We start from the raw sequence: 72,089 nt of genomic DNA on the forward strand, positions 1-72,089 counted from the left end.
ACTTCCAAACTTCTATTTGACGGTAAAAATTTACCCAAACTAATTGAATACTAACATATACTAATAATGAATTAATCGACAAACACAAGCAGCAAACCTAGGGTTAGCTTCTCGGAGAAAAACAACAAAAACTTATTTGTGTATCATAGCAACCAAATAGATAATGAAGAAAACATAAAATATTAAAAACAATTAGGCAGACAGAGTAAAAATACCAGTGCTGGTCCGAGAGTCGGCTCCGAGAACAACTCCTCCGTTGTAAGTGACGCCGATGATGGTTGTGCCCATGGAATGAGGGGCATTTAGATCGAGTTTGTTAAGATCCATATCTCAGATATTAGCGAAATCCCTAAGCGATGAAACGATGAGCTCGCACCGATGCAGAGGAATCAAAGAGCTGGGAGACGGGAGAAAATAGTGGTTTTGGCTTCAGTGTTATATAAAACTAACTTCTTCCCCAAGTTAATTTCTTCTCTTTTTCCTCTCTCCTTATCTTTTTCTTTTAAAAAATTAATAATGACAAGTGTTACGTCTGGCAAAAAGTCTTTTATTGCATAACTTCACGTCCGGCGCAATCGTTGGATCATATAACGGTATTTATAATAATAAAACAGCTTAGATATTTTTCCATATCGTATATACTAGCATTAATATTGATCTCAATTTCATCAAAGGATTGTCTCTATCATCACGTCCATCAAGTACATTTATAATCAATCCTCTTCTTCATGAAGCAGCTGCAATGAAGCAATGATAATTCTTAAAAATTAACAATTACATATTAATGCATTTTTATTAGAGTTATTTATGTGATTTATGTAATTTACATGTATATTTCATTTCCTTACATTATTATTCTTTTCTGAATTTTAAGGGCGAAGAATAACGATTTGATAATTAAAAGTATTATTGCAAGATCCTTGACATACCCATCTGCACCACTGTCATCTGTTGGTATTCGGGAAATTGTAAAGAATTGTGATATTGCAGAGTTGATTAAGGGTTTACAACCCATGACGGTAAATATTATTTTATTAGTAAATATTATTTTATTAGTAATAAATTAAAATATTTACACAAACTTTTATTCTAAAAATTGATTATAATTTAATGCAGAAAGCAAAATTTTGGATAAAGGCGAAGATAAATGTTATTGACTTCACCAAAGTATTTTATTACATGTCATGCATTGGCTATAATAAAAGAACTGGATATAAATACAATGAAAGCTTCGTTTGTATGTATTGCAAAAACCAAGGGGTCTGCAAATCACGGTATGTATCTTACAATTTTAATTTAAAATTGATGTCTAATTTAATTCATAATTTAACACTATTTAAATTGAAATTAATATATTCAACGCATTTAAAAGTGCTAGGGCATATGTTGAATTGGACGATAACACTGGAAAGCTAGCTGCTACTATGTTTGGTGAAGTAGCAGAACGGACACTTGGTTGTTCAGCAGTTGAATTGATGGAACATGCTGGAGAGGTATCTCTTTAATTTTTCTTCAAAAGTTAAGTTTTGTTATAATGAATTAATTACAAAAAAATTGGGTTTTTTTTTTTTTTTATCAATTATGTAAACCTATTCAAAATTTATTTTGTAGGAAAATCGACTGTATGTTAAATGCATTGCGGAGAAATTATCAAAAAAAATTTGGAAGATTCAAGTCTATGCAGATCTAGAGAAACTGAAGGAGAAAAAATATAGACAGTTTAATGTCCTCTCTATTGAAACAGTGCAAGATGAGGAAAATGCTGGATCGTCATCCTAAAATCAAAATTATCTCAAACAACTTTCATAAAACATGAGCGATGTTTATTTATAGGACAATGTTATAAATTCTATTAATGGTCTTATTAATTATTTGATAATGTTATAAATTCTATCAATGGTCTTATTTTATAATATATCACAATGTATAATTATTTATCAATTACATAAACATTATATTGATAGTTATTTAATTAACCAACTCTTTATTAATAAAAAATTATTTCTTAACCAAAAAAATTAAATATAAACTAAGCAAACGTGCATTGCACATTGCTTTTACCTAGTAAAGATATAAAGGTGTATGGTGTCATAAACTTCATATTATTGTGGTGAGAAAATCGTATAAACATGAACATAGTGGAAATTCATACTTACATAAAGTATAGCACTGCTGCCCTGCCCCCACATTTTCTACGTACTGATCTTTCTTTTCCTTCTGAAGCGTTTTTTTTTTTTTTTTTTTTTTTTTTTTTTTAATTTTCGGGTATGGAAGATTGAGGTACCAAATTGAGATTTCTGTGATGACAAAAAGAAATCCTCTGACACTGGGTGTATATATATATATATATTTTTTTTTTTTCTTTTGACATATTAAGGTCTAATTTGGACAACGAGTTGAGATGTGATGAGTTAAAATAAAAGTTAAAAAAATATTATTAAAATATTAATTTTTAATAATATTATTATTTTATAATTTAAAAAATTTGAATTATTTATTATATTTTGTATAGAAATTTAGAAAAATTATAATGATGAGATGAAATAAAATGAGTTAAGATAATTTCTCAACACAAACGGGTAGACTCGTTTGAATTCAGAAATAAGATAAGATGGTTTTAGATTAAATTAAAAATTGAATAAAATATTTTTAGAATATTATTTTTTAATATTATTATTATTTTAAAATTTGAAATAATTAAATTGAGATTTGAAAAAGTTGAATTCTTTATTATATTTTATGTAAAAATTTAAAAAAATTACAATAAAATGAGATAAAATGAGATGAAATATTTTTTGAATCCAAATATTGCAAAATCTTTAAGAGTACACTTTTTTTAAAAATAACTATAGACATATAATATTATATCGTATCATATTGATATTAACTAACCATTAGTAGCAAAAAGAAAAAAAAACTGACCATTAGTATTTATATAAATAATCTATTCAAATAATCCACTGTAATGATAAGAGAATAAGAAAATAATATGTGCATATATAATGTTATATATAGTTGTAAAATATGTAAATTTTTTATATATATTTTTTAAAAGCTGAGATTTGTGATTAAAAATTATTTTTTATATATAAATATCAGATTTAACTTTTTTGGTTTTTTTCAAAATACATACGCTCAACGTCTGAAAACTATAAATATTATTACTAAAAATTCACTCTAAAAATTGTTAAAAAAAACGATGACAAAAGCTGACGTGTCGTGCAGATACCTCGGAAGCCATTTCCCATTTGGTTCCAACACCATCCTTATGATCAACACGCTTCGAGTCGGCTTCTTCCCCATCAGTTTTCAAATCGAAAAAATCTATTTGCTATATTTTTACCCAAGCCTAGCCCTACTCCGCCCCAATATCCAACCCCGATTTTCTCCAATCCTACCCACTTCCACCGAATCCTCAATCGGGTCCTCACCCTTTCCCATTTCCCCAAACCAGAATCGTCCATTTCGGCCATGTGAGCTGAGCGATATAATGATCGGATTTTTGGACTCTGGCTCCTATTGTATGGGTCTGAGCAATGCCGGAGCTTCGCAGAGGAGTCCGCCGAGGCCGTGCTAAGGTCGCGCACAAGCAACCCGAGCCCCCGGTTGGAAACTACGTGAAGACCCGTGCCGCGGTTGCCAGAGCGAAGAAGTTGAAGCTTGAGGAGGAGGAGGAGGAGGAGGAACAGAAACAGCAGGTGATCGTGATTTCCGAGAGGGATAGTGGTTCGGAGGGGAAGAAGGGAAAGAAGGTTGTTGGGAAGGAACAGAAGGGTGCGATGGCCGATGATAGTGGCGGCTTGAGTGCCAATAAGGCCGCTGGTCAAGAGGAAGAGGGTAACACCGCACCTTTTCCCGAGAAGGTATGCGGTCGTTGGATTGTTAACTTTTCTCGTTTTGGCTTGCTGCATACTTCCAAATTAAAAATAAGGCTTCTTAGGCGATTCGATGTTGTTTTACCACCATTTTTTTGGTGTCGTAGTTGTATGTAAATGGGTTTTTAATAGCTTAATTAGTGTTGTTTTGGTTTTTCTAAATTTAGTTGGGGGCATAATTGTGAAAAAAGTTGCTGTGGCCGTTTACTTCGAGGTGTTCTGGTATTCCTGGATGTGTTGTTATAATTTCAGATATATGCAGTGGCGAAACCCGCAAATTTTTTTTTTTTTTTAATCTTTGGGAGGGCCAACTTTTCTATGTTGTGACATATTGATGTAAAATAAAAAAGAGATTAAAAATTCAGAAAACATAACTATATATAAAACTAAATCTCGATAATTTGCTACATACTCATAAAAATATAATTCTAAAAACACAACTTAACATACGTTTCAGATTTATGATGATAATATATTAATATTTCATAGAATAATATTCATCAATTATTATTTTTGTAATGCAATATGTAGAATTCATTTTTTTCATAAAATCTATCAAGTGATCTTTTAGAACGCAATCTTACATTCTAGTGCGTAATCTAGTTTGTTAAGTTTTATATAAAATCTAGATATTTTCGTGTCACATTAAATATATAATAATATAATTGAGACCTTAAATAAATTTTTCTTGCTCAATGAAGTCTAGAGGATAAAACCTCTCAACTACTTTTCATATAGATCATTAACCTTAAATGATTTTTCTTGTATTTTAACTTTAGATTCCATATTAAGAAGCCTAATATTGTATAACAAAAAATTTTGGGATCCATATTAATAAGTTTATTATTTTCCTTAAACTTAGTTTAAATTAATCTTAGTGAGGCTAAATCCTTGAAAATAGATAACATATAAAAATTATACAAAATTTTGGTACTATAGGAAAAAATTGGAGAGAGGCATTTCTAGGTATATTGAAATTTTAGAAAATTTTAGAGAGCATATGGGGATTATAACGTTTTTTTTTTTTTTGTTCGGGGGGGGGGTGCATTTTCTATATTTGTAGAATTATAAATTAAATGTAGGGGGGATTTTGAAATTTCAAAAAATTTTGGTTGGGCCATTGCCCCCATAACTGCCATTGGATATATGGTTCTATTGCGAACAATTTATTGTGCAGTGCTGTCTTTCCAAATACTGGTTGTATGGTGGTTTTCACTATTGTTGAAGTAGGTAAGACAGTTAATCATATCTTGCTACACTGTGAGACAACTAGAGCCCTGTGGAGTGAAGTGTTCAGCAGAATAAGGTTAAACTGGGTGATGCCTTCTATAGTGGTTGAGTTATTGGCTAGTTGGGGGATGCCGAGTGGAGTTCCACAGATCAAAGCTGTGTGGAAGATCGTTCCTATTTGCATTATGTGGTGTTTATGGCGAGAGCATAATGAGCGGACTTTCGAAGATAAGGAGCGGGTACTAGAGGAGCTTCGCTCTTTATTTTTCACCACCTTATTTCTTTGGGCCATCGCTGTAGATTTTAATGGCCTAAATGTACATGATTTTCTTTTGTCCTCTATAGCGACCTAAATGGGTCTTGTCTCTTGTATACCTTTTTGTGTACTTGGGCTATGCCTATTCTTATTAATACTACTGTTTACCTATCAAAAAAAAAAAATGGTGGTTTTCACTATTGTTATTTGAAGAATTTAATTTATTTTGTGATCATTATGATGAAGAATTTTGTTTCCTTTCAAGGGTTCAAGTTAAAGGGGCTGTTGGGCTATGATTCACTATTTATATATATATATATGCTTGTATCTCTAATTGACTTGGTTGTATTCTGCCATCAGATATATGGTTGATTTAATTTTTTTTTCATTGTGATTATATTGAGCTTGAGTTCTCTAATGATGTATATTGTTTTAGTTTTTGTTTGGTTCATTGATGTGGGCTTTTATGATTTTTCGGTAGGTCACAGTAGGAGGGTCACCCATATATAAGATAGAGAGGAAACTAGGCAAAGGTGGGTTTGGTCAGGTATTTGTTGGTCGTCGGGTTTCAGGTGGAACTGAACGTGCCACAGGTTCTGCGGCTTTGGAGGTTAGCTCACTTCAGATTCTCTCCTTTAAACTTATATGTCAGTTGAATATAATTTCTGATTGCTTTTGTTATATCAGGTAGCTCTGAAATTCGAGCATAGAAACAGTAAAGGCTGCAACTATGGTCCACCATATGAGTGGCAAGTGTACAAGTAGGTCCTTTTATAAGGGTTCTTCTGGGTTAACTTTTTATAAGGATTGTGGATGATTCTACCATACATATATGTGTGTGTGTCTGTTTATATGCATTTATTTATGATTTTTTCTTTCATTTTGTTTGAACAGCACTCTTGGTGGTAGTCATGGAGTGCCAAAAGTACACTATAAAGGGAGGCAAGGAGACTATTATGTTATGGTATGATCCACACAAACTGCATCTTTATCATCTCTCCATTATAACTTCTTGGTTTAACTTTTATGCTTGCTTTTTTTTCTTTTTTTAAGTGTTTTTGATAAGTGTTTATTCTTGTTTATATGCAGGTTATGGACATGCTAGGTCCCAGCTTGTGGGATGTTTGGAATACTTCAGGGCAGGCGTGAGTATCCCATGCTTGTATCTTTCTTTACCTCCTAGAGTGTCATAATTTTTATTGTTCTACTGTCCTGTGTTGTCTTGAAATCTTAAACTTGAGTTTGTTATAGATGGCTGTTGTGGGCTTGGTTGGAGGCAAAGCTTAGTTAAGTTATTTAAAGGAAAGACTTTTAGACCTCAGTAGACTAAGTATCACGCCTTCAAAGTCACAGGTTTATAATATTTGAAAGTAGACGTAACTTTGGGTCTGACTTCAAAAGAAAATAAGGGGAAAAAAGGATGTAAATTATGCAGGAAAAAGTCTTTAAAAGTAGGAATCGTTGGTATCCGCAACTCTGATCTACCAAAATGCCTGATTTTTTTTTTGATCGGTAATAAGAAATTTTATTCCAAGTAAATAGGCATAGCCCAAGTACATAGGAAGTATACAAGAGAATACACCTAAATACAAACTAAAGCAAAACAAAATTAAAGAACAGCATTACAAATATTCATATCCCTCACTAGATTGTTCACCCAAAAATTTAAGGTGCTAAAAAAAAATCCCTAAATTCCCCCATAGTGCGTTCACAATCTTGGAAGCACCTCCCGTTTCTCTCAAGCCATAAACACCAAAACGAACATGAAGGAATCATCCTCCACTCAGCTTTATTGCCTCCACAACCTGCAGCACCTTCCCAACTAGCCAAGAAATCCACCACATGAAGAGGCATCACCCAAGCAATGCCTACCCTTGCGAATAACTCATTCCACAAAACAGTCACCATTTCGCAATGAAGAAACAGGTGGTTAACAGATTCACCATCTTTTTTACACATGAAGCACCAATCCATCACATATAAACCCCTTTTCCTCAAATTATCATTAGTTAAAACTTTCTCCAGCGACACCAGCCAGCAGAAAAATGCAACTTTACTGGGCACTCTAGCTTTCCAAATGCATTTTCAGGGGTATGTTTTATTACCATGACTATTTAAAACCTTATAATAGGAATTCACAGAGAATCTGGACTTATTATCATTAACCTACAGCATCCTATCCTCCCTGATCAGATCAATCTTTGAATTATAAAGTTTTACATAAAAATCAGCAGCTTCACTCACTTCCCAGTCCTGTAAATATCTAGAAAATTCCACATTCCAATTCAGCATATGGTTAGAAAACAAGTATGAATCAGCCACAGCAGCCCCTTTATTTTTAGCAATCCTGAAAAGGCTAGGGAATGCTAATTTAAGGGGTGAATTACCACACCAAACATCATGCCAAAAGAAAATATTAGTCCCGGTCCCCACTTTGAAATTAATATTTTTGACAAAATCCCCCCCATCCCATCCGAATGGACTTCCATAATCCCACCCCAAAAACCGCTTTTATTTCATTAGTACACCAATTTTCCCACATCCTTCCATATTTAGCATCTACAATCTGTCTCCACAATGCATCTCTCACTGTTGTACCTCCAAAGCCACTTCCCAAGGAGGACTTTATTAAAAAGCTTTAAATTCCGCACACCCAAACCTCCAGTAGACACTGGAGTACAAACCTTATTCCAACTCACCAAGTGAAATTTACGTTCCTCCCCAATACCATCCCATAAGAAATTTCTAAAAATCCTCTCAATTTTTTTGACCACCCCTGCTGGAATAGGGAAAGAGAGAGTTAATAAGTGGGTAAATTAGACAAGGTGCTTTTAATCAAAGTAACTCTACCCCCTTTGGACAAATATAGTTTTTTTCCAGCCAGCTAGCCTCCTCTCGATCTTCTCAATCACCCCATCCCAAATAGACACAGATTTATGAGGAGCCCCCAAAGGGAACCCAAGATATTTCATGGGTAAAGAAGAAACTTTACAGCCCAGAATGTTGGCCAGATCATAAATATTGCTGACTGAACCCACAGGAACAATTTCAGACTTAGATAAATTAATTCTAAGCCCGGAGACAGCTTCAAAACATAACAATAAAGCTCTTAAAGCACGAAGATGATCCTTGTTAGCATCACTGAAAATTAAAGTATCATCCGCAAAGAGAAGGTGAGAAACTGTGATGCTGCCCCTAGAAACATCTCCCACCTTAAAGCCCGACACAAAACCTCCTTCAACTGCCACTTCAATCATATGACTCAAGGCGTCCATGACGACAAAAAGGAAAGGAGATAATGGGTCTCCTTGCCTTAATCCACGAGAGCTGCTGAAAAAGGCAGCCGAAGAACCATTCACCAAAATAGAGAACTTGGCCGTCAAAATACAATGTCTTGTCCACGAGCACCATTTCTCCCCAAATCCAAATCTCCCAAGCAAGTAAAGGAGAAAATCCCAATTGACATGACCAAAAGCCTTTTCCATGTCCAATTTGACTAAAATTTCAGATTGTCCCATCCTTTTTCCACTTTCCAAACACTCATGAGCAACAAATATTGAGTCAAGGATTTGTCTTCCCTTCACGAATGCATGTTGGGGCTTTGTTGTAATCTTATCCATAACCACACAAAGGAGGTTAGCTAATACCTTAGAGATGATCTTATAAACCCCATTTACCAAGCTAATAGGGCGGAAATCCCTCATTTCTACAGCACCTGCCTTTTTAGGGATGAGAGCTATAAAAGTTTGTGTTAAAACTTTTTCAAATTTCCTCAAGGAATGGAATTCATCAAAAACTTTCATAACGTCATCCTTCACAATATCCCGGCAAGCTTGGAAAAATGCCATGAAAAAACCATTGGGACCTGGAGCCTTATCCTTAGACATGCCCCTAACTACATCAAGAACTTCATCTTCCTCAAAGGGCCTCTCTAACCAAACTGCTGTAAAATGATCAATGGGGTAAAAAACCAGCCCATCTAACTTGGGCCTCCATGAATGTTCTTCACGAAAAATATTCTCATAGAAATTCACAATATTATCTTCAATCTCCCCCTTATCACAAATCACATTTTCACCAACATGAAGGACTTCGATGGTGTTATTTCTACGTTGTGAATTAGCCATTTTATGGAAGAATTTTGGTACATTTATCTCCTTAAGCCATAAAATTCTGGATTTTTGTCTCCATGAAATTCTTCCATAAGCATAAAATTTTCAATATCAGCTAACACCCTTCTCTTCACTAGAAATTGTACCCCTCAACTCCTTATCCTCCAAACTGTTCAGCTGTTCCATAAGGAGTAATCTATTGTTTTTAACATTGCCAAAAGTCTCCATATTCCATTTCTTCAAATCTTTTTTGAGCTCCTTAAATTTTCCTGCCAAAATAAAGCGGGGAGTGCCATTAAAGTGATAAGAGGCCCACCACCTCATCGAGAAACGGTTATACCTGTCCAAGGGTGGTAAATGGACTCTCATTAAGAGTACACTATCTAACCTCCCCACGTATTTTCTTTCCTTATTTCCGATATCCGCAAGTGTGGCTTCTCGCATTGAGAAAACTTTTTGCAATTTTCTTTGGGGAGGAATGGGGGATGAAGCTAAAATCCATCTTGTGGGTTGGGATAAAGTTTGTTCTCCAATTCAATGGGGAGGTTTGGGAGTGCGTAATGTAAGGGTCTTCAACAAAGCATTATTGGGGAAATGGTTATTGAGGTATCATAGTGAAGGAGAGGGCTTGTGGAGAGAAGTGATAAGAGTCTAAGTATGGGAGTCTTCGGGGGGGTTGGTGCTCTAACGAAGTCAAGGGTGCACATGGAGTGGGTTTGTGGAAAAACATAAGAGCTGGTTGGGACAGATTTTCTCATTTTTTCAGAGTTACAATTGGCAGCGGCAACAATGTTTTATTTTGGCATGATGTTTGGTGCGGGGACATGGCTCTTAAGCAGGCGTTTCCTATGCTTTACCAAATCGCATGTGATAAAGAGGTTGTTGTGGCTGATTTATTGATACGCTCTAATGGTGCTGTTCATTGGAATGTGAGATTTTCAAGAGCGGCTCAAGATTGGGAGCTGGACATGTTGTCTGGTTTTTTTGACTCTCTATATGCTATATCTTTTGGAAATGAGATGAGGGATAGGCTGTTGTGGAAACCAAGTGGAAATAAAAAATTCTCGGTGCGGTCATTTTATTCGGCTCTTTTGGGCCTATACCATGGTCATAGCTATCCTTGGAAAGCTATTTCCAAAATTGCATTCTTTGTCTGGACAACATCTATTGGGTGGATTCTTACCTTGGATAATTTGAGAAAAAGTGGGTTCATTATTTCAGATTGGTGCTATATGTGTAAGTGTGATGGGGAATCAGTTGATCATCTCTTATTACATTGTGAAGTGGCCCGGTGCTTATGGTATGAAGTTTTTAATAGGATAGGGGTGGCATGGGTCATGCCTAGAAGTGTTCGGGATCTTATGTGCTGTTGGAAAGGTATCTGGGGAAATGCTCAAATCGTTGCTGTGTGGAAAATGATACCTCACTACATTATGTGGTGTGTGTGGTTGGAGAGAAACAAGAGGTGCTTTGAAGATATGGAGCACTCTATGGCTGAACTGAAACGTTTTTTCTACTGTACACTGATTTCCTGGGCTTTGGCCATTATTTGTAATACAGATGATCTCCATACTTTGCTTGTAACTCTCACTAGTACTTAGTTGTAACCTGGCATGATCTTTGTATATCTCTAGTGTACTCAGGCTATGCCTTTTTATGAATAAAATTTACTTTTACCTATCAAAAAAAAAAAAAAAAAAAAAAAGAGGCCCACTACCTTCTCACTCTTTCAACGAAGCCTTCCTCGTTCAACCACATATTTTCAAATTTAAAGTATCTTTTTCCACTAACAATGCCCCTACAGTCCAACAGAATAGGATAGTGGTCGGAAACTACACGCTGTAACCTTTTCTGTTTTAACTCCGGAAAAAGAGCTTCCCAAGATGCAGAAACCAGAAATCTGTCAATACGGGGACCAAGCTCTCCCATTTGTCCAAGTGTAATCTCCTCCCGCTGTAGGCAAATCAATCAACTGCAGCTCAGAAGTAGCTTTAGAAAAAACCGAGTCTCCTACTCGCTCACAAGGAAACGAGTATTGTTAAAATCCCCTCCAAAACACCATGGAAGATCCCACCAACTGCAAAGTCCCGCGATTTCTTCCCACAATAAACTCTTACTAGAATCTGAATCAGGTCCCTAAACACCAGCAAAAGCCCATTCAACACCATCAACAACATTCTTGAAATGACAAGCCACCAAGTATTCTCCCACATAGTGCTCTACTACCTCCACAACCCTCCTATCCCACATAACAATAACGCCTCCTAACGCTCCATTAGAGACTAACTCTACCCAGCCCACATGATTACAACTCCATAAATTATGAACCACCGAATGGCTAACAACCTTCAATTTAGTTTCTTGGAAACAGTAAATATCAGCCTTCTACTGTCTTAACATATTTTTCACACGAAGATGCTTTCTATAGTCATTCAGCCCTCGAACATTTCATGAAATAATTTTAGGTCTCATGGGATACCATTGACATCTCTTTGCCTTTTTCCTTTAAAAAGCACTCCCACCCTTGGATTTATAATTACTTGAACATTCCAATCTTTTAAGCTCCCTCTCCTTCTTAGCAGCAGATTTAGCCATAGCTGGATGCCCAGCCTCAATAGCAATAAGTAGAGCCCTAAATTGCGGTTTTAAGTAGAGCCTCAATACCAAAACTCCTGATTTTATATCTTAAAACTATTAAAGAGCATCTGTGCAATCAGCATGATTCAAATTATATTGCAAAACCCTGTGATTTAAATTCTACTGCCTATATACTCTGTTGGTGAAGAATGCTGCAACCAGCCACAAGGTGCTTCACGAAAATATATGACTTTGAACTTTTTTGATCAGTAAACAAAGAGTTTTATTGATGATATAGGTAGGCATAGCCCTAGTGCACAGGACATATACAAGAGTGGCATCCAAGCATGAGTGTCCAGTGATACAACTAGGAACTAAAGATCACTTCCACGACCTTTGTAGGCTAACATTGTAATGAAGCAGCAAAGATCGATTTATACTCTCCTTTTGACTGTATTTTCTTCCTGGTTTCTGAAAGAAACAAAAATGTGGTTAATAGTGGTGATATTTTCAGTTTAAGATGATAGTTTGGAGTTTGTAAAGGCTTGTTTTATGGATTCTCTTTGAAAATTAAGAAATCTTGTATTCAGGTGGTTGTCATCTTAAATAATCGCAGCCAGACAATCAATATAAAAATGTCCTATGCCATTTTGGTTATGAAATATTTAGGTGGATGTAGCATCCTACTTTTGTTAATGTAATCTTTTTTGAGAAGTAATATAAATTTGATAAACAAATGCAAAAGACTCAATCCAAGTACACAGACATATACAAGAATGTAGGTAGTTGATCTTCAACTGTTAATCTTGAACTGTTATAAAATTGTAATTTTTTTCAATATATCTTAAAAAAGTGAAATGATGATCCACCCTTCATTCCTGTCCTACACCCACCCATATAAAAAGGAAGGGGTGGAAGTAATGGAAATCTTGTCCAAGCTTTTTTAGGGGGTACCTGTGATAGGCAAATATCTCAACATATTTTAGCTTGCTACAAATGAAGATAATTTGGTCAATTCGTTATGGGGAATATTTTATGTTTGGTTTTTCACCTTATTTACATTTGTTTTTCACCTTATTTTCATTTCACCTGATTTGTATTAGCCTTCTTTTTTCTGCTTTCTAGAGTGTAGTAGGTATTTCCTTTGTATATGTCCTGTGTAATTGGGCTTTTGCCTATTCTTGGTAATAAAATTTCTTATTAATTATCAAAAAAAAAAAAAAAAAATTACATTTGTTTGTGTTCACCTGCACACTGAGTTTGTGTTTTCTGGGTGTCTTATTTTAGTTTCTTTTGTTTTTCTGGCCACAACTACTACAGTAAACTACTTCAATTTTGATTGTCATTAAATGCATCTTTTGAACATGAATTTTGTTTAGAGTCTAACATTGTTTTTCTTTATTTTAGAAGTATATGTTATTGGTCTAACAATGTTTCTTCTTCCTCTCTTCATTCCTTGTCTCCCAAAATGTATGTCTTGTTTCTCAATCTTTTCACATAATGATATATACACACAGGATGTCCTCAGAAATGGTTGCTTGTATAGCAGTTGAGTCCTTATCAATTCTAGAGAAGATGCATGCAAGAGGGTATGTGATTGTAATAGTTTTCTCGACTTTGTAAGGTTCGGTAGCCGCTTTTGTTTTTTTTTTAAAAAAAAAAAAATTGTGTTGGCAATGCTACATCAAATAGCTTTATTTCATGGTCCTTTTATTGGGAAATATTAATCTCCATAATTAGTAATCAGTATCTGTTTGATACTAGTTATGTCCATGGTGATGTCAAGCCAGAAAACTTTTTACTTGGGCAGCCGTCTTCACCACAAGAGAAGAAGTTGTTTCTTGTTGACCTTGGATTAGGCGAGTAAATTTCATGTAATTTTTACACACTCAAATTAATTTATTCTACACTCATTTTCTTACGTTGTCATTATCAATACATGATTACAGCAACAAAGTGGAGAGATAGCTCTAATGGACAACATGTTGAATATGATCAACGTCCTGATATGTTTAGGTGAATGAATCTTTTAGTCATCAGGCCACTGGTTTGCAATACATCTATTTTACAGCTGGTCTTGATACCTTCTCTTCTCTGTGCAAGAGGAACCGTTCGATATGCTAGTGTTCACGCTCACCTGGGAAGAACTGCTAGTAGAAGAGATGATCTTGAGTCTCTTGCATATACACTCATCTTTCTCCATCGAGGCAGGTTGCCTTGGCAAGGCTATCAGGTACTAACACATATACCATGGGTTTAGAGTATTTGTTATTGTCTTTGGAGTTGCTTTTGTGACTGTTTTGAATGCTTTATTTCTGTCCATTTTTCCCTGATAGGGAGATAACAAATCATTTCTAGTTTGCAAAAAAAAGATGGCAACGTCTCCTGAAATGCTATGCTGCTTCTGCCCGCCACCTCTTAAGCAATTTCTTGAGATTGTGGTGAACATGAAATTTGATGAGGAGCCTAACTATGCCAAGCTAATATCTTTGTTCGAGGGCTTAATAGGCCCTAATCCGGCTTTAAGGCCAATAAGCACTGATGGTGCTCAAAAGGTAATTTTGGTAATATATGAACTTAGGGCTAAATTCTGATTATGTAGTTATTTTCGGAGGTGTTTTATGCAACTGCTGTTGACACGTTTGTCAGGTTGGTCAAAAACGGGGTAGGTTGAATATTGAGGATGATGATGATGGGCAGCCCAAGAAGAAGGTTCGTTTAGGAGTTCCTGCTACACAGTGGATTTCAGTTTACAATGCTAGGCTACCAATGAAACAGAGGTAGGTCTGCATTTTGCTTTTGGTCTCTCTCTCTCTCTCTCTCTCTCTCTCTCTCACACACACACACACACACACACACACAACTAAACGCCACCCCTCTGGCAGGAGTAATGCTACAGTCACTTTCGTGTACTCTCTGTGCACTCCACTGATGTGATTGGCTGCATCAATTTTTTTTTAATACACAACCAATCACATCAATGGAGTACACAAAAGCGACTGCACATAGATTTTTTGATTGAATAATTATAAAAAAAATTATTAATTGAATAATCAGGTGAAAAGAGAGCATGGTTTTGGCTGGGTATTGGAATCACATCACTAGCCTAAGCTCGGTTGGTTCTCTTTTCGGAAGTTTTGCTATCTTACCAATAAGTCATTCGATATGAGCTACTAAATGTGACATCATCATACCTGTCATAACCAAAAAATTCTCTCTAAAATTTTCTCTCCAAAATTTTCTCTCCGTACGCATTGAGAGAAAATTCTTTTCTTGCGTAAATCACCATTATAGTAACTTCCATGGGGAGTTAAGGTGATGGTTTAAGATACTGGTATTCAATGGGATTTTTGAGAGAACTTGGGATCGAATCAAAATTGTTTATTCTTGCTAAGGTAGGCAGGCAACTACGTATTATTGAGCGAAAATGGAAGAATGAACAAGAGCTATGGGTAGAAGAAAACACTATATAGTGGCTGCGTAAGACACTGGAAGTATGCCTAAGTGGTGAGCAAAAGGAAGTCTACAGCACCATCAGGGAGGGGCATTGACGTTTTCTTGCTCAGAGATGTGTCAATGGTAGGGGAAGATTCATTGTGGTGTCAGTGTACCGGGAGGATGGAAAGAAAAGCTCCATTATCATTCCGGAAGGGGAAGGGGGAAGTGGATGGAGGAGAATGAGAGATGTGTTGGAGGAGTCCCATGGCACAGGGAGATCGTGTAAAGTGGAGGTCTAATAATCAAAAGAAATTTACCGTAAAGGCATATTACAAGATTTTAATCACACAAAATTTCGCACAGGATGATCCTCCGTTCCCTTGGAAGAATATTTGGCAGTCTCGCGTGCCCTCCAAAGTAGCCTTCTTTGTTTGGAACGCGGCTCTTGGGAAGATCTTGACCACTGATAATTTGAAGAAGAGGGGGTGTGTAATAATGGATTGGTGTTATATGTGCAAAAAGAATGGAGAGTCGGTGGACCACCTTCTATTACATTGTGAGGTCACAAGGGAGATATGGGACGAGATTTTCCAAAGGGTCGAGGTTGCATGGGTTATGCCTTTGAGGGTGGTGGATCTGTTGGGGTGCTGGAGAAAGTTACAAGGCAGCCAACAAGTAGCAGCGGTTTGGAAGATGATCCCATTATGTATCATGTGGTGTGTTTGGTCGGAAAGAAACGCGCGTTGCTTTGAAAATAAGGAACGCAACATGGAGGAGCTAAAGAACTTATGCTTTCAAACTTTAATGCTTTGGTTCTCGGCTATTGTACTAAATGGGGACAATGTTCATGAGTTTTTATCTTTAATTCCTAGAGCTTAGAATGTATCTAGGTATCTTATGTATACTTCCTGTGTACATGGGTCACGCCTAATAATTTTTAAGCAATAAAATTTATCTTTTACTTATCAAAAAAAAAAAAAAAAGGAGTCTGTTATGGAAGGGCAAGGAAGGGCTGCCGGCATGCATGGAGGTGCTCAGCCATGGAAGAAGGTGGCAGCGTTGAGGTCGTACAAAGAGGCGCTGGTCCAAGACGCAATGGGGGGTGGTGTGGAAAGCTTTGACAGAAGATGGCCTCGAGCCACTCATGGTGTACATTTTTCAAAAGCTAACAGTGTGGGTGACATAGACATGGGGAGGAAAATAGAAGAGTTGCAGAGACAGGTATGGCTATTGCAGTGGGAGATGACTGAAATGAGAAAGGTTGTCGGGCGAAATAAGGTAGGGGATAAAAGTGAGAGGGGCTGGACCAAGAACAGAGGTCCATGGGTAAAGGAAAGGGGAAGGAAAAAATGGATAATGGGTTTCAATGGAGACAAGTACCTGGGCCGAATATTGGGCCCTAGCCCAAGGCCCAAACATACTCTCAGGCCCCTTCCGAAAGGGGCTTAGGCCTTCAACGACCAGGCCCCAACCCAAGGCCCACAAGCCTGATTCAGGCTCAACCAACCGGGAGAAGGGATGGGCCACACCCTCAAGGCCCATCCGAAAGAAGCCTGGGCCCCCAGGCCACGGCCCTTGTGCCGGTACCCAGCCCCTGTGCCGGTACCCAGCCCTGAAAGGCTTATGGCTCGAGAGAGAACTGAACCTCGTGCTCCATCATCAGAGTAGGTGCGACGGTTGCCTACGCAGGGTATCTCGTCGGAGGTAAGTCAGAAACCGCCGATGAAGATGGTGGAGCTCTCCGACGATGGAACGCCTGAGTGGGGTGGCCGGAAATCCTTGATAGAAGTCCTAACTCGGGTGATTCTCTTTTACCGGAAATGGGACAGACCTCGTCGACGGGAGGATTGATGACCTTTCTGACAGTGGAGGTGCCGGATAACCACTCCAATACGTGTTTAGAGACTGTTGGGCTGTCGGCAAAAGAGGATGGGTATTCGTTGGGCTCTAACAGTGAGGAGTTGGGGTTCACTGATGATGAAATGCTCTTAAGGCATTCTCAGGGTTGTTTAGATATCATTGGGGGTGGAAGAAGTCTCGTTGGTTGAAGACACTTTTCATAGAGAGGGAGTTCAAGAGACGGATGCAGACCTGAACAGCTTGGTTCCTATACAGATAGCTGAGGAAACGGGGACAGTGCAAGCTGAAGAGAGTGAGCCAGTCCCTTTAAATTTCTTGAGTCCAGAGCAGCCCAGGATTTCAGATTGGGTCTTTAATACGGTAAAGGATATTGAGCATTTGGTGGGATTGAGGTGTGAAGGCTATGAATAGCAGTTTATGGCTCTACTTACAGTAATTGAAATAGGCCATCATCAACATAGGAAAGCAGAGTCAAAAAAGTAGAGAGAGCTGAGGAGGTTAAATTGGTCCATGAATTCGGAAGGAAGTGCAAGTAAGGAAATGACCAAAGGGAAGGGTTTGGCATATTCCAAATGAAACCAAAGGGAAGGCGGACATAGTGTGTTTACAGGAGACAAAGCTGAAACTTATTTGTAGAAAAATGGTGCGAAGTATATGGAGCTACATATATGTAGATTGGGTATACTTGGCAGCCAAAGGGGCATCAGGTGGTATTCTAGTGATGTGGGATAGAAGAGTGGTGGAGAAAATAGAGGAGTTTGTAGGAGTATACTTGGTGGCTTGCTCTTTTACAAGCGTGGCAGATGATTTTATGTGGGTTTTTGCAGGCGTATATGGTCCTAACCTAGACCATGAGAGAAGATTGTTATGAGAAGAATTGGCTGGAGTACATAGCTGGTGGGACCTTCCATGGTGTATAGGTGGAGACTTCAATGTAACTAGATTCCCAACTGAGTGCTTTGGGAATAGAAGAATGAGGCCAGCTATGACAGAATTTTCAGAGTGCATCTTTGATTTGAATCTAGTGGATTTACCACTAGTGGGGGGTGCATGTACCTGGTCTAATAATCATACATGGTCTAGACTAGGCATATTTCTAATCTCACCAGAGTGGGAATGTCATTTCCCAGATGTGTGGCAAAAGAGATTGCCTCGTTTGAGTTCGGATCATTGGCCTATTTTGTTGGATTGTGGAGGGGTCTAAAGGAGGCGTAGGTCCTTCAAATTCGAAAATATGTGGTTGAAGGCGGATGGCTTTGAGGAAAAGGTCAGGCAATGGTGGACTTCATATCAGATACAAGGAACCCCTAGTTTCATTTTTGCGAGTAAATTGAAAGTTCTAAAAAAAGATCTAAAGCTGTGGAACAGACAACCTTTTGGAGATATAGGGGAGCGTAAAAAAAGCAAGGAGTTGGAGATCCAAGGTTTGGAAAGAATACAAGAAAACCGGCCCTTAACACAAGAAGAAATAGCTGTAAAAAAGGGGTTGGAAGCAGATCTGGAAAGAATAGTAGTTTTTGAAGAGACATCATGGCGTCAGAAGTCAAGAGTGTTATGGTTGAAGGAAGGAGACCGAAGCACCAAGTTCTTCTACAGAATAGCTAATTCACATAGAAGATACAAGAACAACATTGAGATGCTGAAAAGAGGAGTGGAGTGTCGGGATGAGTCAGTGATAAACCAGCATGTAGTTGACTTTTTTGAGCAATTACTTTCTGAACAGGTGGGTTGGCGGCCTAAACTGGAAGGGCTTGGTTTTGATTCCATTGAACATAATGATGTAGACTGACTGGAGAGGCCTTTTGAGGAGTTGGAGGTTTTTGAAGTTGTGAGGAAAATGGTTAAAGAAAAGGCGCCGGGCCTTGACGGTTTCTCGATGGGTTTCTTTCAAACTTGTTGGGCTGTATTAAAAGATGACCTCATGAAGGTGTTCCAGGAGTTCTACTTAGCGGGAAAGTTTGAAAAAAGCCTTAATGCTACTTTTCTCGCACTAATTCCAAAGAAGGTGGGGGCCAAGGAGATTAAGGAGTTTCGGCCTATTAGCTTAGTAAATGGGGTTTACAAGATAGTTTCCAAGGTGCTAGCGAATCGTCTGAGTGAGGTAGTGGGGAAGCTTATTTCGAAACCTCATAATGCTTTTGTTAAGGATAGACAAATTTTAGATGCGGTTCTTATTGCGAATGAATGCCTAGATAGTCGGTTGAAAATTGGCGAGGCAGGGATTATATGCAAGCTAGATATGGAGAAGGTGTATGATCATGTCAACTAGGAGTTCCTTCTTGATCTTTTGGGGAAATGCGGGTTCGGAGAGAGATGGTGTTCATGGATTAGGTGGTGTATATCAATGGTGAAATTCTCCGTCTTGATAAACGGAAGCCCAACTGGTTTCTTTCGTAGCACACGAGGCTTAAGACAAGGAGATCCATTATCCCCTTTACTCTTTGTTATTGTGATGGAGGCACTGAGCAGAATGTCATCAGCCTTGGTTACGAATGGGTTTCTCACTGGTTTTAAGATTGGCTCTCCGAATAGGGGACTTGTTAATGTATCTCACTTGTTGTTCGCAGATACTCTTTTCTTCTGCGAAGCAGATCCTAACCAGATTTGAATTTTGAAGGCCCTTCTCCTTTGTTTTGAAGTAACTTCTGGACTGAAGGTTAATTTGGAAAAATCCGAGATGGTGCCTATTAGACGTGTTCGGCATATTAGACAGTTGGCTAGTATATTGGGATGCACGATTGCATCTTTACACATGACTTATCTGGGACTTCCACTGGGGGTGGCCTCGAGAGCGGCTTCATTATGGGACTCAGTCATTGAGAAAGTGGAAGATAAAAGCGGTGTGGAAGATGATCCCTATATGCATCATGTGGTGTTTATGGCGAGGGCGCAATGACAGGACGTTCGAGGACAAAGAGAGATCGATGAGGAATTGAAATTTTTTTTTCTTTAGAACTCTTTGTACTTGGACCATAGCGGTTGATTTCAATGGTTTGGGGTTACATGAATTCCTTATATCCATTGATCATACTTAGATGTGGTCACTAAACATTGTATCAGGCTTTTGCCTTCTTTTGATAATATAATTTATTTTACTTATTAAAAAAAAAAATGTGACATCATATATTAGCATTAGTGAGTAAGGGTCAATCGGCTAGTGCTTTTGCCAAGTGGGCCAATTCATGTAGATGAAACAATTCTCTAGAATCCTTGAATGTGAATGGCATAATGATCACATAGTTCAATATTTCAAGAATTACTTATTGAACAATTCAATGTTTTTAATTCTTTTGGGTTGATTTACTGATCAAAAAAATAATTTTTGGGTTGAGTTGGGTGATGCCTAGAAGGTGGTAGATATTTTGGCATATTGGAAGGGGTGGTTTGAGAACAAACACACTGAGATATTGTGGAAAGAAATGAACAAGTTTTGAGGATACCCAACGCAACATCGAAGACCTCCAGGCTGTCCTTTTTAATGCAATCTACTATTGGATGGCAGCCAAACTTTGTCTTTGTAGCTTTACTTTCTATGTTCTTCTCTCTCTCACTGTATGTATTTGTTGGATGCCTCCATGTATGTCGATTATGCCGTCCGTTCTTTTCTTGATCATTAATAAAATAATCTTACAAAAAATAGTATTAGTGTGGCTGAAAAAAGGACTCAAGTCTAACAATTACAATAATTGAGGGACTTGGTTTCAACTTTTAGGGACACAAGTGGTGTTTGTGTGGAATTTTCTATTTATCAAGTCAACATCATTAATAAAACCTTGTTTAATAAAAAAACACTATTTATTAAGTACTATGGGTTTTTTGAAATTAGTCTTTGTAAATCTTAGAACTTTACTTATAAAAGGATAAAATCGAAGAACTTCTTGTTTATGTTACCCAAAATCTTAGCCCTGTGCAATCTGCATGAATATTTTATATCTTTAATGTGTGCCTTGGTACTTGTGCCTCCTAACTTGGTTCGGAGATGAACTATTGAGCAGCTGATGAAAGAAAGTGTTGGATTTTCAGCTTTCAAGGTTTGGCAGGTTTATTTGAAAGGAAAGAGAGAACCTTTGGATCTGAAAGATCGTTGGCTTATATCTCCTTTTATTAACGTCACTTTATTTGTTCATAAAAGATCGTTGCTTGATGCCAGATTTAATGTAAAATGGCAGTGGGCCTCCTCTCGACAATAATTTCTAGTTACATCTCCCTATACTTCCATCCGAGAGTTATCAGTATTTATCAAATCTGTTCCTATCTAACGGAACGCTATTGGATCATTATTCAGAGCGGGCTCAATGGACAACGGGGATGGAATAGCGGTTGGGTGCGGGTCTGTATTCTTCTGCAATTGATGCTCTAAAATGTTTCATGTGGTGTATCAACTCAATCGCATAGAATGGGCCCACAAGAGCTTGAATTAGGCTAGCCTCTTCATATCCACCTATTGAAAAGATGAAGAAGAAGAAGAAGCTTGATTTAGATTTTTTTAGAGCCAAAAAATCCTATGTTATAGAATGAAGTTTGAGCAGCAACACTACCGATCAAAAAAAGTTTGAGCGGCAACACTACCGATCAAAATTTTTTCTCAGAAGATGGTTTGGTTCCTTATTACTTCTAGATTTTGCCTCCTGACTCTCTTTCATTCAATAAATTAAACAAAGCTTAGAGAAGGTTAGCTGGTAGCTGTCCAATTGAAGCAGTGTGGAAAATGGTTCCTACTTGCCCCATATCGTGAATTTGGAGGGAAAGAAAGCAAAAGAAGTTTTGATGGATTGTGGATGGATAATGGAGGAGCTAAAGACTTTATCTCTCAAAAGTATACTCCTTTTGGACAATTTCTGTAGACTTCAATAGGCTTAATTTACATGATTTTTTTGTATATTTTTTTCTTTATAGATAGGTGAATGACTTGTATGTCACGTGTACTTACTACTTAGTTTGTGCCTTCGCTCTTTTATGATAGTTCTCTTATTACTTGTCAAAAAAGAAAAAGTTAAGATAAGCCTGAATGGAATGAGTCTTAAATCTTTTATGCTACTATTCGTAGCACTTAGTTTGTAACTAAGCTCTTTTTGTATACTCCATGTGTACTCGGTTTTGCCTATTTACGTGGATCAATAAAATCTCTTTTACCTATCAAAAAAATGATAAGCCTGATTTTTAATGTTTAAGAGTAGTGTTATAGACAGCCTAAAAAAGGGGATAGTAGTGTACAAGAGGGTTACCCATACTAAGCTTAAGCCTGATAGGGTCCTTAAATTGATTAAGTGAGCACCATACTCTTTCAAATCACGAGGTTATTAATAAAGAAATTCTATTATCAAACAAGGCCAAGGTTATTAATAAAATCACCAGGTACCATCCTCTTTCAAAAAAAAAAAAGACGAAGTCATGGTTCAAAACTGACTGAAATTATGGTACTGAGAATGTAATTGGAACCATATCGAGGAGATGGACTTATAGGGTGCAAGACCTTTGCTGTTGGATTACCTTTGGGGTCACCTGGTCTTTTGGTTTCTGTGATCCCTGGTTTGGTTGAAAGGCTTAATCACGTCATTATTATTTCCTTGCTGGAAAAGGCTTTGGTGTTAGAAAAAATTAACATACCAGTTTTATGTATTTGCTTTGTTGTAAAGAACAGTCATAGGGGATCACAGATTTAGTTGGTTTACGACCTCCTTACTTATCACTTATCTAAAAAAAATGACCACCTCACTTATTTAATGTTTAGGTACCATTATAATGTAGCTGATGCAAGGCTGGCGCAACATGTGGAGAGAGGGATTGCAGATGGCCTGCTTATAAGTTGTGTGGCATCTTGTTCCAATCTCTGGGCACTTATTATGGATGCTGGAACTGGTTTTACAAGCCAAGTTTACGAGCTGTCACCTTTTTTCTTGCACAAGGTGAATTTCCGTGCCATACACACACATATTATAGTCTGTATTCATCTCCGGTGATATTATCATGAAATAACAATTAAATTTGATGTTTCAAATCCACAGGAATGGATCATGGAACAATGGGAAAAGAACTACTACATCAGTTCTATTGCTGGTGCCAACAATGGGAGCTCCCTTGTGGTTATGTCTAAAGGTTTGTTTACTTTATTAGATATATATATATATTTTGATAAGTAAGAAGAATTTGTTAATCCACATAATTAGGCATAGCCCAGTTACACAGGAAGTATACAAGAGGTGAACCTAATTACAACCTAAGTTCTGTGAAAATCGGCATAAAAGTCATTAAAACTAGTCCCATTCAATACAATGGCCGAAACCCAAAGTAACAATGGATGAAAGAAAAAGTCCCTAAACCCTCCCATTGAACATTCCCTATTATCAAAGCAGTGACCATTCCTCCTTTCGTTCCAAGTACACCACATTAAACATGGAGGCACCATCTTCCAAACAGCCGCGATTTGATGATTGCGCTGAATTCCTCTCCAACATGACAGTAAGTCAACCACCCTCCTAGGCATGACCCAAGCAATACCAAGCCTTGAAAAGATCTCATCCCATAAAGCCTTAGATATATATATTTTTGATTCATAAATAAGATTTTATTGATAGTAGGAATAGGCAAAAGCCCAAGTACATGGGTCATAAACAAGAGTAATGTCTAGGAGTGATGTTTTAGTGATACAAGAAATTTATAAATGGTCATGCCATTAAAATTTATTACAATCGACCATTGGACCCATGTGTTAAAAAAAGTTTCTGACATCCAATGATTGCTCACGATCTTCCAAGCTACACGTTCCTCTCTCTCCAAAGACCCCACCATAGGCATATCGGTACCATCTTCCAAATTATGGCAATCGGAGAAGTGCCTTGGAGACCTCTCCATGAAGCTAAAAGGTTGATCACCCTTCTTGGCATCATCCAAGCTACACCCAGATCAGCATAAAAGTCATTCCACAAAGTCGTGGCAATCTCACAATGTTTTTGTAGATGATCGACGAATTCTCCGCTCTTTTAACACAAGCAACACCAATCCAAGACTATAATTCACATTGTCTTGGGAAAAGTGGTGCATCTTATGTCATTTCTAATGAGAACTTTATGAGAGGCATACTGTTTGGTGGCTTTTTTTTGGTAAAAAGATTGTTTTCTTGTGCGTTAAAAAGTGTTGGGACATCTGGGGTATGCTGGTTTTACTTGATGGTATTCATCTTCAGCTACTAAGTTATGAATTTATGACCTTAACGTTTGCAGGCACCCAATACACTCAGCAGTCTTACAAAGTGAGCGATTCTTTCCCCTTCAAGTGGATAAACAAGAAGTGGAGGGAAGGGTTCCATGTGACCTCAATGGCAACTGCTGGGAGCCGCTGGGGTGTTGTCATGTCTCGTAATGCTGGCTTCAGTGATCAGGTTGAATTTTGCTTGTTCTATGTACAACATATTCTGTTCTCACTTCAATTTTTCTGTGTTCCTACAAAAATGTGGTGAAAGTGAAAGACAAGCTGCCCTTTTGTTTTCTTAGTGTTTTTTTGGTTTTTCTTTTTTTTTTTTTATTTTTTTTTATTTTGGGGGGGGGGGGGGGGGGTCGGGGGGAATATTTATATATTATTTAATTAGGAGACGTAACTTAATAATGGCTTTTAAATGTTAATTTGACTTGTTGGAATCCATGTTGGAATTTTTATGACGTAACTTTTCACTCTGCTTGACTTTGTGTAAATTTTGTTACCAAATAAATTTGAAACAACTTATGATGATTGACTTGACTGCTTATGTTGGATTCAGCAATGTGACCTAGGGTTGAAACTAGTTGGTCGACAAATCAATCAAAGCTTCAACATTGTTTCTTCATTTGAAGACAAATTGGCATGGTTGCTATTCTTCCCCCCTCTTCCCCTTCCTCTCCCGGGTTCTCTGACCTATGCTGTCACTGCTTTGTATAAGGTTGTGGAGCTTGATTTTCTTTATCCAAGTGAGGGCATCCATAGGCGTTGGGACAGTGGTTACCGAATTACATCGACTGCTGCCACATGGGATCAAGCTGCCCTGATTTTGAGTGTGCCTAGGCGCAAACCTGGTGACGAAACGCAAGAGACATTGCGGACATCCCAATTTCCGAGCACCCATGTTAAGGTAAATGTGTTGGGGAGTATGTTCTTCTGGGATGAGATTATTTCTATGAGGTGCAGATATGGGTTCATTGTACCTTTTTTGAGATGTGATACACTAAACTTTTCGTCTATGCTTCTGGTTTATGTGCAGGAAAAGTGGCAAAAGAATCTCTATCTTGCTTGTTTGTGTTATGGGCGGACGGTATCTTGATTCCTTTGTAATTGCAAGGAGTTTCTAGGTCAAAAGAAAGTGAGATTTTGGTGTTCTTCTTTTCCTATCATTTATGTAGGATTTCATGTCAACTGTAAAAAACGATCGAGGAGCTTAGCTACGGCAGCAGCTGAGGCATGTGCTCCTATGTATGATAAATTGGTATTAAAGCTGCACGTTTGCCTTTCATTTTACCTCGTTCGAGTTTGTAAGAAAAAAATATTTAGTGGCGCACCATTTTTGCTTTTCTTGGTTCTTTTTGAAAGTAGGAAGACTTGACTTTAGAGCAATGTCAAGTTACTCGTGGTGTTGACATAATATCATTATGTCCTTGATCAAATAATGAAACTATGGTTATGCTAACACAATTCTATCTTGACAAAATGCTCATATCAAGTGTATGTATGTCTATTCGTGGATGTACCTACGGTACTATTAATGATGTTCTCTAGGGATGCTAGTAGTTATAACCTTTATTCCCCTATTACACACGATGGTGATGATTTTCTTCATCTTGCATGTCATCGATTGCATATTACATTAACTGACAGGGTTAGCAGTCAAGAACCTTCTTTTCATATAACCAAGATCGGTAGTGGTAAAGGCTCAATTTGGAGTAAGGATACAATAATGCTAAGCCCAAATCAATTCAAAGTTTGGCATGCATTCATTTACTAGGGTGCAAGTGCATGTGAGTTAAAGTAGGTCCAATTGTGAAGCTTGTGTGAGTGGCAAAAGTGAAGTTTGCTTAGTGTTTTAAATACATCTTATAGTCAAGTGGGAGTGATTTCAAGTATTGGTTCAAACCTCTTAACAGTTTTTAATGATGTCATCGACAATTTTTAATAATAATTTTGGTTCAAACCTCTTAACAATTTGATATCAAGGGCTTCCCCAATCCAACACATTGAGTCTAGATATGTTTGAAACTCATTCAGATATAAGACTTTTTAGAAAAATGTGCAGAATTGGAATTTGATTAATAGGAGAATTAAACAGTTAATATACATGAGAAATTCTCAATCTCTCAAAGAAAACAATCTATTATATAATAATATTTTTTGGCTCCGCTAATTAACTGATTACTCTAGTGCTTAAATGTGATAAATTGCAACAAACCAATTGAAAATTCGACTCCTAACTTCTAAACAAAATGGTTAACATTTTCTATTCCCAAAGAAACAATGCCAAAGCCAACACTCTAAAGGATTCATGTTGAATCGAATTTTCATTTTTCGTTATGCAGCACTTTCATGTTAAGTATTTTCCCACGTTTTGGCAACTGAAGGTTCCCTGATGATCACTTCCAAGCACATAATATTTAATCATATTTTTCATATAAAAAACAAATAGATGCATAAATGACTAAAGTGCATGATTTATAGAGATCTCAGTCTGATATGAAAGACAGTGATAGCATTAACGTACCATAAACATGACAATGAAGGAAAGCTCGGGTGGTTGACTGCATTCCCTTAATCAATATGAGATTTCATGATCACCTCGACATCGTCAATGGAATTAAGAGGTTTCAGGTACAAAATGGTGATAATATTCTATTCCCAAAATAAACAATGCCAAGCCATTACTCAAAAGGACTAAGCTTTAAAGGGGTACTCCGGATGAATCTAATCTTCATTTCTCGTCATACCGCATTTCCATGCTGAATAAAATTGACGATAGAAATCTAAATCTGATCCCAAACCAAGACCAGTATCGTCCGGACATACTAAATGTAACCCCCATTCTTTCACTTCTACAGGAGTTTGAGAAGAAATCTCTTTAATTGAAATCTTAATGAAGCTCTGATTATCCGAACTATTCGATTTCAGAGGAGTACGTGCATATGCCCAGCATACACTTGGCTCAACGAGAGAGAGACTGAATCCGGAATCAAAATGTTCTAAAGAACCATCATCTCTCTCACAACAAAAGCTACAAGTCACATGTGAAGTTTCCTTGAATAGCCGAGGAATTGAAGTAGCTTCAGGGGAATGGAATTGATGACAATCAAAAACTATAAAGATGGCACAATCTATCACCGACGTCGTATTACCATCCAACTCTATCTGTAAAGAGGAGCCAATACTTTTATTGTGGACCCACTCCGGGATTCTAGATCCCAACGACCACCCTTCTATAAACGGCTGTAAAACAATCCCCAAAAAGAGATGTTAATTGCTGCACAAATTAAGCTTGTTTTGTTTTCTATATTTACGTGTGTTCTTTTCTAAATTAAAGAAGAGAGAGAGATAGGGAGACTCACCGCAATGCCGAAATAAATTTGCATTTCTTCCATGTCATATTCCACAGGTGATCCAATATCATGATTGGTGGGATATGAGCTTTGTTTCGGCAAAAAACAGTCATTAATGAACATGGCTAAATGATCTCTTGATTTACGTGGCATCCTCTTTCGTCTTTGGATCTTTAAGGAACGGATGTTCTTGGGGATTAGATTGACAGGTGGCATTTGTGTTATAGCAGTTCCGTATGCCTCAAATTCCTTTAAGCATTCCAACCTACTCAGGTCTGGAAATTTTTCTAGTCTTGACCAACCAACCAAATGGAGACTTTCAAGAGATGCCAAACTACAAATAACACTCGGAAAAATTGAAATGTTATTGCAACCTCCTAAATATAATTCGCGAAGGCCTGAGAAACTCATAAACGATGATGGTAAGCAGAACTTGTCTAGAATTAGTAGTCTTGTAAGACATTTGTTTAAACCCAAAATTTTTAGTCGTTCGGGCACTTTGATGGATGGGCAGAACTTACACAAGCTTCTACAACCTAAAAAATTTATTTTCATGAGATTTGGGACTCCACTCAAATTTGGTATTTCAATCAAGTTCTCACAATAACTCAGATCTAATACCTTCAAATTGGGTAAAACCTGTTATAAACAAACAAGTTGTTATAAATTAGATAAAAGTATAAATATATTAAGTTATTTGGAAAATATATGAATGGAGATTATTAAGAAGATCAATACGTATTTATACGAGTGAAAAGCTTACCATCGATCCCTTCCATAGTTGTTTGATTCGGGTGCCAGACATATTTAATTCTTCTAGTCGTTTGAGCTTTTTGATGGATGGGTGGACCTTACACAAGCTTCTACAATCTGAAAAGTTTATTATCTCAAGATTTGGGGCTCCACTCAAATATGGTATTTCAATCAAGTTCTTACAGCCACTCAGATTTAAGTACTTCAAATTGTCTAAACCCTGTTATAAACAAACAAATAGTTATAAATTAGATAAAAATATGAATATATTAACTTATTTAGAAAAGATATGAAGGGAATTATTAAGAAAAATACGTATTTATAAGAGTGAGATACTTACCACCAACCCCTTCCATAGTTGTTTGATTCGGGTGCCAGACATTCTTAATTCTTGTTGTCGTTGGAGCACTTTGATGGATGGGTAGAACTTACACAAGCTTCTACAACCTGAAAAATCTATTTTCTCGAGATTTGGGGCTCCACTCAAATTTGGTATTTTAATCAAGTTCTTAGAAAACCTCAGATCTAATTCCTTCAAATTGGGTAAAACCTGTTATAAACAAACAAGTTGTTATAAATTAGATAAAAATATGAATATATTAACTTATTTGGAAAAGATATGAAGGGGATTATTAAGAAGAATGCGTATTTCTACAAATGAGAAACTTACCACCAACCCCTTCCATAGTTGTTTGATTCGGGTGCCAGACATTCTTAATTTTTGTAGTTGTTTGAGCACTTTGATGGATGGGTGGACCTTACACAAGCTTCTACAATATGAAAAGTCTATTTCCTCAATATTTGGGGCTCCACTCAAATTTGGTATTTCAATCAAGTTCTTAGAAAACCTCAAATCTAATTTCTTCAAATTGTCTAAACCCTGTTATAAACAAACAAGTAGTTATAAATTAGATAAAAATATGAATATATTAACTTATTTGAAAAAGATATGAAGGGGATTATTAAGAAGAATGCGTATTTCTACAAATGAGAAACTTACCACCAACCCCTTCCATAGTTGTTTGATTCGGGTGTGAGACATTATTAATTCTTGTAGTTGTTTGAGCACTTTGATGGATGGGTGGACCTTACACAAGTTTCTACAATATGAAAAGTCTATTATCTCGAGATTTGGAGCTTCACTCAAATCTGATATTTCAATCAAGTTCTCACAAGAATTCAGATCTAATTCCTTCAAATTGTCTAAACCCTGTTATAAACAAACAAGTAGTTATAAATTAGATAAAAATATGAATATATTAACTTATTTGAAAAAGATATGAAGGGGATTATTAAGAAGAATGCGTATTTCTACAAATGAGAAACCTTCCATAGTTGTTTACACAAGCTTCTACAATCTGAAAACTCTATTTTCTCGAGATTTGGAGCTCCACTCAAATATGGTATTTCAATCAAGTTCTCACAAAAATTCAGATTTAATTCCTTCAAATTGGGTAAAACCTGTTATAAACAAACAAGTTATAAATTAGATAAAAATATGAATATATTAACTTATTTGGAAAAGATATGACGGGGATTATTAAGAAGAATGCGTATTTCTACAAATGAGAAACTTACCACCAACCCCTTCCATAGTTGTTTACACAAGCTTATACAACCTGAAAAATTTATTTTCTCGAGATTTGGAGCTCCACTCAAATCTGGTATTTCAATCAAGTTCTCACAAGAATTCAGATCTAATTCCTTCAAATTGGGTAAAACCTGTTATAAACAAACAAGTTGTTATAAATTAGATAAAAATATGAATATATTAACTTATTTGGAAAAGATATGACGGAAATTATTAAGAAGAATGCGTATTTCTACAAATGAGAAACTTACCACCAACCCCTTCCATAGTTGTTTGATTTGGGTGTAAGACATTCTTAATTCTTGTAGTTGTTTGAGCACTTTGATGGATGGGTGGACCTTACACAAGCTTCTACAATATAAAAATTCTATTATCTCGAGATTTGGAGCTCCACTCAAATCTGGTATTTCAATCAAGTTCTCACAAAAATCCACATATAATTGTTTCAAATTGGGTAAAACCTGTTATAAACAAACAAGTTGTTATAAATTAGATAAAAATATGAATATATTAACTTATTTGGAAAAGATATGACGGAAATTATTAAGAAGAATGCGTATTTCTACAAATGAGAAACTTACCACCAACCCCTTCCATAGTTGTTTGATTCGGGTGCAAGACATTTTTAATTTTTGTAGTTGTTTGAGCACTTTGATAGATGGGTGGACCTTACACAAGCTTCTACAATATGAAAAGTCTATTTCCTCAATATTTGGGGCTCCACTCAAATCTGGTATTTCAATCAAGTTCTCACAAAAATTCAGATATAATTGCTTCAAATTGGGTAAAACCTGTTATAAACAAACAAGTTGTTATAAATTAGATAAAAATATGAATATATTAACTTATTTGGAAAATATATGAAGGGGATTATTAAGAAGAATGCGTATTTCTACAAATGAGAAACTTACCACCAACCCCTTCCATAGTTGTTTGATTCGGGTGTGAGACATTCTTAATTCTTGTAGTTGTTTGAGCACTTTGATGGATGGGTGGACCTTACACAAGCTTCTACAACCTGAAAAATTTATTTTCTCGAGATTTGGGGCTTCACTCAAATCTGGTATTTCAATCAAGTTCTCACAAGAATTCAGATCTAATTCCTTCAAATTGGGTAAAACCTGTTATAAACAAACAAGTTGTTATAAATTAGATAAAAATATGAATATATTAACTTATTTGGAAAAGATATGAAGGGGATTATTAAGAAGAATGCGTATTTCTACAAATGAGAAACTTACCACCAACCCCTTCCATAGTTGTTTACACAAGCTTCTACAATATGAAAAATTTATTTTCTCGAGATTTGGAGCTCCACTCAAATCTGGTATTTCAATCAAGTTCTCACAAGAATTCAGATCTAATTCCTTCAAATTGGGTAAAACCTGTTATAAACAAACAAGTTGTTATAAATTAGATAAAAATATGAATATATTAACTTATTTGGAAAAGATATGACGGAAATTATTAAGAAGAATGCGTATTTCTACAAATGAGAAACTTACAACCAACCCCTTCCATAGTTGTTTGATTCGGGTGTGAGACATTCTTGATTCTTGTAGTTGTTTGAGCACTTTGATGGATGGGTGGACCTTACACAAGCTTCTACAATATACAAATTTTATTATCTCGAGATTTGGAGCTCCACTCAAATCTGGTATTTCAATCAAGTTCACACAAGAACTCAGATCTAATTCCTTCAAATTGGGTAAAACCTGTTATAAATAAACAAGTTATAAATTAGATAAAAATATGAATATATTAACTTATTTGGAAAAGATATGAAGGGGATTATTAAGAAGAATGCGTATTTCTACAAATGAAAAACTTACCACCAACCATTTTCATAGTTGTTTGATTCGGGTGCCAGACATTCTTAATTCTTGTAGTTGTTTGAGCACTTTGATAGATGGGTGGATCTCAGACAATTTTTTACATTCTGAAAAGTCTATTTTCTCAAGTTTTGGGACTTTTGTCAAATTTGACATTTCAATCAAGTTCTCACAATTTCTAAGATTTAATTCTTTCTAATTGGGTAAAACTTATTATAAACAAAACAAATAGTTATAAATTAGATTAAAATAAGAATATATTAACTTATTTAGAAAAAGACAGAAAGAGAGATTATTAAGATGAATGCGTATTTATATGAGCAAAAAACTTACCAACGACCCCGTCCATAGTTGTTCGATGCAGCTATCAGACATATTTAATACAATAAGATTTTTTGGTTGGAAACTCCGCGGCCAGGATTTCAAAGGATATCCATACCATTTTAGGAACTGCAACTTATCGCTTGGCATGTATTCTAAAGGATTTCCAGACCCTTTTATATATCCAAAAGCACAGATATAAAGTAATCTCAAATTTATCATCTTTGAGAATGCTTCGGCATTAGTTATATCGGTACGATTTGTTCCAAGAATACTATCACAACTGAGGGCCATGCCTTCAATTGCATCAGTTCCCTAGTAACCAAGAAGAATGGATTAGCAAGAATTAGGATGAAAATATACCTTTTTATATTAATCTCTACACTAATCAACTTACAGTATCATTATTCAGTACGTGAACGACATCTTCACGATGAAACAGCCTACTACGTCGTCCAGGTTCTTGACGACATTCGCGGCGAACTATTTGCCGACCCATTTCTTTTAGCAAATCATGCATGGTCAACCTTTCTTTAAAGTATACGTCATCTTTGCTTACGAGTGACTTATCGATGAGAACCTGAATGACGTCGGCCGAATATATTTTCTTAAAATCTATCCATCGATCAGAAAAACATGCCAGATCCAAAAACAATATTTTCTGCGGTTCCTCCAGCCCATCAAAACTTATTTTAAGAATATCAAAAATTTCAGGTTTAGGATTCGCTTTCAAGTTATCCCTAGCACCTTTCCAGAAATCTATTGTTCTCCCAAATAAGAAGCAACCCAAAACTTTAAGAGCTAAAGGAAGGCCTCCAGCATAATTCACAAAATCCATAGATAGATCCTTGTAATCCTCTGGAGGATGGGTTTCGTCGAAGGCTGACAAACTAAAGAGCTCCAAAGCATCGGTGGTATGAAGCGGCTCAACCTTATATCTATTCACTTTATTTCTTTCCAACAGATGACTATCTCTGCATGTCATAATTACCCTACTCCCTGGACCAAACCAATTATGATCCCCTGCTAATGCCGTCAGTTGCTTTTCACAATCCACATCATCAAGAATGATAAGAACCTTTTTATTCCGCAACCTGGTGCTCATCAACATGAGTCCATCGCGATGATCCCATACATGTATTTCTTGTTGCATGATCTTAGAAAGAAGTTTTTTTTGTAAAGAAGCTAGATCAGGAGCAGTAGTAGATCTTTCTCTAGTACAAGAAATAAAGCCGCTTCCTTTGAATTGACAATAAAATCTATAATAAATTATTTCCGCCAGCGTTGTTTTACCAACGCCACCCATCCCATGAATTCCTAAGAAGCGAACGTCATTCGATTCCATATGCAATAAGGTCAAAATTTCCCCTACACGGGAGTCTATTCCAACAATTTTCTGGTTTTCATGAATTAGAATATTTGGCATTGTATAATTGTAGAGTATCATTTCACTGATTTGTTGTATAATTGTTGACTCGTACCTGTAATTTGATAAAACAATTAATATAGACGAAAGCTGAATAGGCACGAACGGACAAACAAAAAAAAACTCTTTTAACTTATAATTAGAATATTTAGCATCGTTTTGTAGAAAAATTATAAATGTCATGAGTAGCTAGATAGATAGTCGTTAATAACAACACTAACACTAACAATAACCGCAAAAGTACTAGCTAGTCGTTACCTGTCCCCATTTATGTGCTCTCCCTTAATATAACCGACTTTTGTGAAAGCATTTCTCCAAGTATTACTCTCTTCGATGTCTACCATGGGATCTTTTTCATGTGCGGCGAAAGCTTCTGCAAAAGTCCCTCTTTGTTTTCTTACATGGGAAGGATCCACATGGTAGAAAATAGGAATAATTGTGAGATTCTTCTTTTCCTCCCATTCAACGATCTCGGCAAGTTCCCTGAGGCACCATTTCGAAAAAGCATAATTTTTTGAAAAAATGACAATGGCGTATCGGGATTCTTGAATTGCTTGCATAAGCTCTTGAGAAATGTATGTTCCTCGCTCGAGTGATTCGTCATCCCTAAAGACGAGAATACCTTTCCCTTTTAAATAGGAATATAGATGATCCGTAAAACTTCTGCGAGTGTCTTCGCCACAGAAACTAAGGAAAACATCATGTTTCCATCGAGCCGTCGAGGAAGAAGGTAAGGAAGAGGTTTCATTTTCTTCCGAACAAGATGAATTGTCTCTTTTTCTTTTCTTAGTATTCTCGGAATTAGTAGATGAAGAGGGTCTTTGAGTGGCCATGAATGCAGTGCGAGAGATTTAGAAGCTTAATTGTGGAAGGTGGGAATATTGGTAATTTGCGGGCTTAGACAATGAGAAGAACAATGAAGATATCCTGAGTTGATCTGTATCATCATGTATATATAGAAGCTAGGTCGACCTGAGCAGGAAAGTTCCAGGAAGATGCAGCGGTTGTGAAATGCATTATTGATTACAAGCGCGTATGTACGTAATTTCGGGCTTCCACCTACTTTTGAACTTTTTGACTAAAACACGAATAATCATGGAGAGGAAGATTAAAATCAAATGTAATTTCTTTGAATGATACGAGAAGGTTCGATAACTCTTCCTGCATTTGATTAAAATGCGTACTTTGGGCCTATGAATACATACGAAGGTTTTTCGCAACTTCCCGCAATTCATTGAAAGCCCATATTGACTGACTCGGCTACATTTTTCAAAGGAAGAAGAAATTTAGCTACTTAATTTTTTTGATTGACTAACCAACTTTCTTACCAACTTGTCGACCTTCCTATGTGACTATGTCTTTTTACGGAGAGAAAACTTCCTGCCGACACTTTCTAAATCTATTTTATTTTCTTTCTCAAAAAAAAAAAAAAACTTGCGTTTTAAATAATGCAGTTGTTTTTAAAGTCTCTTGCCTATTTAAAATATGGACAATGCTAGGAAACTATTAAATGTACTCACAAATTTACATATTAGTACAAATGAGTTTTTTTTATTTACTTTTAATCATTTTTTAAGCATCCTTAATCATTAAAAAAAATAAAAAAAATAAAAAATCACTAATAGTCATTTGCTTAAATATTAAGAAAAATAAAAAATAAAATAAAATAAAAATAAATGAGTGTGCACATTTAGTATACATATTTAGTAATCATACTATTATTTTCTTAAAAATATTATCACATATCTTTGGAGTACATGAAAAACTCTACATAACAATTTTATAAATTAAATAAATATGAAATCTATATAAAAAAAAAATTAATTCTTTAAAAGTAGATCTTTTTTTTTTTTAAAATTATTCGACGTTTACATACTCTACAATTTTATGCATGCTCTGAGATTATGTAACAATATTCTATTAATTAACTAGTACTACTTATTTCAAGAGTACCACAAAATATATATTTTGTTTCAATTTTTGATTTTGGTATATTTTTGTTTTATGAATATAAGATTTATAATCTTGTGGAAAAACAATACCAATAGGAAAGAATAGATAAAAGTTTAGTTAGATTTAGCGCTCAATTACAAGAGTTCATGTATTGAAATTGGATTTAGGTCATAATTGCGTTAGGATTAGGGTCTAAAGGAAAAACTTGACCAAATAAAATCCAAGAATATTATCCAATGCAACCACAATTAGAACAACACTGAAGATGTCCTGGGGTGATCTGTATGTATATATAGAAGCTAGCCAAGGAGTACTAGTACTACTGGTCGACCTGAGCAGGAAAGTTCCAGGAAGATGCAGCATCAACTTTCTGTTATGGAATGCATTGATTACAATTGCGTATGTACGTAATTTCCAGTTGGGCTTCCACCCACTTTGGAACTTTTTGACTATAACACAAATAAACATGGACATTGTTATAAAACCCAATTCAAGTATGGATTATATATGTTAGTAGTACAAGGATAATTATTAAAGTAGATTTTCAACGTAAAAACAGTGTGATCAACGTCCATATTTATCAAGTCTAATCACAAGTCTCCGTTGATCGTTCCCCTTAATTTCTTAGTCATGATCCAGAGGAAGATTAAAATCAAAAGTGTAAAAGAAGTAATTTCTTTGAATGACACCGTAAGGTTCTATCAACTCTTCCTGCAGTTTGTTAAAACGCATTCTATGGGCTATGAATGCATACGAATGTTTTGTGCAACTTCCTGCAATTCATTAAAAGCTCCTGTTGACTGATTTGGCTGCATTTTCTAGAGGAAGAAGAAATTCATTGCACATAGTAGCTACTCACCGACCTTTTGGACCTGCCTATGTTTTTACGAATAGAAAACTTCCTGCCGACACTTTCTAAATCTACTTTTTTCTTTTTAAAAAAATAAACCTGCATTTTTAATAATGCAGTTCCTTTTAAATTAAGTCGTCTCTTGCCTATTTCAAATATCGACAATACTATAGAGTGATTACTAAATATGTATGCTCACTAAATATACAAATTAATATAAATAAGTTTTTTATTTTTTTAATTATTTTTTAAACATCTTTAACTATTAAGAAAAAAAAAAATAAGTGGACACATTTGGTTGGCATATTTGTTAATCATACTATAATTTTCTTAAAATATTATCACTTATCTTTTACGTATGTGAAAAATTATACATAACAATTTTTTAAATTAAGTAAATACGGAATTTATATAAAAAAAATTAATATTTTAAAAGTAGATCTTACTTAAAAAAAGAAAAAAAATTATCGACGCTTATATACTCCACAACTGCATCTATCGTTACTTTTTAGGATAAGACCACGTTATGCATACCATGCGATTATGTAACAATATTCTATTAAACTACTTATTACAAGAGTACTACAAAATATATATTTTGTTTCAATTTTTTATTTTGGTATATTTTTGTTTTATGCTATATTATAAGAGTTATAATTTTGTGGAAAAACAATACCAATAAGAAAGAATAGATCAAGTTTAGTTATAGATTTAGCGCTGAATTATAAGAGTTCATGCATTGAAATTAGGCTTAGGTCATAATTGCAACCACAAATAAGTCTGGATATATTCATTCTATTAACCTTATTAATAATGAAATCATTCGTACAAATTAGCAGGAGAGTCTTTTCTCTTGGTCAGCTTAGACAGCATATTTCCAGGGTTGCTTGGGTTCCACCCACTTTAGAACTTTTTGACTAAAACAGGAATAATGAAGATATTCTTATCTGTAAAGAATATGCGACAGCATATTTGCCGGGTGGCTTCCACCCACTTTAAAACTTTTTGACTAAAAATACTAATAATGAAGATATTCTTATCTGTAAAGAATATGAGAAAGATAATCCTACCGATCGAGGATCTATATTTTTCGATAATTTTTTTAAATAAAGTTATTTTTTAATTAATAATTAAAAAAATAATTTTTAATAATATTGTGAATTTTTTAAAAATATTTGAAGATATAAAAAATAATTAAAAAAATATAAAAAAAGATCAATTGATCTTGTCAGGATCACCATTCCGCCTTCAAGGGAATCAGGAATAATCATGCCATACAACTAATACTGTTAAATTAGATTTTCAACGTAAAAACTGAGTGCGAGTACCTTCAACGTCTATATTTATCCAAGTCTAATCACAAGTCGCTCATTCATGTTCTCCTTAATTTCCTAGTCATGATCCAAAAAAAGATCAATGCGTAAAAGAAATAATTTCCTGAATGACACGATAAGAGGGTGTTTTCTATGCAATTCCAAATAATGATGGTACCAATACGTGGGAAAAGGATCAAAACTATTCTATTTTCTATCCATTGTTTTGGACGTCATGTCCCACCACCATCAATGCAACCATTCATATGTACTATATAAAGAGAATTCGGCGTAATTGACTTAGAAACATTCTAATACTTAATTCAGTATCACACAAGTAATTCAAAATTTAAAAATAGATCACTTTCAAGGAATACCCAGTTTATATAGATTTCTAGTTTAAATCAGATTTGCACTGTATTGAATCACCCCCATGATGCTTATCTTGTACAGTGTTTACTGGGGGAAGGTTCAGCATGCGCAGCTCCGCTTTAGTAACTTGTTGACTACTGCATCTGAATTTAATGATCATTTTACTGCCCTACATCTTTAGTCCTACAAGAGCTGAGAAGAACAGAAATGAAGAGACCTGAGCTGGAAAGTTCCAAGTAGATCATGCAACAATGTCATGATCTGTCCAGTCAAAATTGTCAGGCCATCAAAAGTCTGTATTATTGTAGTCACCAAAAGTCTGAATTCCAATTTCCACATGCAACCACTCTGAAATTGACTCCCTCTGTGATTAGCGCTTGGAAGCCACCTGGTAATTACGTACGTACGTACGCGCTACGCGATTTTGGTGGTGATGGGGACGTGGACAAATATATTTTTATTGAAGCATACACCAAGGATGCGGACGAGGAAAAATATCTGTAATTAACAATCAATGACAAACGTACGCATGCTTTCCTAATTGACTCCCATATCCAATATAATGGGCTTGCTCACAACTAGGGCCAGTTGCCCTATTCATATTGGGCATTGGCCCACGGCCCAATCTGAAATTTAGATTGGCCCACTCCTGTTTAAAAATATTAATGTAAAAAAATAATGTAAAGTTAAAAAACTAAAATTTAAATACAATGACTACATCAAACTACAAATCGCAAGTAATAAAATTAAATTTAAAACTATAAATCACAATAAATTTAAATTTACAGCATCAACATATTAATATGAAATAGCCACAATGACACAATCTACTGCATTAGTTTTAAGTCTTGACAGTCTATACTTCATGCATTTGAGTCGATGGCTCGATAGTGATTTCTAATTTTCCTACATGAATTTTTATTGATCAGATGCATTATCTTTTTCTTTTTCTTATAATAGGTAGTATAATAATGCACTATAGAATTAGGTACTGTACTATCATGACAACAAAGTGAAAAAGAAAAAGAAATAAAATCTTAATATTACAAATAGTAATCATGACCTCACCTCCACATCTAACTGTGACGAGTTTTACATTATGGTAATCATGGTATTGAGTTTCTCACCAATAAAGGAGCCATCCCATGATGTGTCCGTCTAAGTAGTCAGTCACCCACAATTAGTCTAGGCAATTTTTTGTCCTCAGATCTTATTACTATTCATAAAATTCACATCTCATCTCACTTCCCAAACATCTTCTAAACCGATATATGTGACTGCATTTTCCTCTACCCAAGTTCTAGAATTTGGGTAAAGGATAATTAATGATAAAAAAAAAAAGAATAAATAAGTGAATCTAAACAGAAACCATTTAAAACAATATTTCACAAGTAATAGCACTCATTAATTCCTTGTCTTCCACAATGTAAATGGTAAATTACTCATTAAGTGGTTTCACTTGAGCACCATGGTTTGTTTTTACGGGAACAGAGATTCTCAGTTAGTTGCAACTCTTCTTTCTTTGCAGCTCCTACGTTTTCCACTAATTTACCTTCATTGAGGATATAGAGGTTGGCAACTACTATGCATCCCATTCCTCTGCAATAACTTTTAGATTCATCAAATCTCAATTCAGCCACCTTAACCTACAGGTACATGTTGGAGGGCATTTTCTTAATAAACTCTCTCAGATGTAAATAATAAAAAATAACAGAGCATTGTACCTTGACTATAAGGTGTTGTTTGGTCTTCCTACTGTACTGATGTTGTGAATAAAAAATAACTCCCACAGCAGATATAATCGGCAAATGCAAATCACCACAGCCAACTTGCCTAGCTCACACGGCTATAAAGAGCTTCCAATACTTAGATTACAACCAATGCATAATCAGAGGGCAGCTCACAATATCTATGTATTAAATGTACCTAGCAATCACCAGCTTCTAGCATGCACAACAAACTTCAAAATGGCTTGAGAAAATAAAATGAATCGACATTTCATTGAACATGGAACTTGGCGTTTACCCTCTGCGGAGATTTTTTTTGAAGGAATGCAATAAAAAGGTTGTCTTGAAAATCTATTTAGAAACTATTGGCTATAAGATCTGTCCCATTTTGCTTCCTTCTCAATCACTGTCTTGCTATAGGAGATTTTGCTGAAAAAATTTGGCTTATTTGTTCTATTGTTCTTGGAATTCCTTGGATAGAAGGTAGTTCTTGGAATCAGAGGGTGGAGTGCTGGTATAGGCGGGCAAAAAATTCTAATCGCCCGGGTCAATTGCTGGGTCTTCTTCCGACTATCATTACTTGGCGTCTATGGAGACGTCGCTGTAAAGCCAGAATGGAAGGCTTGATGGAATCAGTCCAACAGGTTTGGTGTTCTATTAAATATTGGGTCTCTTGGATCGGGTTAAAGCTTAAGGATGTCAACTTGCTCTCTCGACGTGACGAAGGTGTTTTACATTGCTTTAATATGCCTTTAAATGTTACGCGAAAAGAGTTTATTATTCCAGTCAAGTTGAAGCTCCCTAAGCCAGGTTGGGTCAAATTGAATGTTGATGGCTCTTCTCTAGGCAATCCAGGCCCGTCGGGTGCAAGAGGCATCATTCGCGATGATAACGGTAATTTTCTTTGCGGGTTTGCAGCTGCCACTGGGCATAACTCCAACAACTATGCTGAACTGATGGGTTTACTCCATGGGCTTCGTCATATTGGCCTGTTGGGTGTTTCATCTGTGGAAATCGAACTTGACTCCATGCTTGTGCTTAACTGGTTGAGGACTCAGAGATGTGGCCTGTGGTACATGGAAGATTATTGGGATGAGATTCAGAGTCGTCTCGCAGGGCTTAATGTTTCTCTTGTTCACTGCTATAGAGAATGTAATTCGGTTGCGGATGGGCTTGCTAAACTGGGTGCTAAGGGCCATACCCTCTCATGGTTTTCTTTATCTGATCTACCTGCTTACATAAGAGGCAATATTCGGCTGGACAAAGGGGGTCTTCCCTACATTCGGAAAATTCGAAGACGATGTTAATATATCTCGGTTGATGGCTTTATCTTCAGGTATGTCCTTTTCTTTACACTCATTTTTTCCTATTCTTACTTTTTGTCTGTGCAGGTTGTTTCTTGCAGGTTGTGGTTCTGCGTCTTTTTTTTTTTTTTATGTTTTTTGTGCACTTATGATCACATTATTTTTAGTCAAAATCAATGAGTTGTAGCAACAAAATCTATGGGTATAAAAAATATAAATAAATAAACACAAGTAAAAGAGGGTGTTTTCTATGCAATTCCAAATAATGATGGTACCAATACGTGGGAAAAGGATCAAAACTATTGTATTTTCTATCCATTGTTTTGGACGTCATGTCCCACTACCATCAATGCAACCATTCATATGTACTATATAAAGAGAATTCGGCGTAATTTACTTAGAAACATTCTAATACTTAATTCAGTATCACACAAGTAATTCAAAATTTAAAAATAGATCACTTTCAAGGAATACCCAGTTTATATAGATTTCTAGTTTAAATCAGATTTGCACTGTATTGAATCACCCCCATGATGCTTATCTTGTACAGTGTTTACTGGGGGAAGGTTCAGCATGCGCAGCTCCGCTTTAGTAACTTGTTGACTACTGCATCTGAATTTAATGATCATTTTACTGCCCTACATCTTTAGTCCTACAAGAGCTGAGAAGAACAGAAATGAAGAGACCTGAGCTGGAAAGTTCCAAGTAGATCATGCAACAATGTCATGATCTGTCCAGTCAAAATTGTCAGGCCATCAAAAGTCTGTATTATTGTAGTCACCAAAAGTCTGAATTCCAATTTCCACATGCAACCACTCTGAAATTGACTCCCTCTGTGATTAGCGCTTGGAAGCCACCTGGTAATTACGTACGTACGTACGCGCTACGCGATTTTGGTGGTGATGGGGACGTGGACAAATATATTTTTATTGAAGCATACACCAAGGATGCGGACGAGGAAAAATATCTGTAATTAACAATCAATGACAAACGTACGCATGCTTTCCTAATTGACTCCCATATCCAATATAATGGGCTTGCTCACAACTAGGGCCAGTTGCCCTATTCATATTGGGCATTGGCCCACGGCCCAATCTGAAATTTAGATTGGCCCACTCCTGTTTAAAAATACTAATGTAAAAAAATAATTCAAAAAATCTAAAATAATGTAAAGTTAAAAAACTAAAATTTAAATACAATGACTACATCAAACAACAAATCGCAAATAATAAAATTAAATTTAAAACTACAAATCACAATAAATTTAAATTTACAGCATCAAAATATTAATATGAAATAGCCACAATAGTACAATCCCCCGCATCAGTCTTAAGTCTTGACAGTCTATATTTCATGCATTTGAGTTAATGACTCGATAGTGATTTCTAATATTCCTACATGAAGTTTTATTGATCAGATGCATTATCTTTTTCTTTTTCTTATAATAGGTAGTATAATAATGCACTAGAGCATTAGGTATTGTACTTTCATGACAACAAAGTGAAAAAGAAAAAGAAATAAAATCTTAATATTACAAATAGTAATCATGACCTCACATCCACATCAAACTGTGACGAGTTTTGCATTATGGTAATCATGGTATTGAGTTTCTCACCAATAAAGGAGCCCTCCCACGATGCGTCTAAGTAGTCAGTCACCCACAATTAGTCTAGGCAATTTTTTGTCCTCAGATCTTACTACTATTCACAAAATTCACATCTCATCTCAATTTCCAAACATCTTCTAAACCGATATATGTGATTGCAGCTTCCTCTACCCAAATTCTAGAATTTGGGTAGAGAATAATTAATGATAAAAAAATAATAAGAATAAATAAGTGAATCTAAATAGAAACCATTTAAAACCATATTTCACAAGTAATAGCACTCATTAATTCCTTGTCTTCCACAATGTAAATGGTAAATTACTCACTTACTCATTAAGTGGTGTCACTTGAGCACCATGGTTTGTTTTTACCGGAATAGAGATTCTCAGTCAGCTGCAACTCCTCTTTCTCTGCAACCCCTACTTTTTCCACTAATTTGCCTTCATTGAGGATCATAGAGGTTGGCAACTACTATGCATCCCATTCCTCTGCAATAACTTTTAGATTCATCGAATCTCAATTCAGCCACCTTAACCTACAGGGGCATGTTGGAGGGCATTTTCTTAGTGAACTCTCTCAGATGTAAATAATAAAAAAGAACAGAGCATTGTACCTTGACTATAAGGTGTTGTTTGGTCTTCCTACTATACTGATGTTGTGAATAAAAAATAACTCCCACAGCAGATATAATCGGCAAATGCAAATCACCACAGCCAACTTGCCTAGCTCACACGGTTATAAAGAGCTTCCAATACTTAGATTACAACCAATGCATAATCAGAGGGCAGCTCACAATATCTATGTATTAAATGTACCTAGCAATCACCAGCTTCTAGCATGCACAACAAACTTCAAAATGGCTTGAGAAAATAAAATGAATCGACATTTCATTGAACATGGAACTTGGCGTTTACCCTCTGCGGAGATTTTTTTTGAAGGAATGCAATAAAAGGGCTGTCCTGAAAATCTATTTAGAAACTATTGGCTATAAGATCTGTCCCATTTTGCTTCCTTCTCAACCCATCTAAGTATTGATACCGTTACATTGATAAAGCATGAACATTTTTCACGAGACTTATTTTACTCAGCAGCCCTACACTAGATCAATCTAACATCCATACATCCACCACACAAAATTTGGAATAATAGATATGATCTTACACAAACAGTTAGAACATTAATATATACATACAAAAAAAGGATGATAACAATACAAATTTATATCTTCTCATCCTCACTTCAATGAATCCATTAAATTACTTTGATAAGGTTTATCAATCTCCATTGTTCAAAAGCAAGAAAAAAAGTAAAAAAAGAAAAACAGATATACAAAAACTAGGAGGCAGAAAAATTCATTACTGATCTTTAAACCCAGACTTAAGTTGTTTAAAAAATCGAAATAGATTCAAGGAAATAGCATTTTTTACGAAACATGTAGAGTTGATGCTTGCATCATCACATATAACGGATCAAAAATAAATAAATAAATCAAGAAAATATCACTCAACAGGTTTTATCTGAAAGGAACAATATATACCTTCAAGATTGTGAATGTTTTTTAAAATTACAATTCAAGAAGATGGGAAATAAGGAAAAGGGCTCCTCATCATGAAGTAAAAAAAAAAGAAATCAATGCTAGACTTACAAAAGCCCTAACACGTAACTATTCATTCCCTTTATGTCCTGTTTTTTTCAGTTCTTATTCAAAAGAGAGACAAACGATGGTCATTCAAATAAGGCAAGTCAAACACACAAACACATGGGAATTGTGAATTACCAAAAAAAAGTTATTATCAATTTACTATTTTTCTTTCTCTCCCTTCTCTTTATATAAACCTCATCTCTTAGTTTGTCACAAAATCAAAAGCACTTTCATCAACCGTTACTCTTGCCTACCTTAAAGCATCATTAATTCAGTTTCTCTCCTATTGCTTTGTTCATAACTTTCATTTCCAATTCTAAAAATCCTTAACAACATCGTTTTCATACCAACGGCAACATTTATTTTTTATTCAAATTTCTTGCCAAACATCCTTATTAAGATCAGGTTTAGCTTTGCAAGGAGAACGTGTTTTTTGAGAAATGGATCCACAAGACAGGAAAATAGAGCTGAAATGGATCCACAACGTATCACTCAATCAGAATTACCATCATAGTCATGATATTGTAGTGATGTGCATCCATTCAAAGAATTATTATGCACACGGGCTAAATAATGTGCTGTATTCATTTCCCATATCGCTTTAATTAACGAGATTGGATTATGCAAAGGTAGTATTAAATTTGAAGCATTCATTATAACGTGGATGATACTTGTTTTGTTGGTGCACGTAAAATGGTTCAGAACACTTTTAAATGGATGTACTGATGGATTGAGTGCACTTATGATCACATTATCTTTAGTCAAAATCAATGAGTTGTAGCAACAAAATCCGTGGGTATAAAAAATATAAATAAATAAACCAAAGTAAAAGAGGGTGTTTTCTATGCAATTCCAAATAATGATGGTACCAATATGTGGGAAAAGGATCAAAACTATTCTATTTTCTACCCATTAGTACCGACGGCAATAAGGGGTACGTATATTTAAATGCCTCTATGGCTGAAAGACAAGGCAGTGATTAAATGCCTCGGATGAATTCTTTTGTACTCTTGTAGAAAGAAAATGTAGCCAAGTCAATTAACAGGCATCAAATAATTGCATTATTATTATTATTATTATAATTTCAGATCACTATCTTCGATCCATGCCAAAATTGTAAATTAGTTTGGTAAAGGCTATTTACAAATCAATATAAAAATCAAAGCTCCCCCATCACAGGTTTGAAACCTGTTGACTGACTTGTGGAAATTCATATGCATTTAATGATTAATGCCTAGTCTTAATTCTGCCGATCGAAGAGGCAAGCATGTTGCCTAGAATAGTTCATTTCTGCTTGGAGAATTCTCATATGAGAATTTTGAGTTTTAATATTAAATATTAAAATATTATATTTTAATATTATTATTATTTTGGGATTTGAAAAAATTAAGAAAAAATTGAATTGTTTATTATATTTTGTATGAGGATTTGAGAAAGTTGTAATGATGATATGAAAATTTTATGTTTGAGATGAAAAATTTAAATGGCCAAACAAATGCCCTTAGGTGAAAGATATGCAGGGTGCCCAAATTGAATTCCATCTGTCCTTCAGAGTACGTAATGCCATCAAATGTTATGCCTTTTGAGTCTTGGCTAGGAGAAAAGTGGGAGAGAGAAAATTCACTTACACACTGAAGCATAAGCGAAATATAATACTAGATCAGCTTCCACGCTTCAGAAGAACTCTAAACATTTTTTTTCTTTTGTTATTTTTTATTTTTTTTAGTTTGATCTAAAGCTCGTTAATGCTGTTCCTGTTGAACATGTGACCTAAAATGAAACAAAATCAATCATTAATCAGTATTGTTGGAAAGGTTTTTCAAAAAAGAACAAAATGGAAGTAATTATAGATGAGTTTATCCTTCTTACTTCGTAATCATACTAACCTAGCTAGAACCTCTTTTTCCAATCATGATTACATCACCCACATCCCATTATCCACATTTATATTTTTCATCTTGCAAGTATTTTGCAAAAGCCTACAAACAATAATAAACAGTAAACAAAAAGAATAAAAGACAAAAAAGAGAATCTAAACTAAGCCAATTAAAACCATAATTTACTAGTAATAGCACTCACTAATTCCATGCCTTCCACAATGTAAATAGTAAATTTCTCATTTTGTATGTTATGTAACTTGAGCACTGTAGTTTGCTTTCACTGAAATAGGCTCTCAGTCAGCTGCAGCTCCTCTTTCTTTGCACCCCAAACTTTTGAGGATCACAGAGGTTGGCAACTACTTTGCATCCCATTCCGACACAACAACTTTTAGATTCATTGACTCTTAATTCAGTCACATCAACCTATGGGGACATGTTGGAGGGCATCTTCTTAAGATCTATTTGGAAATACAATTGTTATCGGATGTTCTCGTTTTACTTCACTACGATTAACAAATTATTTATTATTATTTCACTAATATTCACAAATTCTTTTACTATTCTTCACAAATCATTTGAGATATTTTTAGTATCTAAACGGAGCCTTAGTGAACTCTATTACATGTGAATAATGAAACAGCCTGCCCACACCTAGAAGCCTTGAAATCCACCAAAATCTATCAAACTTGCTTTCTTCATTTGGTTCAGATCTGTGACAATTCAGTATTAATTAGAGCTTCTCCAAACCAATACATTATGCCTAGATTTGTTTGAAGCTCATTCAGGTCTAAGACTTTTTAGGACCATATGCAGAATTGGAGTGTGATTAATAGGAAAATGAAATAGTCAATGTAAATAAATTGGGTTCTTATAATATTCATTGAGCTAACTACTAGGCTTTTCATAAATTAAAATATTGGAAAAAATTGAATTTTTTTTTTAAGAGCTGAGATCACATGTCCAACAGTGATCATTTCCCAGTTTATTAAAAAAACCCTCACTTATGGCGGAGGAATACCGTGGAAACAAATCAAACACACTTGAGTATTTACAATAAAAACAAGAAACCCAAAAACTAACTCAAATGCCAAAAACCCCAAAACAACCAATAAAAAATTAAATCCATCAACGTCTAAGATAAGGAATACCGAGCTTGTCAATACGAATCAATCCCTGAATAGGTCTTTGTATGGGATTCATGCCACAAAATTCAAAATTCATCCCTTAAGTCCCCTGTTTTGCTAAAAAATTTGCAACCATATTAGCGGTTAGCCTCTCTATAAATATGACGAAAACAAATGTGGAGCTCATACACCAGATCTCTAACTTCCTCCCAAAAATCTCATAAAAACCAATATTTACAAACCCCGATGCCAACCATCCAACTATAACAGTTGAATCCGAATCCACCAAAATATCACGCAAACCCAATTGTTTGCATAACCGTAAACCATCAAGGAGAGCACGACATTCAACAATTGTATTAGTAGCCTACCCATATGAGTGTGCAAAGCTAGCCTCAACCAATCCTTTAGGGTTCCGAATAACACCAACCCCACCGGACTTCCCCGGGTTACCACACGAGCCTCCATCCACATTTAATTTAAATCTCCCTCTCTCCGGTGATTTCCAAGCAATTAATTTAATTGACTTTGAAACAACAGGAATAACCAGGCAAGATAAACACTCCATTACCGCCCTATCACTCTTGCCCAGAGCTCGAAATTTTTTTATCTTACCTGAGATATCTCTAATTAATATTTTAATAGTTTGGATAATATCATTAGGATTGAATTTAGTACCTTCCATTCTTGCCGCACATTTGGCTCTCCATATCACCCAAGAAATGACAATAGGAAGAACTCCTCGAATCCACCCAACCTGAGAAGACATGGAAGCTCTTTGCCACTAGAAGTTCATCATCCCCTCCCAATTCCAAATCTGAAAAATCCTCATACGGCATGCGTCAGCAAAGAATTTTCAAACTTTTTGAGCTCCTACACCCTCATATAAAATATGCTTAAATGATTCCATATAGAATTGAATACAACATTCACATTTAGAGGCTAAAGGAATTCCTAAATTTTGAATAATACCATCCACCGAAATCGCCTTTCTTTTTACTTTCCACACAAAGAAAGACATCTTCTTAGGGATCCAATTCTGCCAAAACCATTTCTTCCATATGCAAATGTCACCTTGTTGTCGAATCAATTGCCATGCGGATTTGGTTGTAAAATTACCATCAATAGATGGCTACCAGACACACAAATCCTCCCCCTGCCGTAGCCTGATTCCAGCAGCACAAATTTTGCAAAGTATTCCGCTTGGTACCAACTCCTGCAAAATAGAAATATTGGAACCCAAATTATTAAACACTTGAGCCACACACAAGTTCATATTACCTGCTACAGGTACCGAATCAATCAAAGGCCGCCTGTCCAATTATCCAGCCAAAAGTTTGATTGACCACCCCATATCAAACATTAGACCGTTCCAAAATCGTGTACCTGTCTTGAGCTGCATCACTGATTGTATGTGAGAATTACCAACATATTTCTAGTTAAAAAAATTTGACCACATCGATCCCGCTTTAATAAGCTTCCAAGCAAATTTCATAAGCAAGGACTCTTGAACCTCTTGAAGATCCCAAATTTCGAGTCCTCCCTCTTCCACCAGTAAGCAAATTTTTTTTCTAAGAAATCCACTTTCTTTTTTTATTCTCCCTCAAAGAGCCCCATAAAAAATCCGAAAATTTTTTCTTGATATCTGAATGCACACCTTTTGGAAGATTTAAAACAGAGAGCATGTGAATAGGCATACTATTCAAGATATGCTTAATCAAAACAATTTTCCCCCTAAAGATAGTAGCTTACGCTTCCACCCAGCAGTCTTCTTCTGAACTTTTGCCAAAAAGAATCAAACATTTGACGTTTCAATCGGTCCACAAATAAAGGGACACCCAAATACGTACATGGCCATCGACCTTCCTCAAATCCCGAAATCATTCTCAGCCCATTTTTACGATTAATCAAAATAGATGAAGAGAAAAACATTGAAGACTGACTTGGATTAATCAACTGCCCAGACAATGGTTCATACCTTCGCACTACCTCCATAAGATTCCGAATAGATGACTTCCCCCCATTGGTGAAAACCAGGACATCATCCGCATAAAGCAAATGAGAGACAAGAGTTCCTCCACCCAAGTGATAAGGCTTAATTTGCCCCAAATTAAACTCACGATTGAGCATTCGAGAGAGAATCTCCTCCAACAAAATAAATAAATAAGGGAAAAGAGGGTCACATTGCCGTAAACCTCAAGACGCTTTGAAAAAACTTTTAGTACACCCATTCAACATCACCGAGAAGAAAGGGGAACAAACAACATTAAAAACAATACTTCGCCAATTTTTTGAGAAGCCCAATTACTGTAGAATTTCTAGCAAAAACTTTCAATTAACTCGATAATAAGCTTTGGCCATATCAAGTTTTAACATCACATTCCCACCTCTTATTTTCTTATTCATGCCTTGAACGAATTCCTGAGCTAGTGACATATTCTAAAAAATACTCATTCCCCGAATGAACATTGCCTGCTTAGGAGAGATGATTTTATCCAAAATTGGCGCCAAGCAGAAAACCATCATCTTCGACATAATTTTATACACAACCGAACAAATACTTATCGGTCGAAATTGACCAAAGCCCATAGGCTCCTCAACCTTTGGAATCAAAACCAAATTTGTAGGCCCAAAATAAGTAGAAAGCGGTTGCTCCGCAAAAAAATCTTTAGCCATTTCCAAAAGATCATCTTTTACAATATCCCAGGCCAATATGAAAAACTTGCAAAAAATCCATCGGGACCCGAACTACTATCAACAGGAATCGACCATAAAGAATTTTTTACCTTAGACATGGTCGGAACGGCACACAATTTTTCATTGTTTTCCGTAGAGATCACCGGCCTCATCAAATCAAAGTCATCAGAAGACAACACCGACACCGTAGGTGATGCCGATAGAACATTGGAGCCCCACATCCGAAGGAATCTAAAAGGCCGACTAATACCCTCCCTGGTTCTTACCGACTGAACAAACATTGGAGCATGATCCGAGGTGGTTCGCGGCAAATAATTAACCATAATGTCCCCAAAGCCGTTTACAAAAGCCATATTGACGAGCACTCGATCCAGTCTTGCCCGAATTCTTCTACCACCTAGTCTTCCATTACACCATGACAATCGATTACCTTCATAAGGTAAATCCACCAACGCACAATCATAAATTGTTAAATTCCCGTTTCGCCCAAGCAGGCTGCAATAACCCACCTATCTTTTCATCATTACTAAGAATAATATTAAAATCTCCCCCAACAAATCAAGGAAATCCACGAGAATGATTTCCTCTCAGGAAGTCCCATAACTCCACACGCTTGGCCCGAAAACAACTCGCATAAACAAAAGTTACTAGCACCCGGCAATTTCCATAAACAAACCACCCACTAATAGCTTGATCCAACATAGAAACCGTCTCGAACTTCAAATCATCAGCCCAAAACAGCCAAAATTTTCCACCCTCTGCAACATTATTTGTAAAGTAAGGCATACCCATCCATCTTGCTATCTACTACACTTATTCAAAGTAAAAAAGGTTCCAAAATTGTAAGGTCGATTCTTATTTAAAATTCGCAGAAGCTTACTTTTTGATGAAAGAATGCCTCTAATATTTCAAGTAAGAATATGCATAAAAATTAAAGAAATTTTTTAGAGCGAGAATATGCATAAAAATTAAAGAAATTTTTTAGAGCGTGTACGCCACTCCAGTACAACAATAGATTTTTCTTTCTGTATTCCCTTTACCTCATTCAGCGGCACATGCATCTCGCTGCAAGTTCATTCAGATCCTCCTCATACTCACCGTCGGACCCCGCCCTGCCCACAACCTCCACGTTATCTTCTTCAGCACACAAACACAAATCCCCCAAACCCCCTAACTCGAATTCCAAGGCTTCATCCACTAATTTCAAAGAGTTTCTTGGTTCAGAATTGGCAAGGAAATCCTGGGTCTCATCACCCAATTTCTCCTCAGTGCATTCAAACTAGTTCGCATGATTTATACAAGGCTCGCCTTCTCTTGCACCTGAGTTTCCATCACCACATTATTCGGAATAGAAGGAACTTCCTCGCCAGGTCGAACATCCTCACTTACCGCCCCAATACGTGATGCTTGCAGAAGACTGTCTCGCAACTCTCCCAGGCAAGAATAAAAAATCTCCCCCATCGGTGACACAAACCACACAGTCATAGGCTCCTCTATACGCATTTCTCTGCAAGCCTGAATAGACTCCAAAAGGAGTGTACGTCTAAACTTCGATGATTCCCCAGCCACCACTTCTGCAACTGGGATGGATACCTCACTCTCATGACGCCCCACTTCCTTCAACAAATTTTTCGTGGATATCTTTTTGCCATCCTCCTTCCCAGCCACCTTCTTCTCTTTTTGCCTCTCTTCATTATTTTTACGCCGTAAGCAATTATTCATCGAATGCCCCTGCTTCCTATAGTATACACAGAAGACAGGGATGGATTAAAAAACAACCTCCTGATAGTGACTCGTCACAATCCCTGGAGGCCCCAACCAAAAATATTTTCGCAACAGCTGGGACACATCTATTTCAACACATATTCGCGTGGCCTTAGGATGAGTCACACATGCCGTGGCATTGTCTCGCTTCAGATACCGGCCAAAACCATTTCCAATACTTTGTAGCATCGATTCTTGAAAATAATTAGGAGGCAATCTCGGTAAAGTAAGCCAAACAGGAACCCAAGGAGAATCTTCATCTTCCACATAATCCGGAGTCCAAAGAAACACCCGAAACAGACTACCATGCATCTCTGAATTCCCTCGCACCAAAACACTGATGAAATCTTCCTCCTCAGCCATTCGAACCAACACATTACGCGGGTTTTGCAGTTGCCCAATCACGAGTAACGATTTCGAACCCCAATGATTTTTTTGGGTATTCGATAGATCCTTGCTCTCCTGTAAAGATTTTAGAGGCTTACCGTGGCAAACGAGAGAGAGAGCGGATGCACCCACTGCGGCCTGCAGAGGTGGTTCTGGAGGCTAGGGCAAATCATGGGAGAATGCCCACGAAATGGTTGAGTCAGTGAGCATCAGGGTGGTTGGGGCTTCCATGTAAACTGTGAGCGGCGAAAATGCGGAGATACGGTGTTCATGAAAGGATAGAGAATGGTGACATTTGCTTATCGCGAGTTGGGGGGGGGGGCTGGGGAAGGAAGTAAACGGCTGGGGAAGAAAGGAAAGAAGAAAGGAAATAAAAATCAGAGCTGCTACATACCCCCGGGGAATAACCCCGCCGCAGCCCCGGGGATGACGTGGTAATTAAAATATTAATAAATAATAATAATTATATATTAAAAAAAAAACTGGAAGTTTCTCAACTTCTCACTGCTCCTCATCTCCTCACTCGATATTTCCTTACGGCCATGTCCAGCGAGCTCTGCAAAAGCATCAATTTTGGCTGCCCTTCTATATCTCACCTGTGGTATCGGACTAGTTTCGGGACTGAGCCGTCCTGTGGTGGAGGAAGACCATCCAATTGCCTTCAATTTTGAGGCCAAATTGCTAAAACACTTTGCCGAAAAAATGTTCGCATGTCATTTTATTTTCATTCCCAACGCCCAAACAAAATACCAAGAAAATGAAAGGTTTCCTGCAATTTCATTTGTCCGTGAAACTCCAGGCACCAGCAATCGAATCATTCTATTTGCTTTGGGAGAAGAAACAATTAACATAAAAACTGGGTTGGAGTACCATTTTCTCTGCATATTTTTACATCCCATGAAGATGGAGAGAAATTGGTTCCTTCAGTTTTTCTCTCTTTTTTGTGAAATAGTTACATCACAGATTCAGGGGAACAAACACAGAGCTCGGGAATGATAGATTCAAGGGACTCCACGCATCATTCACTCACTCCTCTTTCTCTCAGCAAAGGAAAAAGAAAAAAAAAAACAAAGAAGGAAACTGTAGCACGATTCAGACATTGTGAAGACGGAGATAGAGATGGAGAGAGGGAGGGGGAAATGAGTTCTTTGACACTACTTTTTCTTTTATGCAAGTTGGTTTGTTTTCTGAGCCCCATCACTCCTCACTACGAAGACGAAGCAAGATAAGGGGTTCGTGGGTTGACAGAGGTAAAGAAGGAGAGGGAAAAATGAAGAGAAAAGAAAAAGGCAGAGGAACTCGAGGGAGGCAGATGATAGAAGAGAGAGATGAGGGAAGACGGGGATGATGCCAACATTGAAAGCGAGAGAGGAGAGATTTAGCCAAAATTAAAACGACACCGTTTTGATTATTATGCCACGTAGGCCACGAGGCCGCGGCGGGGTTACTCCCCGGGGGCATACAGACTTTTCGAATAAAAATAGAGAGGATCAGTATCGCGTGTAAATCTGTTTTATTAATTACTTTTTACGGCAGTAAGTCGTCGTGGGAAAAGCTCAACACAACTCGTGGCAAATAGTATGTACTCACGGGTTCATGTGCCTATCATCGCGTGCAATTCTACGATGATGTATATCTGGTGGAAAAAATGCTAATTTCTGACGTTAAAAGTTTCAAGCCACGAAGACCAATAATTATGTGATTCTTTTTCCTGTTAACACAAATTGGTGGCATGAAATAAATAAATTCGTGGCAAAAAATGTTATTGCCAGTAAACTATTTGTCACCATTGTGATCTCATGGTAAAAGCCATGTTTTGCTCCCACGGATTGGTCTGGTGACAATACCAGACTAATTGCCCCAATATTTTGTCGTGGAAAAAGAACTCGTGGCAAAAACCAGCTTTTATTGTAGTGAGGAACTTGCAGTCTCTCATATTAAACAATCTCTTATATATATAATAATATTTTCTGGCTCCCTTAACTTAAAACTGGTGGTGCTTAATTGAGCCAACAAACCAATTGAAAAGTTGACACTGCATGAGAGCTGATTCCCAACTTATAAAAAAAATGGCTAAGAGCATCCACATTAGTATGCATATGCATATACAAAATAACCTTTTTTAGAGATTCAACTTACCATATAAGCAAAACTCTCACATTGACTTATGCAAATTTAAAACAAAATAATAATAAAACATTATCATTTTATTATTTTTTTTTTACCTTTTTTTTATAGAGTTTGCAATTTCCATGTGTTGGGTTAATACATGTAATTAGCACCCAAAAAAATTTCATTAGCACCTACTAAATATACTCAAAACCTGTGAAAAAGAGGTGCACGGGTTTGATCTTCAAATATGCAAAATATTTGAGTAAAATATTTTTGGGGACTGAGTAAAATATGTAGTAAAATATGTAAAGGTAAAATATGTAGAAAAAGAGTGGGAGGAGAGAGAAAGAATGAGTAAAATATGTTTTGGAGAGTAAATAGTAGATCTTTAAATATGTATAGGTACTGTTCATAACTATGCAAATATTTGAATATGCATAATCCAATATAGATGAATTTAGGTTCATATTATGCAAATATGACTTTACATATGCATATGCATAGAATAATGTGGATGCTCTAACATCTTCTATACCCAAACGAAATAATCCCAAGCCAATGCTCAAAAGGACTCAACTTTAAGGGAGTGCTCCTGCTGAATCTAGGAGTACATGCTCATGAGGTCAATCGCCGATCCAAATTACATTGTCGGCTTCTTGGATTGGATGGAGTCCAAGTGCCTCGAGCTCCAAGATGAGCAATGTTAGACTTTTCAGTTTCTTGGTACGTTCTTTAATCCTTTGGAAGAACCAGGTAATTTACATTTTTTGAACAATTTCTTGGTATGTCCTCTAATCCTTTGGAGTATTGGATCTTGGAGGACAGGCTTGGTGTCGTCTTGAACAAGTTTGAAAGGGGATTTTGGTTAGTGGACTTTTTATGAGCCACTTTGGACATCGCTATCGTTGTTGTTGTTAGTGTCGGTGGTTGTTGGTTTCATTGATAGTTCTGAAACTTTCATTAATACTTCTCTCTCTGTGATCTCACACTCACACACACTCTCTCTATCAAAGGAAATGTGCACGCGACACTCACACCAACCCTCTATACTCCTCCCTCTGTCATAGCTTTTACAAGATGTATTTGACATTCAACTTATTGATTTCTGGTTGCTATAATGTTGGTACAAAAGGGCTACAAAACAATAAAATAATAAGAGAAAAGTTTGCTTTAAGATGCGTTACAATATCGCTTTTCTTAATACAACATTCGCTCTCACTAATATCAGTATGTATATGAGTTACAAACGAATTTGCATCCAAAATATAATAAAGTCCAAAATAAGTTTGTTTGTCTAACTGCATTATGCACACACGAAATTAGTCCAAAATACTTTCAGATTTTCCAATTCAACCAAAAAATTAGAAATCTGTTCTTTGCAAAATGAACAGATCTTAATAACAAGTTTTGAAAAAATGAAAACTTTTGAGAGATAGAATTTTGAAATTGCCTAGTGAGATTATGTTAATTTGTAAGCTATGAGGTCTATTTATAGATGGCTAAAGTATGCGAGCCAAAAGTTGCAAAAAGTTACAACTTTTTGTTTTTTTTTTTTTTTTTTTAGAATAGACTTTAATTTCATTCACTGAAACCGAAGTTACATCTGTGACTAATCAATACAGGACAATCCATATTATCAGCCAAAACTACTCAATTGTTAGGGGCTCCCCCGCCAACAAATTTCTTTGTGACGGACATTGTCTAAACTTCTACACCTCCTCTCCTAACATCAGTCAAAAGAGAAAGCACTCTGTCTAAGCAGAGATAAAACGACCTTTCTTCCAAAGAAGAAAGGTACACCCAAGCTCCATCCTCCCAAAGAGGAGGAGTACAACCACACTCTCTCCTCCCAATGAGGAAGAGTACTACCACCTACCTTCCTCTAAAAGAGGAGTAAGACAAACACCCATATTCCTCCAAAAGAGAAAATGGGACACTAGTCTATTTTTTATTTATTATAAAACTAAAACAAACCAATAAAAGAAAATACAAAAAAACAAAAAAAACTGGACTGGTCTAATAAACTAAAGGCCCAGCCTAAGCCGAAGGCCCAGCTAGCACGTGGGGGCCCACCCCGTTAGGGTTCATCTCTTCCATCTACTGCTGCCGCCCGTCTTCATCACTGAAGATTCATCATCCACGCATGAAACCGTCCAAAAGCAACGAACAAAACACTGCTCTCATGATAGAAGTTTTCGGATCAGCCCACACCGCATCCTCCACGCCACACCGATGAGTTTCTGCTCAGTCGTGCCCCGGTATACTGGTCGGCCCTCACTTCCGCACCTCCCACGTACCTCCCCCTTGATCCTGCAGCACCAAGACCACTCCAGCACTCTAGCGGCTGACCACCACGGGAGCAGCCCTCTGTGATACAACCCCAACCCACGCCACCCCTGTTTTAAGCCAAAAAACAGAGCAACCGCTAACCATCCAACCACCCCACAACGGGTTGCACGTCCGCGAGAGACCATCCCAATAGACCAGAACCACCGCTCTGCCACTCACCCCAAAATACCAGATGCCAAACTGACCACCACACGTCGCCATATATATCCGGAAAGGGGTGAAACCAAGGGCTTGGCCACGGTGCTTGAGTTACGGCGATACAGCTCCACCTTCGGCCTTCACCCGAGAGCTTATTCAACATCAAAACAAGAGCATCCTCCCAAATCTAAACTAAAAAACCAAAAAAGGAAAAGAAAGGAGGGAGGAAGGAAGGGAGGATGGAGCCGAGACTCCCATCCCCCCCCCCCCGGGGGACACGTTGCTAGTACAACTTTTTGTTTTACTAAAATCGGTTATGAAGAGATACATATATTAGATCTGCTGCCAAACAATGATCCATAGTTTGGACTTAGTCCAACGGTCACCATGCTACTCCACCAACCAGTTGGTACTAGTTTGAGGACCAGACGTGTCCCTAAAAAATAATTTTTAGATTAATTTTTAGTTAATAACCAAAAGCTCATTAACTTTCCATAAATTCTCTCTTTCGAAAAGAATTTATAATTTCTAAATTAAATCCCAAAATAATATTAATAATAAATAAAATATATATTATTTTGAGATATTTACAACATACAATATATAATTAGCCTTAATTATACGGTTTTATGAGGTTAGATATCTTCCCAAAGCGAAACTTTCACCTTGAGATACATATTCTCCTCATGAACCCCTTTTCTTGGTTACGAACTCGTATTGAGACTACCAAGTATTTGAAATAGACAAGTTTTTGCCTTAATTATTAGCAGTTTAATAGTGTATTTTTTTAGTATTTTTCCTCGCCAGAGCACTTCGAAATGGCGACCTATTCATTCTTAGGCGTCTCAAAGTTTAAATAAAAAGGGTGGGCACTAGCAATGGTTTATGCATCTTCATCTTCAAAATCATATCTTTTGAAGATTGATTTTGAAGATGAAGAAAAATTCCTACATTGGATTATGTATTTTTTGACCAAATAATAATAAAATATTATTATATATTTTTTTTCCTAAAATCTGGATAGTCTAATAAATTCAAGTTAAATTCAATATCCAAGTCCAATAAATTCAATCTACTATATATATATTCACCAACATAGAAAAATCCACACATACTCTATGTGTGGTCTAATTTCATACAAATTTATAACTTGGACAAGAAAAAAATAATAAAAATAATGTTTGAAGAAGGAAAAAGACATCTTCAAAGATAAATAATGACTATTCATATTTATTCAAAATTATAGATATAGATAAACCAATATAGATGATTTTAAGGGAAGTTTATTCAAATTTGAAAATAAATATGAAGATAAATAAACCATTGCTAGTGCTCTATAATATATAATATGACTTTTCAGTCTACATATAGACAGACAGTGGGCTTCACGCAGGTCCAAAGAGGTTGTTTCTTGAGATGGAGGCTGGACGACAACAAAAAATCTACAGATCCACTGAATTGTAGCACCACACGACCAAAAGAAAAATCATAAAAGAGGGAGGAGTGTAAGGGATCTGTTGAGAGCAAAATGGTGAGAAAACCCAACTGCAAAGATATGGGAAAGATGGAAATTGGAGAGAAAATGACGGGGATGAGGAACTGTGTGTAGTGGGAGAGGAGAAACTAATCGTTGGGAGGGAGGGAAAAAAATGTTGAGATGGCTTGCAAAAAATCTTGGTTATGACTGTATTCATCCACCAGTATAAATAAGGGCTAATTAATAAAATTAAGGCACTGTAGTCTTAAAAAAAAAAAAAGATTACATATTTTATTAAGGGAAGGTTCTGTGCAGCACCACTTCCAGCCATTTTGGCCGAGTTTTTGGTCACCAAGAGAATACTAATTTCAAAGAACTTTTCGTAAGAAAAAGCACTTTAGTACTTAGCCACCACCTTCAAATTTAATATAGAATTAATTGATTACAATCAAATTTAGAGACCTTGATCGAATTGATATGAATGGTGCTTAAATGATAATAAATTTTTTGTAATAATAATAATATTGATCTTCCTTGAATTGATAAGTCACGGTGCTTAAATGAGGCAACAAACCAATTGAAAAGCCGACACTACATGAGACTCGACTCCTAACTCGTAAACAAAATGGTCAAGATCTTCTATTCCCAAAAGAAACAATGCCAAGCCAATGCTCAAAAGGACTCAATCTTAAAAGAGGACTCTTGCTGAATCTAATCTTGTTTTCTCGTCATGCAGGACTTCCATGTCAAATATTCTCCCATGAATATGCATCCGAAGGTTCCCTTATCACTTCCATGCACATAACATTGATTATAATTTATACAGATAGAATTAGAAATGACTATACTACATGCTTTATGGAGATGTAGTAAGCTTGCGATGAAGGGCGAAGGTAGCATAACGTACCAAATACATGATAAAGAAGAAAAGCTTGGGTTGTCGATAGACTTCATTCCCTTAATCAATCTAGGATTTTATGAACATTTCAAGCTTGTCGCTAAAATTGGGAGGTTTCTGGTACAAAGACAAATAAAATCGTCGATAGAAATTTAAATTTGAAGACCCCAAACCTAGAGGAGCAATGCTATTATAGAATTTTGAATTAGCATCATCTGGACAAACTAAATGCACCCCGCATTCTTTCACTTCTATTGGAGTACGAGAGCGGAAGCTATCCATTTTTGCTGTAAATAAAATCTTAATGAATCTCATTTGATCCAAATTATTCGATTTGGAGCATTCCAAAAACCTCAGAGCCGGTATATACACCCATAATCCAATTGGCTTAAAGAAAGAGACTTCCAAGGAAGGAAATGCAAGGGAGTAGTAAAAATGTTCTACATAACCTGCATCCATCTCAAAACAAAATGTAAACTTGATATGTGAAGAATAAAAAAATGATTCCTTAAATAATGAAGAAATTGAACTCCCTCCTGGGAAATGGAATTGCTGATAATCACAAACAATAAAGATAGCACACCCCATCCCTTTCATATAGGGGTGGGCAGTGGGGCCCTGCACCCCGCTAACCCGTCTTCATCCGCCAAGTGCGGGCGGGACTACCTGCACCACATCTAGCTCCCTAGCGAGGGCGGGGGTCGGGTAGGGCCTAATCCCTCCCTGCATTTTATAAATATATATTTATATTTATAGTTTAAAAATTGTATATATAAATATCTATTACAATTTGTTAGACTTGTGAGCAAGAGTGTGTAATGAATTGGCATAGGAGGCCAACCATATATAGGACTCAAAGGCCATCCAAGAGTCTTACTTGAACAATGTGGAATTTAGTTTTAAGTATATTCATAATTTCTTTATTAGGAATTGCTTCTAGTTGATCCCTAGCACTTTTCCAGTTGACTGAGTTGACTAGAAGAAGAAGAAATTCATTTGCTGCCTTGTCTTTGAGCTGAAGAGGCAATCATGTTGCCTAGCTAGACATGTTGAAAATAATTAAGTTCTAGTTAGGCTGGTGGAAACATACGCCCTCTAGTCCATTAGCTCTGCTTGTGGAAAATAATTGAGCACCTCAAACTTTGTATCCTTTGCATAAGAATTGGTACTCTAGCTCTCTTGTCAAAACGACCATACATCTAAAGAGTAAATCATGCAGCAGGTAGAACAAAAGATACACGTAGAGTTAGTTTGATCCACAAAGCGAAAATTTCCACAAAGGCATTATTCTACTTGTTTATTTTATTTTATTTTTCTGACAACCAATTAGTATTAATTGCACATAATGAAGAAGATAAGTACTTAAATTGTTAGATACACAAGGCAAAAGTTTGTTAGAAATGATAGACATATGAAATCATGTCATATTAATCAGTGTAATTGTAATTTATATAATTAGTGTAGAGGCTAGAGGGAACTCAGAACTGCATCGATGTTTAAGACTTGATAGGGCATGAGAGGAAGATGCAGCCACGAAAAGCAAGAGATTTTACCCTTACATCATGAATTGCTTGTTTAAAATTATTAGTATTTACATTATTAACAATATCCTCCCAATCAACCAAGATCAAGATGCAACGGCTATAGACTCATGTATGGAAAGAAATCATCCAACAACGTACGCCTACATGCACACTTATGGAAATAAAGAATTCAACACATGTCCAACGGCTATATCCCGTAAGAAAAAGTCTACTTACAACCGTCCTGGGTAACCCCCGCGTAACCGGCTCCTATGTGGCACGTTTTAAAACGGTGTCATCACGGTTTTAATTCAATAGAAAAAGTCTACTTACAACCGTCCTGGGTAACCCCCGCGTAGCCGGCTCCTATGTGGCACGTTTTAAAACGGTGTCGTCACGGTTTTAATTCAATATTCAAAGTTGCCTCGTTTCCGTGTTACTGCTTTTCAAAAACTCTCTCTACTTTCTCATCCCTCCATCTCTTACGAGACTCGACCAAGACTTTCTCTTCCCTCCATCCCCTGTGAGACCCTCCCCTCTTCCCCATTCCCATTGTCTTCCCCAGGAAGCCAGAAGCCAGAAGCAGCCTTCCATCCCAGTCGAAAACCATTCCCAGTTGAAGAAAGAACCCACAAACCCACGTTTCAACCTCGTATCGAAGAACCACTGACGCACAAACCCACGAACAAGCCTCGAACCCAAGAGCCACAAACCCGATTTCAACCCAAAAATCGACGAACTAGAGCCACGAAATCCCATTCTGAAATCCCGCTTTCCCACAGAGCACCGATTAAAAAAACCCTAACCCTAACCCTAACCTAAAAAAATCGGGTTAGTTTTCTCCTTTTTATGTCTTTTCGTTTTGGTTTCCAACATTTCCCACTCTCAGATCTGGAATCAACCCGAGCACGCCTGCATTTCGTCTGGTAAATAATCTGAAACCCCCTTGTTCAGTATGGTCGTTTACGTTTACGAACGCGTTTCACTATCCACATATACTCATAGATTCGTAATGCAATTGAGTGGATTTTCTGCTCACATTTTGAATCTTGTTTTTCCCTGCCATATCTCATTGTTTCATTTTGTAAATCTATTTATTTGGCCAAATGAGATTGAAACGATAAGCTTCACCTGCTTTTTGTTTTCTTCCCTTCATATCTCTCTTTCTTTCTTTTGTTACCAACATCACTTTCCTCGAATCTCCAACAAATATATATATTGAGCCAAACGTTGAACCTTTTGTCTTTCCTCTCTGATCCCAACAATCTTTGCCGATTTCATCATTATTTCTTTGTCTTTAGTTTAAGAATTCAATTCCATTTCCTCGTCGTTTTTCTGGTCAATGTAGTTAGTAGATCCTTTTCTTCATTCTAGCTTTTCTGATTGGGATTACGGGGTTTTGGTTTCAGAATATGTAGTTGGAGAGTGTGGACTTTGTTTTAGAAATCAAAATCCTATCCTCATTGTTTGGGGATATATAGACTTCTTCCATTTTTTTTGGTCTTCTAGGTTCTTTTATTTTATTTTATTTATTTTTCAGTTTGGTGCTGATTTAATGCTTATTTTGTGATTTTTTTGGGTCTTCTTCCCCTCTGGATTACTAAAGAAAGCAAGAAATTTATTTATTTATTTGAAATCTGGAGGCACGTGAACTTGGAGGTCAATGCTTGGTGGGTATTGGGTTAATTGTACAAATAAATGCTGGGTTGGTCACAAATCTGAGCACTTTTGAGCTTCTGGGTGGGCGTGTGTCGAAGGGAATTTGATAATGGAGCATGTGATTGCTGGGAAGTTTAAGCTGGGGAGAAAGATTGGGAGTGGGTCCTTTGGGGAGCACTATCTAGGTATTTCCATTCAATGCTTTTCCATCATTATTGTTTTTATTTTATTTTATTTTTTCATTGTTATTTGATGACTATTTTATTTTGCCGTTCTGTTTCAAAATTCTGACTTTCTTTTTTTTCCTTGTGGTGGTAGCCATTAATGTACAAACTGGAGAGGAGGTGGTTGTTAAGCTGGTATGTGATATATGTTCTTGGTTGAGATTATTTGCTTGTTTAGTTTTAGCAATGATATTTAAGGTGACAGTGATTTTCAATAATTGATTATGTTCAACAATTTACTTTTTTATATGTTAAATTTTTCTTTTTGATTGTGTATCAGCGGGTTATGATTTTGTTTTCCTGCCTTGATTCCTTATATTGCTTTTTTTTTAAAAATTTTTTTTTATAGGTAGTAGACAATTAGAACATGTATGACTTGCATTATATCTTGATTATTGTGTTTGGGATATTTAGCAAACTTGCCCCCACGATATATAATGCCAATGACAATATTGTGTTTCAAACCATTTATCTATCAACTTCCATGAGTAGTTTAAATCAAGATCAATAATAAATTAATAGACCTAGGAGAAAAACTAGTAAGATAGAGACAGAGACGGAGACATGACTAGAAAAAATCAACCAATGTCTGGGACTCAACAAACATTTTGGACCATGCAGCAATATTGACCATATATATGATAATCAACACTGCATGCAATTAACTAAAAGCAATTTCAATAACAAATAAATCAAGACTTTTTCGTAAAAAAAAAAAAGAGAAAGAAAAGTAATCTGCGGGCCCTGCATGTGGATCATATATATATAGAAAGTTGGTCACTTTCAAGGTTCAGCAACTGGTTTTTTATTTTCATTTTTTTAAAATTATTTGGTGGGTATCGGCAAATCCTGGGATGGGTAAATTTAGAAGAAAGGCGATTTGGTGGAATGAGGCAAATCTTTTTTCTCCATCTTTGGGGGCTTAAAGCGTGTTGAGGATAAAGAAATTGCACTTTAACCGACTCCTATACAAAAGGAAAGAGCACTGCATCAGTCTGCCACACGAGGAAAAAGCCAAAGGACTTGCACAGGCTGCTACACAAAAGGACAATGCCACCAGTGAAGCAAGATGCAGTAGCACCACTCCAAGGCAGAGCACTCCAGCACATTCGTATAACAAGAAAGGAATTCCATTAGGGTACGTGTCTTGTGATCTGAAATTCATGGTTTGATTGCTTTAAATATTGTCTATAAATACTGTCTGTAAAGCACTGTAAACGATAGAGAAAAACAATACAATACAAACAGAGGTTTCCTTTCTGACCTTTTGTAAAACAAGTTTTGGGCATGATTTTCCATACCTTAATAAAGAGGGACCCAGATAGATATATGTGTCCTTTGAAAGGGAGCCAAAAAGGTCTCCCCGAATGGCCATCTGATCTCTCAACCTGTAAAAAACATGCACCGCTAAAATCTACTCATCATGATCACCATCATCATCTTCTAAGTCACTTCAATCTAAAATGAATGAATTCTATAATTTTTGAGAAGGTGTTCTCCAGCTGGGATGAAACTACTAGCATCTTTCTGATGGTTATGTGGAACCGAAACCCTAAAAGGTGATGGGAAACTGCTAGAAGATGACTAGATGTGGTCTAAAAAACAGGATGTAAAGGAAAAACTAATAGAGAACATGATTAGACAAAAATAATGCTTTCCAGCTCTGATATTTGCCAAAAAGACGTCGCATTTCGCCTTTTAATTCATTTTGCAAGCAGAATAAGAATAAGAACAACTTCCAAAGGAGAATGTGTGAAGAACAACAGAAAATCAAGTCCAAAAGAAGAGAAAGAAATACGCAAGAACCGTGGCAGTGGAAGAAGCAGAGACGCGACTACTCAGATCTGGAAATCGAGTCCAACCCACGTAGACGGCGGCTCAAATCTGGAATGTGTGACGAACGGTGAGCGCAACAACCAGTTCAGTCCACGGCGGCGACCACAGACGGGATCGTTCAGAGAGTGAGACTCTTTGGGCTCAGCTCGAGCAACTCATCGAGGGGCTTGGTTTAAGTTTCCCTCCCATTTTTCTGCATATTTCAATTGATGTTTTTTTTTTTTTTTTAATTTTTTTTTAATAAAATATCAACTGACGTGGCGTGGCAGCCGATTCCGCGCCGGCTCCTCACCGGCTTCCAACCGCTAATCAGGTCAGATTAAAAAAAAATTAAAAAAAAAAAAGAAAAAGAAAAAAGGTTCTGCACAACTTCTCTGTTCTTGGATTTAAATGGATGAGTTTTTGCAAAATGACGACTTGAAATCCTACGTTCAGGTCTTGCCCATGCACTTTGTGAGAAACAATATAAATTAAAAATACTTATCCCATAAAGAAAAGGGTACTGATTGATTTTTTTTATTTAATGATTAAAGAAATGTCTTTTAATGATATTGTGATTTTAAAAAAATATATATTTAAAGGTATAAGAAATATATGGAAAAAAAAAATCAAATAACCTTTTCAACGGAGAGTCTTTGTGAACATGGCAGGGTCCGTGAGAAAAAAGTGACCGCACATATATATCTCAAAGAGTTTTGCTACATACAAGCACAATCGCGCATTATTTTATATAGATTTATTCATATTTAAAATTTAAATTAACACTGTTATCAATAAAATTTACTTTTTGACCAATTACATCACATTGATGTACAAATTAGTGCACAATTATGCTTACAACTATACTTTTCCTATCTCCAAACTCCCATCACCTATCCCCAAGAATATTGATTGTGGAATGGATTCACTACTGATTCGTTGGACTAAAGAGTGTTTTACATCATTATCTTCTATGCCAAAAATGTAAATTAATTTGATAAAGCTGTTTACGAATCCATATATCAGTCAAAGCTCCTCCATCTCAGTTTTGAAATTTGATGATTGTTGACTGACTTCATTACATTAATTTCTACGAGAAGAAGAAATTCATTTGAGGCATTTAATGAATTCCTTGTCTTTCAGCCGAAAGATAAGCACGTTGCCTAGACTTGTGGAAAATAAGTTCTAGGCTGAAGGAAAAATATGCCCTCTAGTCTATTTGCTACGCGTGTGAAAATAATTTATTTTCTATATGTTCCGATCCCATACAACCATGAAATTGAACATCATTTATTGATGACTTGAGAATGGCAGAAAGTTCACTCGATGACAGGTTGCTCGAGCGAATATCAAATAGATAGTTCACTTGTTCTTTACATCAAAGTCTACAGTTTCATAAAATATAGGTGAGAACACCACAATGAGATCTTACAATCTCAACAAATAAAATCATATATCAACGACAAAGAATTTCAAATGTGATGCATACAACATACCGGGACAAAGAATTTCAAATGCGATGCTTAATCATTCACCAATTGCCAAAATGGCAAACATAAAACTCATGTAGCCTGTAAAATTGAAATGTCAGAGACCTCGATCCTACTATTAATGCCAACTAATCTAATCGGCTCAAGATTTGCAAATGTTGGTGTAGGATACCAATTAGGGCGCTAATGTAATAAGACTTTCTTTTTTGTATAAAATTATTGTTGATTACTATTAGAGAAATGGACAAATGGTGGTAACAATTGAGGTAGATCATTAGATACCCATAGGAGTGGAGTCCGCTTGTGACGCGCGTTTGAATGAATTAATGGACTACCATCATCATCACTGTGGACAGCATTTTATTTTATTATGTGTCTGTGAGTAATTGTGTGCCCCAATGGTGGCAGTGCAGAATTGATTAGGCTTATCTTATTTTTTTGAGGAATCATGGGTTTATAATCATTTAAGTACATATATAAACAGAATCTTCATGGCTTCCTAACATGTACTCCGTTATTGATATCTCCCCTCTTTTCTCTCTCTTTGATTCATCTTTCTAGGGTGACCAAGGTTTTCTATCATGAATCCTTTGTAATGTCAATGCGGTGACTGCTACATATGTCACAAATAAGAGAGAGAACCATCACTACCAATTTAGTTCAAAGCACTTCCCATTTGCAAGAAGAAACATATATTTTTAATCATCATGAACAACTTCCTTGAAATCTTTATCCCGTTACAGTGCTTATAGCTGGAAAGTTCAAAGTATATGCAGCATCGGAATGCATTGATCACAAAGTGGAAGGAAGGAGCTGCGCACAACAAACGCGTATGTACCTAATTTCCAGATTACATCTTTTATAGAAAAATGCTTATTGCAGGCATGATGCGGACGAATTTGCGCACCGGCAGCTGACGTGGATTAATGAAACGGGGCGTTTTGGTTGGATATTTCCCTTGGTCTGTTTCGTCTTCACTGTAAATGAAAACGCCGCGTTTTGTACAGAGCGGGAATTCTTTCCTCTTCGTTTTCTGAATGGTTTCATTGTTTCAACACTTAACTTTTTCTTCCCCCTTTCTTCATTTCACACTTTTCCGAAAGTCACCCCTTTCTTGCGCGCGACGGAGAAACTTCGAGCTAGAGGAGATCGCGGCGATTTCTGGTCGGCTTCCTCTGTGCGTGGTGGTGGACTTCGAACGAGGAGTAACGCGGTTCCAGTTGCTGCCACGGAGGGATGCTTCGAGGGATCGTGAGGTGGGGCTGGGCTACGGCGTTGTCGATGGCGGCACGAGCTGGTTCGACGGTGACAGATTGGCTTCTGCTGTTAGGAAAGAAACGGTGGTTTCCGTTTAGCGTCGGTGGTGGTTATAGGGCGGAGTTGGCATTGCTCTGTTTTGGAAGAGAGAAACAGGGAGGAGTTTTGGCGTGGAGGATAGGACCTTTGGCAGTGCTCTGTTTTGGAAGAGAGAAACAGGGAGGAGTTTTGGCGTGGAGGATAGGACCTTTGGCAGTGCTTTGTTTTGGCGTAGAAACTAGAGAGAAACAGGGGCTTCACGGTATGCAAATGAACGAGAGATCCACGAAACAGCTCTTCCGGCGACGTTTCTTCCGAGGGCTCGAAGATCGTCGTCCAGATCAGCGCAACGTTTGGTGAGTGCCGCCAAGAGATGAGGAGATCGGAGGAGTAGATCTTCGCGGGTTCGAAAATGTTCCTCTAGAAACGCGAATTGGCGTGGAGAGAGGTCGTTGTATTTGGGCAAGGCCGGAACCAGGGGAGGTTCCATTGAAATTGCTTGTACACTGAACTGAACCTCGTACTTGTATGGAAAATGGTGAGAGCACTGAACTGAACCTGCGAGCACTGATGAGAGGGTTGGTCGAGTTAACTGAAAATGGTGGAGGAGATCTGAAAATGGGTGTGCTTGGTCGGACGAAGTGCTCGCAGGGACGTCGCGCTACAGCGGTCGGGAGATATGAAGCTTATGCAGCACGTTTGAGATTTCCTCTTTTTCCTGTTTTCCAATCTTTTTTTTTTTTTTTTTACTTGCCACGTTGTCTTTCGTCCGCATTTTCATCCGCCGTCTGCTTATCTATAGCAGAACTCCCATATTTTATTAGGGGGGAAAGGTTAAGCATGCGCAGCTCCGCTTTAGTAACTTTTTGACGACTACATCTTAATTTAATGATCATTATACTATCCTACATCTTTAGTCCTACAAGAGCTGAGAAGAACAGTGCTGAAGAGATGATGAGTTCTATAAATAAAGAAGCTAGCCGTACTGAAGACAACTGAGCTGGAAAGTTCCCAGTAGATCATGCAATTACATCATGATCTATCCAGACAGGTGGTGATTGTTAGGCCATTAATTAATTCTATCATATGAGTTTTATGAACATTGTCTTTTGCAAAAGAGCTATAATTAAATATTATATATGAAAATGGACTTGCATGCATGCGGAAGTCTTTGTTAATTTGTTGCAGCTAATTTCCAGGAGGCTTCCATCCGCTTTAAAAAAATATAAAAAACGTTAATAATGATTACATATTTTATATATTTTGAAAATGGTTCTTCGCAGCTCCGCGCGCTTCTTCCTCCCACTAATTAATTAGTAACTTTTCAACTAAATTAAATACAAATTATCATTATCTTAATTTATCATTTACGTGCGCAATCTTAAAACGCTTAGTGGTACACATGAATATTGTACTCTTTTTTCTTCGTTATTGATTTTTTTCCCACAGGATTTTTCCTTGACAAGGTTTTAACGAGACATATTCTTTATATGTGGTCATTCAAATAGGGAGTGTTATAAACCGACTTGTATGGCCATATATAGCTGTCATGATAATCGTCATAATTGACCGCTTTTAACCGTCAATTATGACTGTCCGTAGTCGTCATAATTGACCGTCCTCCCGTAGTCATCATAATTGACCGCCCATAGTCATCATAATTGACCGTCCTTAATCGTCGATTATGACGGCCAAAACTTCTTTTGTACTGCTATATATATGGGTATCATTCATAATTTTCAATATTTAATAACAAGTACATCTCTCTCACATTCAAGACTCTCTCTCTCTTTGTCTTTCGCTCTCTCTATTTTTATTAGTTTCATAACAGATTACATATTTTATATATTAGGAAAATGGATCTTCGCAGCTCCGCTTCTTCCTCCCACTAATTAATTAGTAACTTTTCGACTAAGTTAAATACAAATTATCATTATCTTAGTTTATCATTTACGGGGGCAATCTGCAGAAAGCCCAATCTCAACTTCAAATTGGCCCAACACCGTTTAAAAATATTATAAAATAAAATAAAATAATGTAAAAAATAATTTTAAAAAATCTAAAATATTGTAAAAAAATAAGTTAAAAATCTAAAATTTAAATACAATGACTAAAACAAGCTACATATCACAAACGATAAATTTAAATTTAAAACTACAAATTGTAAGAAATTTAAATTTACAACAGTAAAATATTAATATGAAATAGCTACAATAGCACAATCTCATGCATCAATCTTGAGTCTTGACAGTCCATACTCCATGCTTTTGAGTCGATAACTTGATAGTGATTTTTAATTTCAAATTTTATTGATAAGATGCACTATTGAATTTTACTTTTATTGGATTGTTTTAAAAATATGTAAGAGTATTTTAAAAATACATGAAAATAAAAAGCAAAAAAAAGAAAAGAAATTACACTAATTTGGGTCTCAATCGGTGGTTGTAGAGCCACTACTATTCTATTAGGGTGAAGCTAGGGTGTTGTCTAGTTTTGACTATTGGGCGTGCCTATTAGTATAAAAAATTTTACTTTTTATTTTATATTTTCTTTTTATTTTATATTTTTAACATATTTAAATATTTGAAAAAAATAAAAAAAATATTAATATATTAAAAGTCACTTTCTTAACTATTAAGTAAAAAAATTAAATATATGAGTGATCAAAATAAATAGACAAACTCACGAGACATATTTATATTTTTCGTTTTATTAGGGGGGAAGGTTCAACATGCGCTGGTGTAGCTCCGCTTTAGTAACTTTTTGACTGCTATAACTTAGGCGTATTTCTATTCGGTTTCTTATAATTTTAGCTTGTAATTACATTTTTTATAATTTTTTCTTAAATTTTACTGATTTTAAAAAAAAAAAATTATATCTCATTCCCTATATTTTGTCTATTTTATTAAAATACTCTTTTTTAATTTTTTTTCTTTATTATTATTTTTACTATTTTATTTCTACATTTTTAATTAATTTCTATAAAATATATATAAATAATAATTTAAGGAATAAATAGTATTTCTCTAAATATAAGAAACTACTATTTACATAACACATCTTAAATAAATAATGAACTGATGGAGTATACATTTAGAGAAAACTCCAAATATAAACTATAATTTAGGAAAAATGAACTTTTAAGATATCGGATGAGAATGCTCGAGCTAATCAGAAGAACAGTACCGAAGAGATGATGAGTTCTATAAATAAAGAAGCTATTGAAGAGACCTGAGCTGGAAAGTTCCAGGTATATCATGCGACATCATGATCTATTTAGGCAGGGGATCGTTAGGCCATCAAAAGTCTATCTATTTGCCTTTATATATCCAATACAATGTCATGCTTTTCCAATTTTATCCTTATTTGTATTCCAAAATTTCAATCTGTTTGTCTTTATTTTTAAAGTTTTGCTACGTACAAGTACAGTCGTGTATTAATCTGTGTACTAACATTGATTTATTCATACTTAAAATTTAAATTAATACTGTTTTTAATAAAATCTACTTTTTGATCAATCACATCACATTAATGTACAGATTAATACACAATTATACTTGTAACTATACTTTCCCTTATTTTTATTTTGCCTACAAATATTTCAGTTTTTTTATATTTGCGATCTTATCACTTTGAATCTGTCAGACAAAGTGATAAGATCGCAAATATATATATATATATATATATGTAACGTGCTGCTAGATACACATGTATTATCGATCGGATGCTTCAATACCTGCAACATTACAATTTTTTAATATATTATAAAAGGAAACACGTCAGTACACTGCTTTCGGCGGTTTAGCATTGGCATTTTCTCTTAAAAAATGCAAGAGTCACCGACAATCGGGTCTCTCTCTTTTCTTTTCTTTTTCAGTAATTAAAGAAGTAATTTTTAATAATATTATAAATTTTATTTTAAAAAATATTTAAGAAAATAAAAAATAAATTTTATTTTATTTTATTTTCTCGAGATCAGTGTCGTTCTACATCCAATGCATTGCTCTTTTCTCTATTCTAATAGAGTGGAGCTACTCTGCCCAAATAGCACCGTTTAAAATGATCTATAGTCTTTTTCTTTTTCACACTTTTAATAGATTTAAATATTTTTAAAAAATAAAAAAATATACTAATATATTTAAATTCACTTTATTAATTATTAAGTAAAAACGAAAAATTAACCAGCAGTCACTTTGAACGATTAAGTAGTGACGACATACAAGCCTCTATCCATTCTAATATCCTACAGTACTTGTCTGGTCTAAAAAAGTGGCGACCGTTTTTGTTGAATATCGAGGTTGGCGACTTAATTTTGATAACTTCTCCACTAATTATGTTATTTATAAGAACTCTAAAAGAGCACAATTCTAAAAGAATAGTGAATTTAATGTTAAAATAATCTTGAATCAATAAGGCGAATTTGTTTACCAAAACATTATCAATTACATCATTTAAAGAGTTGGTACACAATATGGAGATGCATCAACGCAAAGACCTTTCACTATAAAGTCTTGAAGCACTTTTATATGGACAAAACTCATCCCCTGAGTACTCTAATGGTTGTTCGATCACTTGATGTGCAAAAAGACCCATTTCATCCTTGTGAAGACGATGAAGAAATTCTTGATCCTGAAGTACTTTATCTCAGTGTAATTAGAGCCCTGATGTATC

General features: G+C 36.1%; 2 protein-coding genes and 1 long non-coding RNA gene across 29 annotated transcripts; 1 reads left to right on the forward strand and 2 right to left on the reverse strand.

Annotated features, from left to right (window-relative positions):
* The first annotated feature begins 3,238 nt into the window (after positions 1–3,238).
* LOC122294417 (casein kinase 1-like protein HD16) lies at positions 3,239–26,001 on the forward strand. Of its 3 annotated transcripts, XM_043103147.1 has the most exons (16): positions 3,239–3,863; positions 5,843–5,971; positions 6,049–6,122; positions 6,256–6,325; positions 6,451–6,506; positions 13,568–13,639; positions 13,815–13,909; positions 14,000–14,066; positions 14,154–14,283; positions 14,387–14,605; positions 14,700–14,830; positions 23,080–23,254; positions 23,354–23,444; positions 24,569–24,726; positions 25,261–25,449; positions 25,579–26,001. In XM_043103147.1, exons 1-16 carry the CDS (start codon positions 3,537–3,539, stop codon positions 25,636–25,638), a joined length of 2,043 nt encoding a protein of 680 aa, XP_042959081.1. In that variant the 5' UTR covers positions 3,239–3,536; the 3' UTR covers positions 25,639–26,001. The 3 variants fall into 3 exon arrangements, with proteins under 3 accessions (XP_042959081.1, XP_042959082.1, XP_042959083.1); XM_043103148.1 differs by lacking the exon at positions 13,568–13,639; XM_043103149.1 differs by lacking the exons at positions 13,568–13,639; positions 13,815–13,909; positions 14,000–14,066.
* A 991-nt stretch (positions 26,002–26,992) lies between these two features.
* On the reverse strand, positions 26,993–34,764 carry LOC122294414 (disease resistance protein RPP4-like). Of its 25 annotated transcripts, none has more exons than XM_043103123.1 (16): positions 34,077–34,762; positions 32,790–33,873; positions 32,405–32,707; positions 31,748–31,954; positions 31,481–31,483; positions 31,151–31,360; positions 30,821–31,030; positions 30,491–30,700; positions 30,227–30,370; positions 29,975–30,109; positions 29,649–29,858; positions 29,319–29,528; positions 28,989–29,198; positions 28,659–28,868; positions 27,905–28,534; positions 26,993–27,785 (listed from the first exon to the last, which is right to left on the reverse strand). In XM_043103123.1, the coding sequence occupies exons 1-16, from the start codon at positions 34,649–34,651 to the stop codon at positions 27,267–27,269; spliced, it is 5,070 nt and encodes a 1,689-aa protein (XP_042959057.1). In that variant the 5' UTR covers positions 34,652–34,762; the 3' UTR covers positions 26,993–27,266. The 25 variants fall into 25 exon arrangements, with proteins under 25 accessions (XP_042959057.1, XP_042959056.1, XP_042959063.1 ...); XM_043103122.1 differs by having other exon boundaries at positions 31,481–31,624; positions 31,745–31,954; XM_043103129.1 differs by lacking the exon at positions 31,151–31,360 and having other exon boundaries at positions 31,481–31,624; positions 31,745–31,954; positions 34,077–34,764.
* A 28,520-nt stretch (positions 34,765–63,284) lies between these two features.
* On the reverse strand, positions 63,285–64,851 carry LOC122293975. Its single transcript, XR_006237423.1, has 2 exons — positions 64,119–64,851; positions 63,285–63,971 (listed from the first exon to the last, which is right to left on the reverse strand). It is a non-coding gene; the product is annotated as an uncharacterized LOC122293975 (long non-coding RNA).
* Between the last annotated feature and the right edge of the window lie 7,238 nt (positions 64,852–72,089).

This window comes from Carya illinoinensis, chromosome 14, assembly GCF_018687715.1.
Source record: "Carya illinoinensis cultivar Pawnee chromosome 14, C.illinoinensisPawnee_v1, whole genome shotgun sequence".
In the NCBI taxonomy this organism is placed as follows: domain Eukaryota; kingdom Viridiplantae; phylum Streptophyta; class Magnoliopsida; order Fagales; family Juglandaceae; genus Carya; species Carya illinoinensis.

Coding starts and splice junctions, on each gene's coding strand:
- LOC122294417 (XM_043103147.1), top strand. CDS start 3,537: ATGCCGGAGCTTCGCAGAGGAGTCCGCCGAGGCCGTGCTAAGGTCGCG. Junction 13,640..13,814: donor GAGAAGATGCATGCAAGAGG/GTATGTGATTGT, acceptor GTTTGATACTAG/TTATGTCCATGGTGATGTCA. Junction 13,910..13,999: donor TCTTGTTGACCTTGGATTAG/GCGAGTAAATTT, acceptor ACATGATTACAG/CAACAAAGTGGAGAGATAGC.
- LOC122294414 (XM_043103122.1), bottom strand. CDS start 34,651: ATGGCCACTCAAAGACCCTCTTCATCTACTAATTCCGAGAATACTAAG. Junction 31,031..31,150: donor AACTATGGAAGGGGTTGGTG/GTAAGTTTCTCA, acceptor TGTTTATAACAG/GTTTTACCCAATTTGAAGCA. Junction 30,701..30,820: donor AACTATGGAAGGGGTTGGTG/GTAAGTTTCTCA, acceptor TGTTTATAACAG/GTTTTACCCAATTTGAAACA.